The sequence below is a fragment of the Rosa chinensis genome, chromosome 5 (assembly GCF_002994745.2).
Source record: "Rosa chinensis cultivar Old Blush chromosome 5, RchiOBHm-V2, whole genome shotgun sequence".
In the NCBI taxonomy this organism is placed as follows: Eukaryota; Viridiplantae; Streptophyta; class Magnoliopsida; order Rosales; family Rosaceae; genus Rosa; species Rosa chinensis.
The window spans coordinates 14,974,974-15,046,117 of NC_037092.1; the positions used below are offsets into that span (position 1 = coordinate 14,974,974).

At 38.3% G+C, this 71,144-nt stretch overlaps 6 protein-coding genes across 7 annotated transcripts; 3 read left to right on the forward strand and 3 right to left on the reverse strand.

Moving 5' to 3' along the window:
• The first annotated feature begins 13,343 nt into the window (after nt 1-13,343).
• Nucleotides 13,344-16,108, forward strand: LOC112166134 (organelle RRM domain-containing protein 6, chloroplastic). Of its 2 annotated transcripts, XM_024302903.2 has the most exons (5): nt 13,344-13,583; nt 15,047-15,136; nt 15,268-15,336; nt 15,461-15,567; nt 15,647-16,108. In XM_024302903.2, the coding sequence occupies exons 1-5, from the start codon at nt 13,430-13,432 to the stop codon at nt 15,782-15,784; spliced, it is 558 nt and encodes a 185-aa protein (XP_024158671.1). In that variant the 5' UTR covers nt 13,344-13,429; the 3' UTR covers nt 15,785-16,108. The 2 variants fall into 2 exon arrangements, with proteins under 2 accessions (XP_024158671.1, XP_024158673.1); XM_024302905.2 differs by lacking the exon at nt 15,047-15,136 and having other exon boundaries at nt 13,351-13,583.
• Nucleotides 16,109-17,689: 1,581 nt separating this feature from the next.
• On the forward strand, nt 17,690-21,871 carry LOC112167609 (receptor-like protein EIX2). Its single transcript, XM_024304653.2, has 4 exons — nt 17,690-17,758; nt 17,907-17,926; nt 18,014-18,032; nt 18,781-21,871. Exons 1-4 carry the CDS (start codon nt 17,690-17,692, stop codon nt 21,688-21,690), a joined length of 3,018 nt encoding a protein of 1,005 aa, XP_024160421.2. The 3' UTR covers nt 21,691-21,871.
• A 1,300-nt stretch (nt 21,872-23,171) lies between these two features.
• LOC112168445 (choline-phosphate cytidylyltransferase 1) lies at nt 23,172-26,452 on the forward strand. The gene is made up of 8 exons (XM_024305567.2): nt 23,172-23,467; nt 23,852-23,965; nt 24,286-24,381; nt 24,831-24,873; nt 25,080-25,235; nt 25,332-25,412; nt 25,836-25,937; nt 26,035-26,452. The coding sequence occupies exons 1-8, from the start codon at nt 23,349-23,351 to the stop codon at nt 26,170-26,172; spliced, it is 849 nt and encodes a 282-aa protein (XP_024161335.1). The 5' UTR covers nt 23,172-23,348; the 3' UTR covers nt 26,173-26,452.
• Nucleotides 26,453-37,930: 11,478 nt separating this feature from the next.
• On the reverse strand, nt 37,931-38,790 carry LOC112167881 (RING-H2 finger protein ATL74). Its single transcript, XM_024304972.2, has one exon. The coding sequence runs from the start codon at nt 38,714-38,716 to the stop codon at nt 38,168-38,170; it is 549 nt and encodes a 182-aa protein (XP_024160740.1). The 5' UTR covers nt 38,717-38,790; the 3' UTR covers nt 37,931-38,167.
• Nucleotides 38,791-42,740: 3,950 nt separating this feature from the next.
• On the reverse strand, nt 42,741-46,854 carry LOC112167880 (polygalacturonase QRT3). The gene is made up of 3 exons (XM_024304971.2): nt 46,432-46,854; nt 46,111-46,335; nt 42,741-43,902 (listed from the first exon to the last, which is right to left on the reverse strand). Exons 1-3 carry the CDS (start codon nt 46,618-46,620, stop codon nt 42,850-42,852), a joined length of 1,467 nt encoding a protein of 488 aa, XP_024160739.1. The 5' UTR covers nt 46,621-46,854; the 3' UTR covers nt 42,741-42,849.
• Nucleotides 46,855-55,040: 8,186 nt separating this feature from the next.
• Nucleotides 55,041-57,353, reverse strand: LOC112166551 (polygalacturonase QRT3). Its single transcript, XM_024303426.2, has 3 exons — nt 56,898-57,353; nt 56,513-56,749; nt 55,041-56,216 (listed from the first exon to the last, which is right to left on the reverse strand). Exons 1-3 carry the CDS (start codon nt 57,129-57,131, stop codon nt 55,146-55,148), a joined length of 1,542 nt encoding a protein of 513 aa, XP_024159194.1. The 5' UTR covers nt 57,132-57,353; the 3' UTR covers nt 55,041-55,145.
• Nucleotides 57,354-71,144: the final 13,791 nt, after the last annotated feature.

Sequence of the window (71,144 nt, forward strand, 5' to 3'; positions counted from 1 at the left end):
CTTATTTTTGAACTGTATATAGAGTTCTGACATCAAAGAAAGAAATACGATGGATACATTGTTTAGAATCAACGAATAGAGAGCTAAGAGCTATATATATATAAAGCAATGGATTTTTATTTTTATTTTTGAATTTTTTAATGAATACGTACAGCTCTTCCCTCTATCAATTGTCTAAACTATGGAGTATCTAACAATTTTTTTTTTTTTTGAATTTTTGAATTATAAATTTTCTTATTTTGTCGACTTTGAAAAATTAAAAAATAAAAGTCCGTCAAAGATTTATATATTTTATCAATAAGAACATATTAGGAAGACCTTATTTTATCAATGGTGAGATGAAGAAACATGAAAATTTGAATATAAATTGGGCTTTGCATGGTTTGGCTCATTGGGTGGTACCATGACGGCATCCTTTGTATATATACAATGGCATGTCAAAGCATGTTAAACTTTGTTAACACTATTTTTCTTGAAATTCTCCTGCATGTACCGTAGCTTAACAATCGTAGAGCATGATCTGTAGAACGTGTTTCAATTGATAGAAAACACCGAAAATTTGAACGATTTTTTTTTAATTTATGAATTTTATTGTTTTCTGATTTAGAGAATAGTAGAGAAAACATTGTTTAGTGATTTGTGAGTTTCGTTACTTTGAGAAGTATTTGATAATCATTATTTAAGGGTTGAAAAATTTTAGGGAGAAAATAAGAATATACAATTTTGGCAGAAATTCGTGGACACAATTTTAGGTAGAAATCATAGTCTTAGGAGTTGATTTATTTATTATTATTATTATTATTGTGTCCAGTTTTTACGAAAGTTAGGGCATGAACTGTAGTTAGATTATAGTTGTTAGCTTTTATTTCTCATTTTCATCTTTGAGAATAAACAAACTGCTAAAAAATTAACAAGTCATATGGTAACACTAATGACTAAGTTAATGTTTTTTTTTATATATATATTTTTTATTTTTTTTATGAAAACGAAAATACTTAAAGAAGGAAGCCTCTTGGGCAACCAATGTTTGCAACATCAAATATTAAGGCTCTAGAAGCCTCACTTGGAACCCTATCACTCCAAGACATAAGAGAAGCAACATCATGTCCTAAATTTATAATGGTATTAGCTACAAAGTTTGCTTCCCTATAGATATGCTTAAAGGAAATTTGTCATCTGGAAAAGAAAGTTGCAATGGTTCTCATGTCTTCAATCAATTTGAGCAGCCTCCAACGTAAGATCACCACTCCATTAACTGCAACAATAACTAGCTTCGAGTCTCCTTCAACTTCAACTCTTGTAAAACCTTTGTCTTTGGCCGCAATCAAGCTATTCCTAAGTGCAGTAGCTTCTACAATAAGGATAGTAGAGTTGCCAACATACTTGGTTGCAACAATGATCGGTCTTATGTTATGGTCTCTAATAACGAAACCACCAGCAGCTGAATCTCTACTAATTGAGCCATCAAAATTGATTTTAACAAAAGAAGTAGGAGGAGCAGGACCACTCAATTGTGGTTGAGAGGTTTGAAGTTTTTGCTCCACTAGTATTAGTGTTAAAATCAGCATAGCTTTTCATTATTGCTTCAACTGACATAACAATTGACATAAGATTAACAAAAGCTTTCTGAAAATAATATCATTTCTAGTCTTCCAAACCTGCTAGCATAAAATAATAATCTTTGTAAACAGGTTAGCATTGTCATAGCATGGAGTATCAATCATTTAATACATTATAGAATTTTTGCTAAAATTTAGTAAATACTATTTACAGGTGTGATGACTAACGAATGTGGATTTGTGTATGATCAAAGTTGAACTCCGCCATCTCGCTTGCACAAAACAAGTAAGTTGTATTACAAATTGGGTCTGAACAAGGTGAAAATTATTGAGAAAACTGACTTTGGTTAAACCCTACTTGTTTTCAATCCTCATATTAATTGGGTTATAAGGAGTAAGGTTTTACTCACTAACGCGGAGATGTTTTCATCTTCTATTGGCAACACTTTTGGACAAAAATGATGCCCTCTATAGATCCATGCATGGAAGCGGTAATATTGATCAAATTACTCTCTAGAAGCTAATTCATTAGATTATCTTCTAAAGGAAAGCTTCAACGCTAGCTTCGTGCTCAAGTAATCAAGAAAGATTAATCAAAATACAGAAGTGTTCACATTGGATCATCCTTGCAGCTAGTGCTAGCGTCACCTTTCAAGCTGTTTCAGACGGTCAGACCAGGAACAGTGATATACGACCTCTATTTTTAATAAATTAACTAGTATTCCTTTGTTCTGAAATACTAGTTTTACACTTTAGTTTAGTATGAAGTACATGATTTCAAAGGGTGCTGCAAGCCTGCAAATAACCTCGGAATAATAATTAATAGGTGATGCTTGCTACGAGATCTCCCATGATATCATTGTTTTCTTAACTTAGAAAGTGACAATGAGTTGAGCATATATGTTGCCATTTTGAATTACTAATTAATCGCACGCAATGTGTAGGGCATTGTCTCACTAATTTAGAATCTAAATATCAATTACTTGATAAATTAATTGGATAAAAGTTTCTTCCTATCAAAATATTCAAGTCCCATTTACTCCCAAATTAGTGATATTCTGTTCCATTCTCCTACGTATTTGGTTTGTATTGCTTGCTTGTTGATGATTCATTTATGCTCATTATGCTCTACATATTCCAAAATTTATGGTTTTAGACTTTTAGGGTTTTACTTCAACACTTGATTGGCAAAGGCTTACATCAGACACTACTTAAAATACGTTAGACTCTTCATTGAAAGTGGAATCACATATTTTTCTTGTAAGTATCACTTGTAATTATGCATCGGATGTCAAGAATATTATTTACCAAAATTTCCAACCAATTATTGGAAAAATTATAATTAAAACAGAGCCACTAATTTATTTCCTCCAAAAATATTTGTATTTTTTTTTTGAGAGAAAATAGGTTAGCCCTTTCATAATATTTCATAATAATTCAGCAAGCAGTACAAGAAAGAAACACCCCTATGGGGTCGTCAGAAAGAATCGTCCCTTAAAATCTCATGAAACGTATTCTAGAAGAATAAAATCCCACAAAGTCTCGAGTACACCCACCTTTTGGTAAGTTCACACACATTTATTCTAACAAAAACCAAGAAACCTTGAAGTAAGACTTAAAAGTAACCAACTAAGGCACTGGTTTTTGCGACCCAAACAAAAATTAAACAATACTATGGGCCATAGAGACCCTAAACATAAAGGGAGTAGAAAATGAATAATCACCCTCCACCCCTATTCCAAAGACAGACCAGGCCCTAAGAAGACTTTGGACCCTACCTACCCACATCCAGCCATTCTGCAAACCCACCAACCTGTGCTAGGCCCAATGGATCAAAATTGCTGAGGGCACCCTACGATTTCCACCACAGCCAAGCAAATCGCCGCTGCCGCCACCATGGGTTATCCCTGCCAAAACTGCTTCATCTCCAGGATCGAAACACAACCAGGCAGCCACTAAATGCAGATCACTCGGAGACGACTTCTGGTCAACACGCTCCGCCAATTCCAATACCACGCTATGCTTCATCGCCTCCGGTATAGAACCGCGTATGGCATAACCCAACAAAGTTGAGTCGCCACCACCCTCCACAGACGTTCCTGTATCTTTCATTGTAAGGCCAAATCTGATAGCTACACAGTCATCGTCCGACCAAGCCACCCAACCACCGTCGGAAGGAAAAACCACACCCAGCCAAGTCGACGCCATCTCAGTGAGAACCCAATCCGATCTAGACCACTCTAGATCCAATGATCCGCTCTCGACGCTAGGGATAGCCACTGCCCACGGCTCGACCCAGCCAAAAGTGCTCTGGTGAAACACACCACGCACGAAGATAAAGTAAGAACAGAAGCCGATTAGACAAGTAAATTGGAATACAGCCATCGAAGATGGCAAATATAGGGAAGAGAACAGAGGCCTTCCCCAAACCCTAGCAGAGCGCTGAGGTTTAAAAGTCCTTATTAAAATGGTAATTTTATTCCAAAAAAAATATTTGTATGAATTAATTAGACTCAAAAATATGTATTCAACTGCAGTCAAAGAAACATAGTTGGTCATCCACACATTGTTAATTCAAGTCGTAATGATGCATGGTTAAGTTCATTAAATATTAGCCTCTCTCTCTCTCTCTCACTCAAATGCATCCACACATGAAGCCCCCAAATTAAATAGTGCTTGGATGATCATGATTATATATTGATTTCTCCTTATCTAAAACTTAGTTGAAGCAACATGGATTTGTTAGGTGACCAGTAGCAAATCAAACTAATTAAGCAGGATAATTAAAACTTTTTTTAACAATGGTTGGCTTCTTTTAACAATTTTCTGACCAAGAAAGCATAGACCATCTCAGAAGGCTACACATCACAAATTAATTCAAGAGTTCGAAAGTGATGTGGATATGCTTACCTCATTGATACTAACCCACGTAATTTCTAGGAAACACCTTCATACTTTGCCCCTCAAGCATATCTCCATCCCTTCTCTGAAATGAAAGGTCAATAGTAGACTTGGTAGACTTGTCTTAATTTTGACCAAAACAAGTCGCTATAAATACTATGGAGACAGAATATCAAGCTTTTATATACATCACAGTTCACAACAAAAAGAGACCATTGAAATTAATTAGCATTATGGTGCCTGGTTCTAATGAGTGGGAGCAATACTACCAGAAAAGCTTCACTGCAACTCCCATGAATGGAGGAGGGATCATTTCATCAGATTCAACTGGTGTGACAACAAGTAGTAGTGCTGTTGTGACTGATCAGAGCTTCATCAGTACCAGCCCCAATAATGGAGGTCAGCTAACTCCTACCGGAAGTGTAGCGAAACCAATCCGGCGGAGGTCTAGGGTTTCCAAGAAGACCCCCATCACTCTCCTGAACGCCAACGCCAACAACTTTCGAGCTTTGGTTCAACAATTCACAGGCTGTGCCGCTTCTAGCACGCCCATTTCTTTCGGCAACCAAAAGGGTCCGATCAATCTGAGTTTCGGAGTCAATAGTGCAGGTACTAGTTCTGTAGTTATGGCGCCTTTTGAAAATCCCAACTATAGTTACAACCAGCAGCAGCAGCAGCAACAATTGCAGCGGCTAGCGCAAGCACAGCAACAACAACGACACCCGCTACTGCAACTGCAAGAAAACCATGTCCAACTGCATCAAGAAGAGCAACAGCGTATGTACCCGTTTGATAATGTTAGTGGTAGTGACCATGTGTTTCATTATTCGTCGAATTCGAGTAGTTCTGGTTATAATCCTATGCAAGCTGGTATGGAGATCGGGGATGGGTTTGAGGTCATGGATCAGGAAGATATATCTTTACATGAATTGCTTGATTAATTGATACTTATAGTCCTTACTAGGAAAAGGATCGACAAAAAGTTCTAAGCTAGATATGTAGTTATTTGTCTTTTGAGTTTATGTTCATTAACTTATGCTGTAATAGAACAATATATATCTATTTCAGGAATTGTTCGTCATATATACGTATGAGATATGATATTCAGTTATTCACTTTGAATCAATATTCTTTTGCTGATCGCTCATATTACTCAGCAACGCGATCGAGCATCTCACCCCATACTTAGAATAAGCTCACTCGATCTCTTATGTATGAATGTGTTTTGTCAAAGAACACTTCTTCTGACTTAGTAACTAGTCTTTGCTATTTGTCGGCAAAAGATTTGAGTCTGAATCCTCTCTTTTTCATTTCGTTCTTCTAGTAGAAAGAATAACTATTTCCATGGGAACTTGGGAACGAGTTTACTAAACCCTTCAATTTAAATTCTTTATTAAAAGGGAGGCGAATTCTGTTTCTACTTTTCTTTTCGCTTAATTACATATGTGGCGGTGGATGATGATGATGAACTAGTCTTATTGAGCTTGACACTGGATGTCTTGTGGTTCATTGCTTACTTGGATAATATATTTAGGGTCAATTCTTTTTAAGATTATTCAATGAGTTTTTTTTCCCCTATTTAGACCACGAGTTGATTTGTTTATCCCATTCATTAATTTACTGATTTGTTTTGGGGTGGGTATAAGTATTATGATTATTTCATAATTTTATAGGCTCACTTTTAATAAGTAAGCATCAGATGTATAATGAGTAGTGCTAGCATGTCACTTTCTTACTTGCCTGTTGGGTTGGCAATGGACAATATGTATTTGTGCCGTTCTGGTTTGAGATGAATGAGAAGCTACTTTGTTTTCATTAAAAAATTTAAGAAAATACAAATTAACAAGATAATTACTGAAAATTTTGAGATTATAATTAAGTAATTGATTCACAAATTGGGGTTTGTTTGATCTGTTCAACTTCATTAAGTCTTGGAAACTTCCACTGAAAGGACTGGAGGTGCATTAGTATATGTTTAGTGGTAACAAGTAGCTGCTGTTAATTGTATACCACCCAAGACTGGAGTCTTGTTCTGACCATAAAAAAGAAAAAGTCAAGACTGGAGAGTATTGACTAGACAGTAGAGAGTGACTGAGTGAGAAAGGGGCTGGAAGGATCCGAGCAGGAAAGTGCTGCAATCAATAGCAGCTGGTTGCAGGTTTGAGGGTCATTTGCATGATCCATCGGAATTATTCTTCCTTGGCTTAATTTATCTTCAATTCTACCATTCTGACATTTTTGACTAAGAATCTTAGCTTAGCTAGCTTTTGCCTATTGACTCGGTAGTTGGCAAGCCAAAATACAAAGTTGGACTCATTCAACTTTGTATCCACGCTCTTGAAAAAGTCGAAAGAATTTGATAGGAGTGTTATTTATGTGGTTGGATACCAAAATAAATTACATTGGGTGCTTAACAAATCATGTGATTGGGTGCCTAGACTCCTAGGTACCGTACATTCTTCTTAGCTCGTTCAAAAGAGACTCAAAAAAACCTTCTGAAATCTGTGTCTTACACTTTTCCTTCAGTAGTATTAGACATGCAGTTTTTTTTTTTTGTTACAAGCGGGACCTAAAAGGCCCAAACAAAAACAAAGAAAAAGCTAAGAGGAGACAGTTCTCCTAGTTCTAGTTACAAAAGCAAGATCATCAAGAAAGGCTTCAGTAGCATGGACAGGAGGAGCCAAAAAGTGATGAGACCAGGCTCATGATCAATGCTGCATCTAGCCAAAGCATCCGCTGTCATATTACACTCACGAAAGATGTGCATAAGCTGGACATTTTGCATAGTGGCCATAAAGTTGTTGCATCCAGCAAGTAGAGATCCAAGGGGGTGAGTAGAAAGGTTTTGCTGCTGCACAAGCTGAACAAGAACAGCAGAATCAGATTCAATTTCAAGCTTGGGGATGTGCAGGCTTGAGGCTAACTTTAAACCATAAAAAAGTCCCCAGGCTTCAGCCTCCAAAATCTCACCAACCCCTAAGTTGATTTGGAAGCCAATCACCCAATTTCCAGTGTGGTCTTTGATGACTCCACCAGCCCCAATCTTACCAGAAGCAGAACTTCGAGTGCCATCCACATTTAGCTTGTAAAAGTTTTCTGCAGGTTTCTTCCAGCACAGACTGATGAGGCTGTACATATTGGAACTGCTTGTCTTATAAATGGCATTTTTCCACTCCACAGCATAATCCCATATAAGTTTATCAGGGCATGTAGGCATAGTAAAAGACACATCAAAGACTTGCTTATTCCTCCATTTCCAGATGAACCAACAGATAAAAACAAAAATATTGCACCACTTGATGTTATTCTTGACAAAGGCATGACAATGAAGTTGAGCAAAAATCCAATTGTTCCAATCCAGGGAGAAAGAGTTAAGGATAGTACCAGGTTTAATAAAGCATTTCCAGATGGCCATGGATCTGGGGCAATCTCTGAATAGATGAAGGAGGGTTTCATCAGCCATATTGCACAAAGGACATGTAGAAACTGCAGTGAAACCACGAGTAGCACGCTGAACATTGGTGAGGATTTTCTTATGCAGAACAGTCCAAAGAAAAGTTTTTAACTTAGGAGGAGTATCAAGCTTCCAGATTATTTTCCAAAGAGGGTTTTGGGGCTTGGAATGATCAAAAATGGAATTGTATGCAGATTTAACAGTGAAGCATCCATTAGAAGTAGAACCCCAAATTCGAGTATCCATACCACAACCATCAAAACCAGTAGGGACACTGATTACATGCTTAATGATATCACTAGGAATTACAGTAGATAGGAGATGCAAATCCCATCCAGTATCATTCCAAAAGTCACAAACATGAGCATTAGCATTAATACTTGCAGAGGGGATAGCAGAGTTGATGAGAGCAGAAGGGAAAAACTAGTGATCATACCAGAATCTGATTGTCCTGCCATCCTCAACTCTCCATTTTAAATTCTTTCTGAGCATAGAAGCCCCAAAAACAATACTCCTCCAAGTACTCGAGTAGTCCCGGGGGGGGGGGGGGGGGGGGGGGGGGGCTTATAAGTCTCATCAAACAGACAGCTATTATGAAGGTACTTTTTGGAAAGCATATTAGCCCATAAGCCAGCATCATGTTGGAATAATCTCCAACTAACCTTGACAAGCATAGCCTGATTCATGTCAGAGGTTTTCTTGATACCCAATCCACCAAGATGCTTAGGTTGACAGGTAGTGTCCCAACTCACCAAATGCACTTTTTTCTTGTCCTCAGTATCTCCCCAAATGAAATCCCTGTTTAATTTATCAATCCTGTCACAAAGACTTAAAGGCAGTTTGGCAGTTTGCATAGCATACACAGGGATGGAGGAAGTGACAGATTGGACAAGTGTTAGTCTCCCTGCCATACTTAGGACCTTTCTCTTCCAGCTGGAAAGCCTACTTTGAACTTTGTCAAAAATCCCATCATATGTGTGCTTATTCAGACGAGAGTGAATGAGAGGCATGCCTAAGTACTTGCCAAGATCATTAGTCAGAGGGGAGCCACATATATTGCTGATCCTAGAAGCAGTCATCTTACAAGTATTGCGAGAGCAGTAAATGAGAGATTTCTTATAACTGACAGTTTGACCAGATAAGGAGCAGAAGATGTCAAGGCACTTTTTTAAAATAGAAGCTTGATGGGGGGAGGCCTCAGCAAAAAGCATCAAATCATCAGCAAAAAATAGATGAGATATTTTAGGCCCAGCCTGAGAAGCTCTAACAGCTTTCCATTGACCAATATCAACGGTAGATTGAATAAGGTGGGAAAGTTTTTCCATGCATAAAACAAAGATGTAGGGTGACAAGGGATCACCCTGTCTAATGCCTCGATGAGCTTGGAAAGACTTAGTCAATTCACCATTAAAACAAATTTGAAAGCTAGTAGAGGTAATGCATTGCATGATCAATTTAACCAATGAATGAGGAAATTGAGCCTCATAAAGCACCATCTCAATAAAATTCCAACTAAGTCTGTCATAGGCTTTAGATAAATCAACTTTTCAGGCAAAGAAACCCAGCTTTCCACAAGACTTTTTAAACTTGAAAAGCATTTCTTGAGCTATCATGACATTATCAGAAATATGTCTACCAGGAATGTAACTAACCTGATTAGGGCTGATTAAATGCTGCATCAAAGGCCTGATTCTAGCCACAATAATTTTAGAGATCACCTTGTAGATAGTAGTGCATAGACTAATAGGTCTGAAATTAGCCATATGTTGTGGTCCATCAATCTTGGGTATGAGAGAGATAATTGTGTGGTTGAGTCCCGGAGGAATTGTGCTAGTCATGAAAGTATCACTAACAATTTTGAAAAGCTCACAGGAATAAATTTGCCAATGATGCTGATAAAAGATGGCAGGAAAGCCATCATAACCAGGTGCCTTCAGTCCACCAATTGAAAAGAGAGAGTCCTTGACTTCCAGCAGAGTAATAGGCCTGCAGATACAATCTAAGCTGGATTGATCAATAGGAGGGAATAACCATGGGATTAAGAATCTAATATCATCAGGGAAATGTTGAGAGAAAAGATTAGTGAAGAAATCAACAGCAATCTTTTTCATAGAATCAGCATCAGTAAACCAGTTACCATTTCTGTCAAAAAGGCCCTCAATTTTATTTCTTCTCCTTCTAACCAGAGTAGTAAGATGGAAAAACCTAGTGTTTCTGTCACCATCCTGAAGCCATTTATCTCTTGATTTTTGTCTCCAGAACATGTTTTCTTGGTCTCTGAGCGTTTCATATTCTTGGATGAGATCGGCCTCAAGATTAACCAGGAAGGGATTTTCAAACCTGTCTCTTGCCTTTTGAATTCCCCCAATTCTGGCTAGGAGTCTCTTTTTCTTATGCATCAGATGGCCAAACACATCTCTGTTCCACTTAGAAAGAGCAGTAGCAAGAGTCTTGATTTTGGAGGAGAAATCACCAGTCAGAGAACTCCAAGTGTTGGATACAAAATCAACATAGTTATCATGCGAAAACCACATAGCTTGGAAATGAAAAGGGGCAGCCTCCCTGTTCACAAAATTGTTAGAGAACAATTGCATGATAATAGGACAGTGATCAGACCTGGTTTTAGGCAAGTGTTGGATGAAGGTTTCATCAAAAGTAGTTCTCCAAGAAATATTACAGAAACCTCTATCCAACCTTTCTTTGATTCTATTATTGCTCCAAGTAAAGCAAGAACCATGAAATCCCATATCAATCATAGCATTTCTATTAATCCAGTCTCTAAGGCCACCAAAACGCCCAGTGAAAGGACCACAATTTTTATCAGCACAGGAGACCAACTCATTAAAATCACCTATAAGCATCCAAGGAAGATTGAACTTGGTAGAAAGGTTATCAAAGTAAGACCATAATGAAGCTCTAGTAGTGTGAGTCGGGCTGGCATAAACAACAGTAAGCATCCAAGAAGGCTTGCCAGGGAGAGTAACTTTAACAGAAATGGATTGAAAATTCTCATCAATGAAGTCAATTTTAATCCTGCTACTATTCCAAAGTAACCAAAGGCCACCAGAGAAACCTTCAGCTTCAACAACCCTTGAATCAGAGAAGCCAAGCAATCTAAGACTATCACAAGCTTTAGAAAATTTAACACGGGGTTCACAAATAGCTAACACATCAACAGAGTGAATTTTTACAAGGTCTGCAATTGCAGATCTAAAGTTCTCACTTCCTGCACCTCGAGCATTCCAAAATAAAGTTTTAAACATTGAGAAAGCAAAGAAGGAGAGGGTAAGCACCTCAAAATTAGACATCAACCATACCCTCCCCATCTTGGGAGGGTAGGTTATCATCATTGGTCATCATGCTATTAGCAGTAAAGGTCTTTTCCGCAAATGTTTCAGAGTCCATATCAAGAGATGAGGTGCTAGCCATGTCCCCAATGGCCTCCTCTGGAGGACAATGCCCAAAGATGGCTGCAAATCCATCACCTAAAGCATTGGTTCCCATATTTTCAAAGGAGAGCTTTTTGAAAATGTGAGAATTATGCTTAGGACTAGAACCAGCTACGCTTTTTGATTTTCTTTGATACTGAAGATCAGTTTTAGAGCCACTAGAATTTTCAACATTAGACACATCTTTCATAGGGATTCTAAGCTACCTTTAGTCTTCAGAGATGTAGATTTTCCATTGTGAGCAGTAGCTTTCACAGAGGAAGAAAGATTACCAGAAGGGCCAATTTTCCTTACAGAGGTATGGGTAGCAGCCACATTCTTGGTTTTGGTAGGCTCTTTGTTCAGAGGAACTGTCTTCTTCTTCTTCTCTTGGAAGCTTTTCCAAAGTTTCACAATGGGAGGGCTGCTATCAGAAGAGTTATTCTCAATGGTCGGTGTAGGCAACTCAAAGTCCTTGCCACTTTCCTCCTGCAAGACATCAAATCTGGAACCACTGCCATTACTATTTTTCCTAGCTCCACCAGACTCTCCAATCTTCTTTTTATTCCTATAACTCATCAACATCCAAGGTCCCATGTCTTCTTTAATAATGTCACCATGTCTCGGAGCATTCACATCTTGCAGCATTGTAGAAACATTCATCTCAGGTGGAGAAGATGTCTTATCACCAGGGGTATGAGATGGAGCAGTAGCATTAAAAGTGTTAAGGTTTCTATCAGCTTCACCAGTATCATTCTTAATTGAGGGACACTTGTCTTTTGAATGACCAAAGCATCCACACTCAAAGCATATGAGAGAGATGCCTTCATAAACCACATTATAAGCAATGGATTCCACTTCAACAAAAGGACGTAGAGGCTTGGATAAATCAACCTCAATGCAAACATGAGCAAACTGTCCTCTAGCCTGACCAAGTGTGAGTTTGTCCACTTTGACTACATCACCAAGGATTTTTCCAATTTTGGCCACAGTATAGTCCTTGAAAAATTTGACAGGCAAACCAAAAATTCTGACCCATTGAGCCATCTTTCCAATCACTTCATTCATGGGATCAAAATCAGGTCTCCATTTTCTCATAATCAGAGTTTGCCCTGCAAGGATCCAAGGACCTCCACAGAGAGCATAATTCATATCTTCCTCCAAATTAAACTTGACATTGAAGAAATCATTAGGTAAATCGATGAGTTGCCACCCCCCTTTCACTTGCCATTTTCTTCTTAATCCTCTTAGCATGAAATCAAAAGTGTTTGTGGAGTTAGGTTTCCCCATGAGTTTAACGATCACAGCACAACGCCATTCATAATCAAGCTTATTATAAACCTTATCAGAGAAAGTAACATTTTGTCCATGCTTACCCAGGGAGTAGGAGCAGTCTTTGTCAGTGAATTCGAAGTCCTCAGTCATAGTCTGCCGGTAGCGATCGATCGGGTTTTTGAGAGTACCAGCATAGGTCATCTGAGGTTGCAGAATAGGTGAAGGATGAATCGATGAGTCAAGATCCTCCATCCGGAGAGCCTCCAAGTCGGAGTTGATGTCACCACCATTCTTCACACGTTTCCTTTGCATAGTCGTAGAATCAAGGCCTCCGCCACTTCCAGGAGGAAGGGCGGAGAAAATGAAAGCTGGGGTAGCCACCAGGGAGATTGGGTAGCCGGAGAGAGGTGGAGAGATTGAGAGGAAATGGGCTAATCGGAGACGAAGATGAGTATCAGATGGGTTTTGGGGAAAGCGTGTGAGGCGAGTTCCAGCAAGACCACGATTAGACATGCAGTTTTTCTTTGTTTGACTTTTTTATTATTTAAAATGTAGTTTGAAAAATAAAAAATAAAAAATAAAAAAATAAAAAATAAAAAAGCAAATGCGAGGAGGTTGATATAGATATTGAATAAGAATAGTGAATATATGGGATCCCCTAGATAATTATGGTGGACCCAAAAATAAGAGCTCGGCCCACCGGGTCGGGTCAAAATCCACTACTCCAAATGTGGGCTGAAAATTACGAAGCGGCGAAGAGGATGATGAAGTAAAGCGAGTGCAGGACTGTTAGAACTGAAACCTGAGAAACTATGTGGGCAGCTCCGGTCTCTTTTCCATCGTACAACTATGGAAAACCCATTAACACTCTTCAAGCTTCTGGGTCAAACCGTAGGGTGCCCATGTCTTTGAAGCTCAGAGCTTCCTTCTACGACTATCCTCTCGCAAGCAGAATCATGGTCAAAAGTATGCTCATTTCTTTGCCTTGTTTATTGTTTTTGAACTGATTATGTGTCTGTTGATTGTTTTGAACTATCTTTTTATTGGTTCAGTGTGTGAATTGTGATAAAGTTGGGTTCTTTACTTTTGGTTTACCAGCCGGGTCTTGTTCGGTTTGTGAGTTTGATGTAATTTTTGAGGTGGATGAACTGATGTTTATTGATTTTACTATCTTGGTCTTATTGAAAGTTTGAATTTTGACGTGTTAAGGATGTAGTTTGGCTCTTGGTTATGTAACTGTCATGATTTAGCGCATTGGGTGTTCTCAGTTTTGTCATTTTGGACAATGTTCTTGCTTATTACAGTTTGTTTGGAACAAGGCTTAGCCGAAGTCACAACTTCATTTGGGTGATGAGATAGGAAAGAAGAGGATAGGGAAAAAAGAAAAGGCAAGTAGAGGTACAATTGTAAAGTTTCTTAGAGGTGAGCAAGTAGTTAAATTGAGATTGAAGCAGACTGAACATATTGTAGAAGTGAGGGAGCAGTTATACTGATGACCAAGAGAAACACAAGGGTGATTGATTTTGTGGTTGGGGTTCAGTATATTTGAAAGGAAATAGATTACAATGTGATTATTGATAATAATGAAGTGAAGGGATAAGTTTTGCTCAGTTCTATACTTGAGAAGGTAAATAGGCAACGCAAACAGGCTAGCATAGATAGTTCATTTGTATTTCAGGTGAATGAAGACACCTAGATGAACGGTGCAGAAGGTACAGAGCAAATTATGTCTATTGCTGGTTGAAAACACTTACATGGGAAAATCTTCTTTTGAGTTCCTTTGTTTGTTTCATGGGTAAAAGAGGATTCGGAATGGCTATTTGTGCATTGGTGGAATATGATTTAGGTTACTAAGGCTGTCCCCCAGTAACCATTTGTTGATTGGTGGAATATGATTTAGTTACTAAAGCTCTTCCTCAGTATATGACTACTTGGCTTGCTATCCAAGAAATCCCACTACCAAGGATAGAGTTGCTCGCTAATCGCTATTCACTGGCAATATAACGTGTATCTTTGCAATCTTTACTTGGAATGGAATATCATTGATACTAGTAGAGTTAAAGTTGCTAATCCGGCCATAATTGCAAGAAGAAGGGGTTGAATGAAACCGTTATTATACTAGCTATGTTGATCTACCATGATATGACAGAAAGATGCAAGACGTCATATTAGGTTTAGAGTTTTTTCTGTACCACGTTAGGTCGGTAGCAGTCTTAATCACCTTTAATATTTTAGGTTATTTCTTTTTGTACTTCATTTATTTATTTATTATTTATTTATTTTTTCGGTTCAAACTGTTTCTGAACAAAATGAGTAGATTCAATTAATTTCTTTTGTATTACATTAACCCTTGGAAAAATCTTCGTTCGTGCCTCTCCACCTTTCAGTCTTATTTAATTAATCATGGTTTCTGCCTGCTCCAAATCCAGGTGCAATTTGTGTTTCTAATCAGTTCCTCTCACTGACCTTTCTATCCACTCTGCCTATTGAATATGATATTAAAGAGCCACTTGAATATGGTACTAAAAATACACCAGAAATGTGTCATTACTCATTAGTTCATTACATTGCTGAAGTCACAGAAAAGTATAAAAACAATATAGAACGTGTTTCTTATTTCAAGTTCTGAGTGTGTTACTTTGAATTGCAGATATACCATATTCCACCAGTGAAAATAGTTTGCAGCAGAAGTTTTCAAATTTCGGAGAGATAGCTGAAGGTCAATATCTTCTTATCCGTCTCTCCTAGTTGATTACCTATTGGCCTGACATATATTGGGTTCTTTGTCAGTTTGTCCGAAGACATTTCTCCCAGTCATGTAACTGTATTACTGTCTCTAGCAGTTAAACTAGTGAAGGATGAAACTTCAAAGAGGTCTAAGGGGTTTGCATTTATTCAGTATACCAGCCAAGATGATGCAATGCTTGCCCTGGAAAACATGGACCACCAGGTTCGACCTTGCCATTTTGTCCTGCTACATTTTTCCTTGGGAAGTATTACCCTTGTATCTCATTTGCTTTGTACATCAGACTTTTGATGGCAGGGTCATCTATGTAGAGCTTGCAAAACCTGGTAAAGATGCTTATGCAGGATACCCAAAAACATCTGGACCCCCAAAGAAGCAGTATATGCAGCAGCAAGAGGAAGTTACAGACTGCTGGTACTGATAGCAAACAAACAAACAGGAAATTTCAAAATATTACTGGATGCAAAATGTACATTTGACTCCCAGCAACTCAATGTGGCTGAAGCATTAATGTTATGGAGCCATTATTAGAATGACTGAACATCATTCATTACTCCATTTGTATTAGAATGTATGAATATAACATTTGTTATTAATGGAAGTCTCAAATGTCTATGTGGTCATGGAAAAAAGATGTCCTTTCTTTATGGAAAAAGGGAACTTAATCCATTGACAGAAGAAACCAGCTACATTAGACATGAGATACAATAGTATAGAGAATAATTGCATTTAAGCATTTGATTTACTTAGACCTAAGCTCGAATGAGTTTAAAGGGATTAAAATTCTTGAGTTCTTTGGCCAGCCTACCCGTGTAATGTTTCTCAATCTCTCCTATGGATCATCTGAGGGAGAAATGCCCCCTTCTCTCGGTAACCTCTCAAATTTGAACACTCTTGATCTCAGTTGTTATGACTACTCGTCGATGAGACTTTTCTTCCAAATACTTGAATGGGTTTCTCATCTCTCTTCCCTAATATCTCAATCTTGGAGGACTAAACCTTAGCAGCAGTGTTGGAGTAAGTTGGCTAAATGAATCCATCACTGCTAGAGTTACATATGTCCAATTGCCAAATTGAAAGTCTTCCACTCTCACTGCACACAGTTAATTTCACTTCGCTTTCAGTCCTTGATATGTCACGTAATGTTATTAGTTCTTCATTCCTCAGGGTTTTTAATCTTACCAGTCTCGAAACTCTCGATCTAAGCTATAACTCTTTCATCGGTACCTTTCCCAAACTCTTTGGAAATTTGTGCAGCCTAAATACAATAAATATCAAGTACAACAACTTTGATGGGGGTATTCAAGAGGTTTTGAATAGTTTCTCAGATTGTTTAAACGCCAGATTTTGTCTTTTATTAGGTGGAAGGCGAATTGCCTGCCTCCTTAGGAATGCTGCACAACTTGCAGTATCTTGATCTCAGTGGCAGCTCTATCGGAGGCTCAATTTCAGAGTTGTGTGTCCTTGAAAACACTGGACCTTTCTAGGAATAGTATGGATGGGTCTATTCCTGAAAGCCTGGGGAACTCTCAGCTAGTTTACCTAGACCTTTCTTATAATTCATGAGAAGGAAAAAATAATAATTTAGAAGGTGAAATCCCTGAACAGATAACCATTCTCATTACTCTGGGTACCCTAAACTTATCGAGGAATCAGTTAAAGTGGAAGCATTCCCTTCAAGATTGGAATCAACTCTTGGACCTACTTGTCTCACTTGAACTTGTCGTATGACAACTTGGCCGGAAGGATTCCTTCGAGTGATCAACTGCAGACACTTGAGGATTCATCTATTTACAAGGGCAATCCATCACTTTGTGGGGTTCCTCTTTTAACCAAGTGCCCAGGAGACGACACACCTATAGCACAAACTTTCCTGGAGAAGACAATAAAGATGAGATTGATAACGGAAAGCTTGGTTTCTATGTTAGCATCATTCTCGGGTTTGTCATAGGATTTTGGGGTGTTTGTGGCACGTTACTCATAAAGAAGTCATGAAGGTATGCGTATTTTCAGTTCTTTGACAGCATCTAAGATAGAGCAGCAGTAGCAATTGCATTGAATGTCGCTCGTTTTCAGAGGAAACTTTGATTGGTATAAAAGTTCTTGTGTACTATGTATCCTGTAATGTACAATGTACTTGCAGCAATAAAAGAAATGTAAGGAAGTTTAATGCTAACTGCTTGCTGTTTCATAAATGTTTCAATACTATAGATAATAAATGAACCTTATTAGAAGGAAAGCAGAGAGCTTCATACACTACATTGTCATGGAGTATTTTCCCTAACCTTTTGTTTCAATGCTTGAAAGGGAATAAGTTTAGGCAGTAATGGTACCAGTGAAAATTGGTATGGTGGAGGAGCGATTATTTTTGACACAGACTGACCATCTGGATGCAGTAAGTTCAGAAGTGAGGGGATATAGAGAAATGCTTAAATTTCACAACAATTTCTCCTCGGTCACAATCACAATCATTAGGTGCTCCAACTTGAAATTGGTTTGTCTCTAATTCTTCAATGTCTTAATTGTTTAACTTGGAGCTGCAGATATACCATACTCCACAAAGGTAAATTTGCTGCAGAAATTTAGAATTTCGACTGGATAGCTGAAGGTATATCTTTTGTGATCTAGTTTATCCTAATTGATTGTCCAGGAGGCATTTCGAATTTCAGGTATTCTGTACCTTATTTGTTGCAATACTTCTATCCCCGTACTGTAATTGTATATTCTATCTTTAGCAGACAAACTATTCCAGGATGAACCGTCAAGAAGGTCCAAGGGGTTTGTATTCATTCAATATAACAGTCAAGATATAGTGCTCTGCTTTCTGTAGAAAGTATGGACTGCCAGGTTCTAACTTGTCCTTTTTTACTAAATGATTAGTCTTTTTTTCTTTGTTCATTCCTGATAGACCCTCTATTCTCAAGTCAGTCTTAGTCTCTTGGATGATGTGTGGTATTTCCTATTTGATGATTATTCAAAGTTTCAAACATAAGCTCATATAAATATACTTCTGCGAGCCACTCATGACTAGCCACGATATAAGTTTGAATGTATTAATAATTAAATATATCCCAAGTTGAGCTTAATCAAATATAAACTTTTATACACTCAATTTGAAGACCAAGAAAAGAATAGAATGAAGAAGAGCAGCAATGCAGCACCATACCTGAGCCAGAGTAGACTTGCTAAACTTGTAACCGAAGGGGGTTGATAACTTGGAAATTGGACATTACTGATTTCCATATGGATTTTAATATTGACTTTAAGCGCTGCTAGCCTTCTATAAATTGAATTCACTTGGATACCATCTGTAGCAAAGAAAATCTCCTTTGCATAAGAATGGATAGCTATTATTTTCTCTTTTTGTTGTTGGCCTATTTATATTTACTGACAACATGCAAAGTCTGTTTCGGTGAGGGACTTCCAAGAAGTGAGAAATGCTTTGAGGAAGAGAGACAAGCACTTCTCTCTTTCAAGCACCATCTTACTGATCCTGCTGGTAAGATTTCTTCTTGGGTGGGACATGATTGCTGTCAATGGATTGGGATTTCATGCAACAACCTCACCGGTCATGTTGCTAGGATGGACCTCCGAAACACAATTACATATCCCCTTTTTGATGAAAAGACGGGATTGTTGACTTACCGACGGTCTTGCTTGGCAGGTAAGTTAAATCCTTCTTTGCTTAGCTTGAAGCATTTGTATTACCTAGACCTAGGTTGGAATTGTTTCAAAGAGATTCCAAAGTTCATTGGGCAGCTTAAAAGTTTGAGGTATCTCAGTCTATCCTCTGCATCATTTGGGGGTGAGATTCCTTCTTCACTTGGTAACCTGTCAAACTTGAATTACCTTGACCTTAGTTGTGAGCACCCCTCATGCCCTTCATATTCGAAAAACTTGAATTGGCTTTCTCATCTCCCTTCCCTCAAATATCTCGACCTTGGAGGAGCAAATCTTAGTAACAATGCATTAAATTGGCTACATGATGTTAACATGCTTCCTTCATTGTTAGAGTTGCATTTATCTGCATGCAGCATTAAAGAAAATCTTCCCATCTCACTTGAGACGGTCAACTTCACATCCCTTTTGGTCCTTGATATGTCAGGTAATCACATCAATTCTTCATTTCCCAGCTGGCTTTTTAATCTTTCGAGCCTTAGAAAACTTGATCTGAGTCGAAATTCTTTCAATGCTCCCATTCCTTTGGAATTTGCAAGCCTAAAAAGTCTAGAAGATCTCGATTTATTTGATACTGGCCTCCAGGGTCAAATTCCCAAGCTCTTCGGAAATTTGTGCAGACTAAAGAAATTACATCTTAGGTTAAACTACCTTGAGGGGGGAGTCAAAGAGGTTTTGAATGGTTTCTCAGATTGTAAAAATGCTAGTTTAGAGTCACTAGATTTGTCTGGTAATATGCTGGAAAGCGAATTACCCTCTTCGCTGGGAATGCTAAAAAATCTGCAGCATCTTGACCTCTACCAGAACTATTTTTGGGGCTCAATTCCAGAATCCATTGGAAATTTATCAACCTTGAAAACACTGGACCTCTCTTTGAATCGTATGAACGGGTCAATACCAGCAAGTTTTGGACAACTCTCTCAGCTAGTTGACCTTGATCTGTCTTATAATTCATGGGAAGGCACCTTAACTGAAGCTCATCTCATAAACTTGACAAGGTTGGAGTCTTTTGCATTGAGCACAGACCGTCCCATGCCCCTCATTTTTAGTGTGACTAATTATAAGTGGGTTCCTCCTTTCAAGCTCCACAAAATTGAGATCTACAATTGCCAAATAGGTCCTGCCTTTCCCATATGGCTACAATCTCAAACTCAACTCTCATATGTGATCCTTAGTCATACTGGAATCTTGGATTCCATATCGCAGGAGTGGTTCTTGAAAATTTCTTCCCAAGTTGAAGTTTTGGATTTATCTTACAATCAGATTCCTGGAAAGCTACCATTCCAATCCAAATTTCCAAAGTTGATTTTAATAAATCTGAGTAATAATCAATTTGATGGCCCTCTTCAGCTTTTGTCCACCAATGCATCTTTGGATAGTCTTCATGATAGTTCACTTTCCCAGCCTATTCCCTTGGATTTTGGAGAACTGTTGCCCAAGTTACAGAGTCTGTATCTTTTTAACAATAATTTGAAAGGTACCATTCCACCCTCTATTTGTAGCATAAAAGGTATGTACATCCTTTCACTAAGAAACAATAAGTTATCTGGAGAGTTTCCTCAAGCATGGGGTCTGTGGAAAGAAATAAATGTTGTAGATGTAGCATACAACAATCTCTCTGGTAATATTCCGAGCTCAATGGGTATCCCAAGGACTCTTGTTGTATTGAAGATGAACAACAATAATTTTGGTGGCAAAATTCCTTCTTCCTTGCATAATTGTTCTAAGTTGAGCAGACTTGATCTTGGAGGCAACAAATTCACTGGAATATTGCCTTTGTGGATAGGATCAAAGCTGGCCGAATTGCAAATGCTACAATTGCGATCAAACTTCTTAAGTGGACACATCCCTCAACAATTGTGCAATCTTTCCTACCTCCACATCCTAGACCTTGCTCACAACAACTTTTCTGGGACCATTCCCAAGTGTTTTAATGGTATGACTTCTCTAGTCAATGAAGATGGCTATTTATTGGGAGCCTATATTTATGAGGAAACAACAGTAATATTGAAAGGAAGAGAATTCAAATATAGTGACATGATTATGGAATATGTAAAGAGCATTGATCTTTCATCAAATAATTTAGAAGGTGAAATCCCGGAAGAAATATGCAGTCTCATTGAGTTGGGTACCCTGAACTTGTCAAGGAATCAATTAAGTGGAAACATTCCCTCTAAGATTGGGAATCTATCTTGGTTAGAGACCCTTGATCTTTCACACAACCACCTCATGGGAGAGATTCCTCAAAGCTTTTCTTCGTTGACCTTCTTGTCTTACTTGAACTTGTCTTACAATAACTTGACTGGAAGAATTCCTTTGGGCAATCAACTCCTGACGCTTGATGATCCATCTATTTACGAGGGCAATCCATCACTGTGCGGGTTTCCTCTTTCAACAGATTGCCTGGGAGATGAGATACCTGAAGAACAATTTTCTTCTGGAGGAGGCAATAAAGATGAAGATAACAATTCAAAGCTTGGTTTCTATGTTAGCATAATTCTCGGGTTTGTCGTAGGCTTTTGGGGTGTTTGTGGCACATTACTGATAAAGAAGTCATGGAGGTATGCATATTTTCGGTTCTTTGACAACATCAAAGACAGAGTAGCTAGCAGTTGCAATGGAAGTGCATGGTTTGCAAAGGAAACTTGATTGGCAGAAGAAGCAATGAAGGTGGCTTAACAAGATGCATGCTACATACATGCAGCAACTAGAAATACATGTTCCTTTGCTAAACAGAATAGCTAACTTTCTGTTTTTCCTTTGTTCTCTTTTCCATCTGTTTACAATGTTTCAATAAAAGATTTACATGTTCTGTAGCAACGAGAAATACTAGAAATGAATGTTTCTGTTGACTCTAGCTGTTTCTGTTTGGGAGAATACACTAGTGTCATCTACATGCAGTTTTCGCTCTTCTTTTATTTTATGGGCCAAACTTAGATGTTTTTCCTCTTAACTAATTTGAAAAGGAAGAAATAGCAGTGGCAATTGCAGTGAAAGTAGCTCGATTCCTAGGAACCTTTGATTGGAGAAGGAACACTAATTGGTGTTATCTACTTTTGTTAGATATGTATACGATGCAAAGTCGATTTGTTTTCTTTGCTCTGTATTCCATCTCTCGTAACATGTTTCAATAAGATGATCACATGGCAACTTGAAATAAAAATGAATGTTCTATTCATTGAGTCATTCTAGTAGTTGGAAAAGTAAGCAGGAATTTTACAAATCTATACCTGAGAATATCCACACTAGGTGCTGCAGATTTTTATTTATATCTGTCAGCTTCCCAATGCTGAATGGAAGCTAATGTTGGGTTGTCATGGCAGATATATTGTTTTTATTTTGAACTAAAGCTCTTGGAACATGTTTTGACTGTCACACATTCTGGACTGAAGAATTCGAGCTTTTTCTTGTTGATTTTCCCGTCAAAATCGATAGTTGAAGTTTGAACAACAATACTTTTTTTTTTTTTCACTGATACTAATTTCAGTAATTTGACCAACCCTAAAATCAATTCAACTTTGATCTTTGTTTATAAAATACTAGGCGTGGAATCGGTCCCGTACTGCCAGTGTTCTGGCCGTATCCGGTACGTAAACCGACCGACCCGATTTCAGACTCGTCCGACCAATCTGTTCCACACTTCCACTTCATATTGCAAAGATAGCCACACACAAACCAACGGCATCCCTCTCCTTTTTAAGGATTCGTGTGCATGTTTTTTGTGTTGTAAGTGTTGCGTCGTCAAATGCTTATAATCCGTTTAATGTTATAAGTGTTTCGTCAATGTGTTTATTTTTTAAGAATGTTTTCTTCCACACACTATAGAGTTAAAAGTTTCAAAAACCTCTACTTCTAAAAAATATATTTATAAATATGACATACACCGAGCGTGACAGAATTTTCAAATATTCTCCATTACTCCAAACGCACTAAAGCAACAAAGTAATGAAACTTAAGCCCGAAGTGCATGTCGATGCTGTTGCCTTTGTTCGCATCAGGCAAATCAAAAAAAAGAAGAAGAAGACAACCTTAATTTGCGGGAACAGATTAAACAACCAAAACGGTTTATAACAAAATAATAATTTGAACAGTATAATACGTATCCTAGTAAAACTCGAAGTCCCGATTCCCGAAGAGAAACGACCTGCCCCCCAGCCGGTGTTTCCGTACAAGACTACAAGTCGTATTTTCCTTCAAACAGAGAGAGACTGAGAAACAGAGAAGAGGGTCTCTGTTTTGCTTTGTCTCTGTTCTTCTCTCAGAACCCAGAAAACCCAAAAGACCCGAAACCCCGTTTGCAATTGAAGATGGAGGATCAGAAGAAGCAGAGTAGTGAGGAGGATCGACCTGTGAGAGTTTATGCAGATGGGATATATGATCTCTTTCACTTCGGCCATGCCCGTTCTCTCGAGCAAGCCAAGAAATCGTAACTCTCCTTCTCTGTTTCTGCGTATTAGTTCGATTTTTTTGTTGATAATTTGAAGTGGGTTTTCATTATCTTTGGCTAAATTCGTTGTTTTCTTTCTTGAAAGTCAAGCAATTTCCTTTTTGGGTTTTGGTTATTGTCAATTTGTAGTTAGCTGCTGGATGTTGAGGTCTTGAATGCGATATTGAATTGAATTTGTGTTGGAATATGAATTTTGCGCCAAAAAGTTTCCTTTTTGTAGTTTTTGTTTTTTATGCTCTGATTACTTGGTAGTGAATTTCAGTTATATTGATGCTTTCTTATGGCTTCATGTTTTTTGGGGTCATGAATTCAATGGAGTTTGATTCAGTTTCGGAAATATTTGCTTTGTGGGTTGAACTGTAGGTTCCCAAATACGTACCTGCTTGTTGGCTGCTGCAATGATGAAGTTACTCACAATTACAAGGGCAAAACGGTTATGACCGACCAGGAGCGCTATGAATCACTCCGCCATTGCAAGTTAGTTTGTTGCTACTTTTGTGTGAATTAGAATACATTTTGAAGCAGTGTTGTTGTTAGGCTTAAGCTTGTGTTGCATCTAATGAAATATGCTAAGTAAGTAGAAATTAGCTTTCCTTATAAAGAATTCTGAACTTTCCCACTCTTGCTTATTTTTTCACTATTCACGGCTAGTGAATTTGAATAAGTAATGTAACCTTGTTTACTTTATGGGCTGCTCACATTAGTGAATGCCTGTTTTTGCATCTGCGCAGTCGGAGCTATCTTGCATTTTTCAACTGTTGTTCCTAAAGCATTTTCTTGTAATGTGTCTGATACAGATGGGTGGATGAAGTTATCCCTGATGCGCCATGGGTTCTCACGCAAGAGTTTCTTGACAAACATCAGATCGACTATGTGGCCCATGATTCTCTTCCGTAAGTAACTAAACCCAAATGAAATTGCTTTCATTGAACTTGATTGAATTCTGCAAAATGCTTGGCTGACTTTCATTTCAAGGGTAAAATGGATTATCATTGACATGAGTAGAGGGGCATCCAAGTTTTGTGTTGACTATGCTCAAATAATGAAATCTTAGGGAGTGAGTATCTATTAATGCCACTTAAAGAAGTTGAAATCGTTTGCTTATGTTCTCAGAGAAGTAATCATGTGAGGATGACCTGTTTCTATCTACTTTGTTCACGGCCGGATATTTGTCATTGACTGACTTCATCTGTATTTCTGAATGTTGTTTGATTCATGATTGTCTCCATGTAACATGATTACTATGTGGTTTTCAGTTGTCAGATTATTCTTTCCCATTGGTTTATTGTATTTTATTTTATGACGGCACAGATAACTTTTATCCATATATTCTGAAATGTAGCTACGCTGATGCAAGTGGGGCTGGAAAGGATGTCTATGAATTTGTAAGTCTTACTGATAGCAGTTACACAAGTAGTTGGGCTACCTGTTTTTCCTCTTTTGTGTATCAAATTTGTTATGTTCTCTGTGGACCACGACATTTTATTGTTGAATGGACTAGATTCTGGATTTTATAGGTGATGTTGTCGCTAACTGTCTTGTTTTTAGGTTTTCGTTATCCATTTCTACCCTCTTATGAACTTCTTTACAGGTCAAGTCTGTTGGGAAGTTTAAGGAAACAAAGCGAACTGATGGTATCTCTACATCTGATATCATAATGAGGATTGTTAAAGATTACAACCAGTATGTGATGCGTAATTTGGACCGTGGGTACTCAAGAAAGGATCTAGGTGTTAGCTATGTGAGGGTATGTTCTTGTTTATATCTTATGCTTCAGTAATCACTCTTTTGTTCTACTGCAAGAAGTGATCCATTGTATATCATTCTTCTTTCTCACCATTAGGAAAAGCGGCTGAGAGTGAATATGGGACTGAAAAAACTACGTGAGAGGGTGAAGGAGCACCAAGAGAAAGTTGGAGAGAAGGTATATATTCCATTATGCTCAATCAGTTTTTGGTACTTTTCCATATGCATTACTAACTTTAGATGATTTTTGAGAGTTGAGATATGATATATGAGATGTATTATTCTAACTCATGGAATCATGAGTTATTTGTATGTTTTCAGTCAAGTTTGTGTGTAGACATGTTAATAACTTGATATAAAAAGAATCTGTAAATTTTCAATCATATTACTGGCAGATTATATGAACACCTTGCTGATCATGTTCCTTTCTCTACTAGTAATATGATTGTTCATGAATTTGTAGCATTTCACTTGCTGATTTTTAGTTAACTGACGATGAAGTAGTCTTGTTAGTCTTGCAAAGTTCTCATTTTCTTACAGTTGTTGTCTGAGGATGACCGTAGTAAATTGATTTACCCTTTTCTCTGTTGGGACTTTGCAGATACAAATTGTAGCCAAAATGCATCGTAATGAATGGGTGGAGAATGCTGACCGATTGGTTGCTGGATTTCTTGAGATGTTTGAAGAAGGTTTCCATAAAATGGTCCGGCTTCTTTCTCTCTTAAATGGTTCTTTTATATGACTTGCGTTGTATGCACCAAGCTGATATAGGGAAGATTTATTTCAATATATTCTACCAGGGAACAGTCATAAGGGACCGAATTCAAGAGGGAATAAGGAAGCAACAGTTAAAAAGGCTTTTATATGATGAAGACGATGATGATGAGCTATATGGTGATGACTTTGAAGAAGAAAACTATGATGAAGACGAAAATTAAGTTAGTTATTGTTGTTGTCCTTTGATTGGGCTGATATACTTAGCTAAGAAACAGCTTTAATCAAGCTTAAAGATCTTTAATACACAATGATTAGAATTCTGTAATTTCTATTTCAGCTCACAGTTTCCTGTTTGAATTAGTTGGCGCATTATGTCCATTACTTTTCAGTTATCCTGGATGTATATTTGTATGTGGTGGCATATACTGATACAGGCAACACACGAAGAACTTTACTGAAATGGACGTCAACTTCAAATCTCAATTATATATTGTTCCAAGATTGCCGTGGGATTTAAGTTGGTGATTTTTGTCCCATTTTTCTCATCGTCTCATGAGGCCAAGAAGTGACATAACACTGAAGGCTTTTTGCAGTTCCCATAAAAACCAGATGCAAGTCCACTAGAAGGAGCTCAGACATGCTTTTTCTGGTCCTATTATCATGATTGAGCATAAATGTGATCCCTCTCACCGGATCTTTGACATGGAGGAATAGGTAGCGTAATTGCTTGTCCTTGAGGTAGTTCGGGAAATTTGGTGCTAGTGGTTTCCAACTCTCCATGACAGCATGTTTTAGAAAAGTGTGTTTTTCCTATTTGGCGGGCTATCTTTCTGTTTGCTATGCTATCTATGTGTTTAGTCAACAAGAAACTCAAGCGGGTGTTTTAATACCACAAATAAATCCCAAATTGCGGTTTATATACAAAGATTTGTAGCTCTAATTGTTAGGCATGGTTTATATTGTGAAAATTCATAGCCTCAACTCAACTCCATGAAACTTGACCCCATAATAATTTCTAAAAAAATTTCCAATCAACATCATGATTTCTACCAAAAACTGTGGGGACTATAACACATGATTTTTTCCCCTTAAATAATGATTTTTAAACTCTTCTTTTCAAAGTAAGAAAACAATGAAACACATTAAAAAATTCGTTCAAAATTGTAATGTTCCGTCAACAAAAACACGTTCTAAGGATCATGCTCTACGAATGGTGAGCTTATGATAGAAGAAAATTTACAAAAAAACTAGTGTTAACAAAGTTTAACATGTTTCGGCAATGCCATTTATTTCCTAACTTGAGTGCCCCTATGGCACCTCCCAACGTGCTAAACCATACAAAACTTCATTTCTATTCATGTTTCGTAGTCTTACAATTGGTAAAGCATGATATTTAGAATGTGTTATAATTGATAGAAAACCGAAAGCTTTGATGTTTTTTTTTTTTACTAAAATTTCTTTTGATGTTTCAGTGGTTTGCAAGTTCACGCATATTCTAAAAGTTTTTCGCGAATACTAAACTCATGGCACAAGTGAATTTCACATGACACATGAAATTTAGAAAATCGCCCTTGGCACTTTCAAACATGTTAAACCAAGTCAATCCCTATTTTTAGAGTTTTTATCACCAACAGGATCTAAACTTTTCGAACCGGACAGAATGATACCTAACTTTCAAAAGTGATTAAAATGACACCTAAACTTGGAAAAACAAATCAACTTGATACCTCTGCTTATTTTCCTTTACTTCTCCGTTAAAACTGATCATATGCGGTGCATGTCAGCATGTGCAATGTTTTGTGGGGTTCCAGTAGTATTTTCACACAAGAATAGTTTTTTAATCATTTATTATTTTGTTGCTTCTCTTCTTCTTCTTCTATCGTCTCCCTCTCTCCCTCTCCCTTTTTCTCTGTTTCTTCAGGAGGTGGGAAACATCCTAACCTTATTTGTTTTTAAGATGCATTTATCAGGGTATTCAGTGATGCCATACATATGGTCCACCCAACTAAACATAGAATCAAATGAATTTCTATGAAAATGGGATTGAATATATTAACGAATTTGTGATGTGCAATTGCAGGTACTTATAATTTCTATGAAAATGGGATTGAATAGAATGACGAATTTGTGATGTGCAATTGTAGGTACTTATTAACTGAGTTTCTACGTTGGAATTGAAATTGAATGGAATGGAATGGTGGTTCTTGATTTACAATTATTGTTTGATTTGGAGATTAGTTGTTTTTTCTAATAACAATTGAGATTCATTTTCTTTTTCTTTCACATTCCTTCCTTAGATCTAGACATTAACAATGACGAATTTCAATTCTATGGAAAAATTTTGGGTTATAGATGCAATATGCACAAGGAAGATGATTGAGCTAAAGTAGGGCCATCACAAGTAAAGAAGAATTAAGCTTGGGTACGTAGTTAGGTTGTAGATGCAATATGCAGATTGCATAAGGATGACGAAGAAGGAGAACATGAAAAGAGGAAGAGAAAAAAATTAAAGGATAATATTGTCATTTCCAACTACAAAATGAGTGAAAAATTGTATATAACCTTAGATTTAATAGAGATGTGAAGGAAAACGAACAAAGGTGTTAAATTGATCAGTTTTTGTAAGTCTAGATACTTCTTTGATTACTTTTGAAAGTTGGGTATCATTATGTCTGGTGCAAGAAAGTTTAGTTCCCAATGGTGATTAAAAGCCCCTATTTTTATTCTATGCAAAGAATCTCAAATTTTACTCAGTAAATGATATCTTATAACCTATTATAATTAAATAATTATTAATTACATTACATAATCTTTACATGTATTTTTTAATTTTTTAATTTTTTTTTACATGTATATTGTTTAACTATTTATTTACTTACTCATTAATATTTTATTTAAAGAATAATAATTAGAGATATAATATGCAAGGCACACTAAAATTTGATATATAGATATACCTAAATCTTCTATCCCAAATAGCATGGATGTTATCCAATGAAAACTTAAGGGTGCAGTTATTGCCACCCTACTAACTACTTTCTTCACCCTAAATTCTCTTCTCACCCTACGTATATTTTTCAAATTTACTTAGTTCACCCATTCACCGTGCCCAAAATATCCTTTTTCAATGTAGTAGGGGTGGCAAATTGGGCCGAAGCAACTGAACCAGCCTGAATTCGAACCGGCCCGAACCGATTTGGGTTGAGAACTCAGCCTACTGATTTTCGGCTCGGCTGAGCCGTACCGATGGCTCGTATCGGCTCGGCTACTGTATGAGATACTGCATACCGTCGGTATACCGTACCGATCGTATACACGTATACATACCGAATTATATACAAAATATATATAACTTTGCAAGAGGTGGGCTTCGAACCCCTCACCTCTTATACACCAACCCAACTCCCAACCACTAGAGCTGAAGCTGCTTTTAATATATTATGTACAAACTTTATATTTATAGTTTCTTAAATGATAGATTAAACAAAACAAAGCTCCTTTCCTTCTCTCTCTCTCTCTCTCTCTCTCTCTCTCTCTCTCTCTCTCTCTCCAGTCTCTTCTATCTTCTCCTTCGACGTTCTTCTTCTTCTTCACAGACGTGTGGCTTTGCTCAAGTTATGCTTCATCTTCTCATCTTTTTTGTTTTTTTTTGTTTCCTCCACAATCCCCATCAAATCAACATCAGATCATCCTCATCTAATCAAATCAACATCAGATTCATCATCAGATCATCCTCATCTAATTAGTAATTACCACATCTTCCATTATTAAATCAACATCGTCATCTGATCATCCTCATCTCCAACATCATGAATCTCGGTGGAGGAGGAAGAAAAAAAGTCTCAAAATCATCAGATTTCAGACATGAATCTCCGGCTGAAAATCCACTCAAAACCGAACTATGTTAACCAAAATCTCGGCTTGCTGACAGTCGGTATACCGACTATGTCGGATCGGCGGTGGTTTGAAAATCTTGATACCAACAGAGGTCGGTTCGGCAGTGGTTTGGGGAAAAATGGATCGGTTTAGTACCGAATCCAGCCCTAATGTAGGGTACTCGGGTTTAACTCAAATTCTTTTTCTATTTGACTTTCTTCGCGTCTCAAATTCTTTTTTTTTGTTAGCATAACATGAGAACGTACAATTGAATATGATGAATGCTAAGAAAGAAAACGTTAGGGTTTAGCGATGAATGAAGTTTAAGTACATGTTTTGTATGGTGTAATAAGATTATAATTTAATTTTTTCTTAGAGTTAATTACATATAAGTGCATCTTTGAATGTTTTTTTAGCCATAAGGTCACCAACTAATTTTTCCCCCCATAAGGCCACTAGATTAAAAATGGTGTTATATTTTGGATATAAAAATCAACATATTTACATAAATGCAACTAGAGTAAAAAGTCAACAACCATGCTCTCTCTCTTGTCCAGCGAGGTCTCCGGTCACCTCTGGCTAACTCCGGCGGGTCTCTGGCCAACTTCCAGCAAACTCCGGCGACCACAAAAGCTACTATCACTAACACCAAAAGCTACTATAGCTAGCAACAAAAGCTACTATGATGAGATTTCCAGCAACCTCACCGAGGTCACAAAAGTTACTATCACTAGCAATAAAAACTACTGTCACTAGCAACAAAAGCTACGTTGGTGAGATTTCCGACGAGGTCACAAAAACCACTATCACCAGAAACAAAAGCTACTGTCACAAACAAAAGCGACGCTGGTGAGATTTCCAACAAGGTCAGAAAACCTACTATCACCAGCAACAAAAGCTACTGTCACAAATGAAAGATACGCTCCTGAAAATCAAAAGCTACTAACACCATTAACAAAATCTACTGTCACCGACACAAAAAGATACTCTCACCTAGGGGTCATCATGGGCTGGGTTAGGGCCGGCCCTACCCTAAATTTTAGGGTTTAGGGTTAGGCCGGGTCTGGCCTAGTCAAAGTCAACAAAATTTAGGGCTGGATAGGGTCGGGCCGGGGCTTAATGATAGGAGCATTTTAATGCGACATTTTAAATGTTATTTCCTCATATTTACTTAGTTATTTCCTTTAATAAATCCTTTTATTTAGGAAAGTTTATATTTTTAGGAAGTTTCTACTTTAGTAATAGTTTCTATTTTCAGGTCCTATGGAGCAAACGAAGCTGAAATGAGCTAAAAAGAAGAAATGAAGTTTTCTTGGTCCAGCCAGGAAATCTTGTTTCAACCAGGAAACCATGTTCAGAAGAGGAAACTTTGTCAAGCAAGACTCTTGAGCCAGCCAGGAAGCATGATAGAAATAATGAAGAAAAATGATGTTGAGAGAAGAGTCCTTGAGGCACTAGGAGAACACATGGCTTGAACATTACGCATGGAGGCCCAAGAATCTTTTGGATTAATTTGGATTTTCGGCAAATGGAGAAAGCCCATTGGATTTAGGGTTTTGTGAAAGTCAAAAAGGGATTTTTAGAGAATAAATCTTTAATTGCTATGAATTATCAAGAGAAGATCAAAGAGATTACATTGAGAATATCAAGGGAGAATTTCAAGGGATTGTGCAACAAGAAAAGGCTAAAAACAAGTCCAGATTCATCCCTCAAGATATGTTGGCCGAAATTAAGGAATTAAAATCTGCAGTTTTAATGTGAAAATCAAGAGAAAATCAAGGGGAGAATGTTAAGGATAAAGCCATGGAGAGATTTAAGGGAGAAAAGGTTCAAAATACGTCCGGATACATTGTTTAGGTTTATGCCTAGATATTTGGCCGAAAATTGTGAATAAAATCAGATTAAATCATGGAAAATTCGGCAACAATATATTAGGGATTGATTTTGGAGCTTTTTGATTGGTTGGATGACACAACAGAGCTGACGTGGTGCTACGTGATTGGTCGAAGCTGTGTGGCATAATCAGATTAATTCCTTGGGAAATTAAAAGAAGGATCATGAAGCTTGGCCGTCCCCCTATATAAACCCCCCCAAGCTTGATGTTTAAACATTCTCTCATTCAGAAAATACTTCCATAACATCAGAAAGCTCTCTCCCTCTCTCCATTCTCTAGTTGCAAGTTCTGCGTTTTCAAGCAAGAAAGAGGAAGAAGAAGAAGGAGCCGTGAAGACATAGCCTCCATCATCCACCTTGAAGACTTGCTTCCAAGATTCAAGATCCAACGTTCAAGCTCTCCATCTCCATCTCCCCTCACGATGTAATTCATTCTTTTTCCTTGTAATCTTTTGATTTCCTTGTTTGGATTCGTAGGAACTTGTTTCTAGTTAACAATAACATTTAGGGCAAAGTTTAAGCCCAATTCTTATGTTTAAATAAAGATCTCGAATTCCATAATTGTGATTCTAAGTTGCTTATGTGAGTTTGTTCGATTGAATTTGCTTGACAGAAAACTTTTATATGTTTATCTTATTTGGGTCGACACTTATAGGATTTGCGTGTAATTGGTGCTAGATTTAGGTAAACGATTCACCTAATAGTTTTGTGAACCTAAATCACAAGTAGTAAAGGCTTTGGACAAAGGTCAAATTCAATTGAAGAGGATTGCAAATAGGTGAACTTATTCATAACTAGGTTGTGCACTTAAGTTGATAACCTTTCTCTATGCTTCTTGCGTTGAACATGTTTTGATTAGCTAGCTTTCTAGACTATGATTGCATGTTTAATAGGATTGATCTAGGTGCTTTCACTTAGGTTAATTAGTAAAGGAAAGTAAAATATGGGAAATCATTTGCGTCGAATGTTTAACTTGATCAACTTCTTTCTCATGACTTAGATGATCAATTATAGGATTTGAATCGAATTTGATTATATGGAATTAGTTTTGATCTTTGTTTCTTACGTTTCCCCTTTGTATATGTGTTTTTATATTTTCTTTGTTTTGTTTATTTTAGTTTCGAAAACCCAAGTCTAAAACAACCCTTTTTCGTTATTTGTCTATATTTTGTAAATATTATACTTTGTTTTTATTTTAATTCTTTATTTGTTTTACAATGACAGGTGTACCCTCAATCCCAGGATTTGAACGATCCCTATTTACTATGTACTAACTATGACATTTTCAGGGTTAAATTATACGCTTACTTTTAGCGTATCACTTAAATATGCTAACCCTTACCGGCCCTAAAAGCCAGTACTATAGGGCCGAAAGGGCCAGATCGGGCACACCTTCCGAATAGGGCCAAATAGGGCCGAAAAGGGCCTTATTTTGTTTAATAAAAAAAAAAACTTACATTATTATTTTTTCCTCAAAATGTGGCTCAATGGTTATATAGGTAATATAAGACATTGTTTTTAGTTGATCATATTTAATATGTGTGTGTATAGGAATAACTTATAACATTTATTAATATTAGTTAAGGTGGTTATATTCAATTAACTATCTCTCTAAATCTCCTAATATTAATTGTTATGTGTAGGGGGCACTTTGATCGGAGTTGTACGGCAGTGGATATTCATGGGTAAGGACTCAAAACTTTGCCCCTTTGTCTGAGTTAGTGAAGACTAGGCCTAGCAAACTTCGAAGAATTAAAAATCCTAGGAAGCTTGCTATTGTGTTCTTCCCGGCAGCTCCTTGTATATGCAGGCAGTGAATTGAACATTCCAAGGGAGGCTTGGCAAGATGCATGTGGCGTGGGAGCTAAAAAAGCATGAGTTTGAGAAGAAGAGGTTCCAGCAGTGTTGTATACTGGTTGAGATTTGTGAGATAAGGGGGTTTGGACAGAAGATGAGTTTGAAAGGATGGAAAACTATGGATGGATGTGGGAGAGAGGAAACATGGGGGAAGAAGAGTGCTAGAGAGCTTGCTAGCACACCCCGTTCTGCCCTCTGCTTGGTTAGTAACATAGCTATTTATATGCAATTCCAGCAGCTAAAGGAATCTCGATGGAAGGTCTCTACTGCTGGGTAAAGAGATGGCTTGGGTTAAATGCATGTATTGGTTTTTGTAATGCCTCTTTGGCCTGTCAGGTTTTGTCTAAAGAAGATTGTGGAATAGGTTTGGCAGATTTTCTGCCGTGAAATCTGCTGCTGGGATTATGTGCTGCTGGGATTATGGGATTATGCTATGCGGCCAGGATCAAGAATCCTATGTTTAGCATTTACTATTTTGTTTGGTTCTAAAGGATTTGGGCTTGGGTTTTTGGGCTCTTTCTCTTCTTCACTTACCCGTATTAAGAGTTAGGCCGTTGGGCATGAATTTTGGTCCCAAGTCCAAAATTATCAACGAGCCTAAAACTAATAACGGGTCTCATTCAATTCCGTTACCTTCCACACCACACCCATTCTTGTAAGCCCCAAGTGCGTGAATGTGGTTTGGGTCCACGTGCGTGGCGTAATGTTTGCGGGTGTAATTCGCCTCAAAATATGAATTAGGCCTTAAGGCATGAATTGGGCTTGTTAGCTGGATTTTTGGGTGTCAACATTATGTAACAAAGAAAATAAAAACTAAAGAAAACAAAACTTAAGAAATCAATTACAAAGAAAGAGATAAATTGCATATTATAGAAAAAAGAGAAACATAATTAAAAAATAGAAAATTATTAGGGCTTATTCGGGTGGGCCGGGTTTCATTATCATGGCCCATACCTTACCCTATTTTAAAAAGGGTCGGGCCGGCCCGCCCTAATGTAAGGGCCCGGATTGGGCTTCGGCCCTACGGGCCGGGCGGGTTTAGGGCCTAAGGGCCAAATGATGACCCCTACTCTCACCAACAACAAATGGCTACTGTCACCATCACCAGTAACAAAAGCTACTCTCATCATCACCAAAAGCTACTATCAAGCAGAACAAAAACTACACTAACCAACACAAAAACCTACTCTCACAAAAACCAAAAGTTACTACCAAGTAGAAAAAAAGCTACTCCCATAGACTAAGAAAGCTATTCTCAAAGTCTAACAAAGCTATGAAAATAAAAAGCTACTTCCATAGTTTTAAAAAGGGAAAATTTCACAAACAGTACACCAAGTAAAGACCACTAATAAAACTTATACATAATTTTCCAAACCAATCATTTTGGTGCACGAAATCTGAATCTCGACCCACTTTGTAGACACACTATCACTAACGCCGTGAAGACCTCTGCCACCTGGCATAATTTAAGGGGTAAATTGGTCTCTCTCTATCTCTTGCTCTCTCTTGCTCTGGCCACCCACCTATCTCTCTTACTCTGGCCACCCCTCACTCATTCTCTCTCACCCATATCTTACTGTGTCCTCCTTCTCCTCCACCTACCACGACTACGTCTCCACCATCTACTCTGCCGCCGGCGTCATTGCGGTCTCCGTCGAGTACGGCCTCTTCCCGATCCGGCCCATATCCGCTTGCTACGAGGACTCTAGGGCCTCTCTCCAATGGGTCGCCACCCACACAAATTGAACCAGGCCGGATCAATGGCTAAACGGGTATGCCGAATTGAACCGCATCTTCGTCGGCGGCGATAGCACGGAAGGGACCGATGATGAGATGTGGCTTTACATAAACAAGGAGAATGAAGGGGTGCAGGATAGGAGGTTGAAGCTAGCCACGAAGGATCTGAGGACTGTGCTTTAGTGCTCAACTAAATAAAAGTGAGGCGTGCGTACCAGTTCATCTTAGGCAGTGGAGCTAGGGAACTGGGTTTGGATTATCAAGCTTGTTCTGGGAATTGAGAGTGGGTTGATCAAAGTCTATTTCTGAATTTGAAGGTATAATCTCGAACTTGAGTCCTATTTTGTTCTTGTGTTAGTGATCGAAAACTGGGGAATTGAGTTTAGTCGGTATGGTGAAGTTAAAGACTTGTTATCAAGATTTTTGATGGAAATGTTTATGTTTGTTTGGCTTGGGAGACTGATTAAATTGTTGAAATGGATGACCGGTGATGTTTGGGTTAATGGCATTGAGCTGTTAGGGTGGAGTTGTGGCTATGGTGAATTAAGAAATGAAAGTGCAAAAATCATGAATTGGTTATGGTGTTGACTGTGTGAGAGTAAATTGGAAGTGTGCTGCGAGGTGGTTAAAGTTAGAATTAGGGTTGTGGTGGAATTAGAAGTGGGATTGAGTTTGATGGGTGTGGATTTGGATGGTGGAGGAGATGCAGTGGTCGCCGGAGTCATAGAGTTTTCTGGGTTTCGGTGTGGGAAGAGAGAGAGAGTCAGAGAGAGAAGAACCTATTTTTTGTTTTTTTTTTTTTTGACCAAAAAGAAGAGTCAGAGTGAGAGAGTACTAAACTACCCCTTGACAAATGAAAAATGACATAAAATTAACGACGTCATTAACGTCATGTATGAATAGTGGGTCAAGATTCAGATTTCGTGTACCAAAATGATTGGTTTGGAAAATTATGTATAAGTTTTATTAGTGGCCTTTACTTGGTGTACTGTTTGTGAAATTTTCCCTTTTAAAAATCTACTACCATAGTTGTGAAAATCTATTACAATAGATGTAGAAAGCTACTGTCAATGTGCTAAAAAGCCATTATAACAAAAGCTACTAATATCAGCTTAAAAAAATACTAACAGAGACATAGAAAGCTACTATCACCTTGTTGAAAAACCACTATATCAGTTATAAAGAGCTACTAACGTGAAATCTATCAAAATGAAAACAGAAGCTATTAACATTAGTTTGAAAATATACTAGCATAAGAAAATAGAAAGCTACTATCCCTTGGTTAAATAGCCATTTATAGCAGTTGTAAAGAGCATCAGAATTCCTTGAGCATCAACATTTTGATTAAACACAAAATTATTCATATTGACATATCTAGTCAATCCCACCAGCTTAATCACTTACTAATCAAATAAACAAATATTCCAATATCAATCTTTCTCTTTCAAGGTTAGAACAAGTAGCTTTCTCTTTCAAGGTCAAAATAAGTAGCTTTCTGTGCATAGAACATGGAGAAATCATTCAACATATGCTCAACATATACTCAAATTCACACCAAAAACGACGTCGTTCGAGAGAGAGGGGCTTACAAGATGAAGGATAACTTTCTGACCAAACGGCGGATTCGAACCAGACCTCGCCATAATCTCTCAGACCGCCTCGCCGTAATCGTCGTCGAACCAACAGTTTGATCTCACCGGAACAAATGCCTCTTAACCCGCTCCTCCACCTCCTTCTCCACACCTTGAAAAACGCTGTCTCCTGCAAAGATCACAGCGCCGGGAACTGAGAGAGAGACCATTGGTCGCAGTTAAACATCATTTTCGTGTCACTCCAAATCAACTCGCATACCAGATCCACGACCTCAACTCGCATACCAGATCCACAACCCGCGCTCGCATACCAGATCTTGTGGAAGACAAGGATGACAATCTGGTCGCGGTGGAAGATGGAGGAGACTCTGACCGTGGTTGATAAAGCCATTCCTTCAGGTGACGCACACCGCCTCCGGCCCAGCCCGCATCAGAAATCTCGTCAATGAATTTGAACTGTGGAGAGGCTCAATCACTCTCTCCCGGCAGCCCGACGACCAATTCGAACAGTGGAGAGGCTCGATCACTCTCTCCCGGCGGTAGTTAGCTTTGGTGGTCCAAAAGCTCCTGAGAAAGGTTTGTGGTTACCGGTATGGGGGAGAGAGGGAGGGAGGGAGAGAGAGACGGTTTGTTTTGTTTGTAGAGGGGCACAATTGTCATAGATGAAATAACTTAAAGATGGAAGTGACCTTATGTGTACAAGAAAACTTTGGTAACCTTATGACTAATAAAAGTTTCAAAGTGACACTTATGAGTAATTTTCTATTTTTCTTAATAAGATATTGTCCTTTATTATACTTTTATATTATGGTATTTTAGTTTTTCAATAAATCAAAAACTTGTAGGGTGAAGAAACTAGTTAGTAGAGTGGCAATAGCCGCACCCAAACTTAATCCTAGTTTTTTGCTAAGAAAATTTCTGAGAGAGAAAGGTTCCAAAGTAACCTGGATTAGTGTAACTACAATTTTAATTTCATATGGTTGTTCACCCCCTCATCATTAGAAAGAGAAAAGAGCTGCCACAGTTTCCAACTTTCCATTATTTAAGATCAATCTTTATAATAAGGTATTACACAAACTGACAACATACTATACTAATACTACCAAACTAGAATTTTCATTAGCAATCTACATAGTTGCAGGCTGCAAAAAAATTTCATTCTAAACTCGACAAGGAAGGATCAGAATCTTAAGTAGAGAAAATGACATATTTTGATAATACAAAATACTACTGATCGATATGACTCCAACCAATCTGAGCTCTAGGTTGTGACAATCTCAGATGGAGAGAGCATGGAATCACTGGAAGACTTGAGTCTCTGCCGGCAAGTAGGGCAGGATGAGTGAGACTGCAACCACTTGTCAATGCACACAACATGAAACCGATGGTTGCATTTGGGCAGTACCCGAATCTTGTCCCCATCGGAGAAGTCCACGAGACAAATAGCACAGCCCGGAGATGATGACGGTGATGGAGAAGAGCTTGATGAGTTCGAATAAGTTGAAGTTGGCAAAGCTACCATTTCCTTCTTCTTTAGACCTGAATTTAGCCTACGTGAAGCGACCCATCGGACTGGTTCGGTTATGGCACGATTTACGCACTGAAAAACGCATTGGAGCATGGAATTGAGGCCGAGGGCACAAACAAAAGCGCAACAAATGGCTGCCAAAATGATCATAACATTGAGATCATGAGGGGGTGGATTTATATCATGATCAGGAGGGTTTTGGTGACGAAGTAGTACTGTTCTAATTGAAGTAGGACCAGGAGTTGGAGTTGGAATTGGAGTTGGAGGGGGTGTTTGAGCCATATTGGAGATGGTGGAGAGATATCTGAAAGTGGTGGGGAATGAAGATAGCTAGAGAGATATGGAAGTTTATTTAAGAGGAGAAGAGAGCTAGGCATAATAAGCATGAAGTTGACAGTGTTGAGATTATATATCCCACATATGGGACCTTGCATATGGGTTTATAAGGGTTTGGGTCACTCCATCCATAGCCAATTGGTTTTGGATGTTAATTTCAGACTACTTTATCATGATATCAGAGTGGGTTACCCACGTGTGCTGTGCATGCCTAACGGCCACACGAGCTCCACGTCACCCAATGTTATCTTTCGTCAACCTTACCATGAATTTTAACATGGTATCAAAGCGGGTTACCCACGTGTGCATGCCTAACGCCCACACGAGCTCCACGTCATCCAATGTTCCACGTGTATGGCTTGAAAATTCACTACACGTGCGGGGGCGTGTTGAGATTATACTTTCCACATTGGAAAAATTGAACATTGCCTATGAGTTTATAAGGGTTTGGGCCACTCCATCCATTGCAAATTAGTTATAGATGTGAAGCTCAGATTGCTTTATCAGATAGTACATGCTGAAATGAAAGGGAAAAGAGCAACCACCTGGTAGGAATAGTTAGCTAGGCTCAATTATGGAGTGTGAGAGTAAAATTGAGATGAGGAAAATGGTGTGAGATGGGATATGCTTACTTGACAATCCACTGTCTCTTCTTCCCTATCTCTTTTGGTGAAAGCGTACTCTGAGTGACTACTGTCTCTTCTTCTTTAGTTGTGTTTATGCGCTTCAAGATATGGAAAAGTATGTTTCTCTCCAAAAGAAATCTTACAAATTTCTATTGGCTGTTTCCATCAACTTGCATTAGATATGGAGTTTATTTGGAGAAAGTATACAAATTAACAGTAGTTAGAATAGCTATGTTTTTATCTGATAATCAAATACATAATCCGAACTCTGAATTAGATTAGGCCGACCCTAAGGTGATTCAGGTGAGGCAATCGCTTCAATCAATATGGTTAAAACACTAGACGAACCAACGTAGCCAGCAACTAATCGGCTGATATTGACCCTTGACCGCTCACACAAATATGCATGTTTATCTAAAAAAGAACTTATATTATGTTACATATCAAAATATTTTAATAATTGTTATTTTGAGATGTATAATTTTTATCTACTAACTTAACAAGTTTTACTCACGTAGAAAATAATTTTTAATAAATTGTAAAAAATAAATAATAAAGTTACATGAAACTCGCCCACGTTATCGGACCAATACAATTTTGCATCCTAAATTTAGACATGTGGGTATAGTAGCAATAACATATGTGTAGCTAAGTCTTGACTCTTGAACTTCATTTTATGACTTGGCCACTCATGCTATTCAGGAAATTCTTGATTGATATACCCGCGTGCAAGAGTATCATGATTAATCAGTATCTTCAGCGAAAAGAAACTGCATGATCAGTATGCTCTCTAAGTATAATCGTATATATAAACTTCTTGTTTTCTGATAGATGTCTGATCTTTATAGATGTTTAGATTTCCCAAGTTCTTTCTTTTCCCATCCCCAAGAAATCTGTAGTTAAAGAGCTTTTATCTTTGAATCTTTCTGTTGATTCAGGATGTTGTCTTGGTTGAATTCAAGCTTTGATAATTAACCAGGTCAAGACACTAGATTCCAAGAGAGTAAACACATCATAAAAACCATCGCCCATGAGGTTGCCATATACTTTTGCACTTCAAACCAGGGCCGTCCCAATGATAAGTGAGGCCTAAGGCGAAAATCATAACCTGTTTTTTATTTTTTTGTATTTTTAGCATATTCTTGCTGCTTTATAAAGAAAGTATTTGGCACAAGAATTTTGGGTCTTCACTATGAAAATAAGATTAACATAACCTATAAATGGAGCCTAATTTAAATTAGTTAACTACTTAAGTTCAAATAAATCGAGTATATATGCATTAGTTAAAGATAGACAAGTAAAAAATATACAAGAAAGTTTGTAGTAGAAAGAGAGAAAAAAATTGACACAAAGGTACGAGGCCTAGTTCTACAAGATCTAGATAAGTTCAAATGACTTGGTAATATGTTGGGTAATTTAGAAGTTGCATTCAATTTTTGTTGGGCTTTAAATAGTATAAAGTACAAAAACTTGTTTTAAAGTGAGGCCTAAGGCAGTTGCCTTGTCTGCCTTGGGCTAGGACCAGCCCTGCTTCAAACCCGTAATGTCTTTTTTTTTTGGGGTTTTGTCCATTTACCCCATTTCTAGGGATTTTTTTCCCACTTACCCCATTAAGTTTTTTTAATTCTCTCTTACCCAATACACTCTAAGGGAGTCTTTCCTAATAACCCATTACGATTTTTTTTAATACCATTTTACCCCTCACCCCTTTGTTACTTAGAGAGAGAGATAAAGAAAATGGAAGAGAGAGAAACCATAGGAGACTTCGCCGGAGCTCGTCACCGGCCGCCGGAATCCGGCCAACTTTCGCCGGATTTCGGTCACTGGCTGCCGCCCACCGGAACTTGCTGAAAATCTCACCAGAAAGTTTTTTTTGCCCCCAATAGATATCTATTGCCCCCTAATAGAGGGGCAATAGACGTCTATTGCCCCAATAGTCTATTGCCCCCTAATAGACGTGTATTGGCCCCCAATAGACGACTATCAGCCATGTATTGCCCCCCAGTAGATGTCTATTGCCCCCCAATAGACGTTTAGATTACCGAAATGGTAATTAATCTTCCTAAAACTACACAAATAAAACTTTGATTAAAAAAAAAAACAAGAAGATTACATCAATTCAAAACATCTATTGCCCCCCAATAGACGACTATCAGCCATGTATTGTCCCCTAATAGAACTTTCAGTCACCAGAATAGAAACTAATCTTCCTAGATTTAGACAAATAAAACTTTGATTAAAGAAAAAAATGAGAACATTACATCAATTCAAAAAGTTTATTGCCCCCCAATAGACGCTTTAACAGACTTCTATTGCCCCAATAGAACCTTTTTTCCTTCATTTTTTCTTTCTTTCTAGGAATTCTGCACCATTTTATGAAAAAAAAAAGAAAAGAAGATAAATTGATCTGGGCACCCATGTCATCTTCTCCATTTTTGTTGCAGTCGAAACTGTGCCAAACCTGCCAAACTGGACTTGAATATAAGGAACCAACCATGAAGATCCGAATTCCAACAAGGCGAAGCCCTGACCGGGTCGGGTCGGCACCGTCGTCTCCAGCATAAGAGTCGCTGGTGATGATTTTGTGGTGGTGGTCCTTCTTGCGGTCCTCGGCTCCATGGCCGGCGTTGAGATTGTCAAAGAGGGAGTCGGTGCAATTGACGGTGTCGCAGGCGGTGAAGCAGAGGTGGAGGCGCTCAGAGACGATGTCCATAACCGGCGCTCGAAGACGATCTCCAAAACTGGATCCGACGAAATCTCCTGGCCTCCGCGACGACCCAAACCATTCCGGCGACGTTGTGAGCCTGGTGGGACCGGTGGCAGAATTTGAAAATGACGACGGCGGTGAGAAAGAGCAGATCGGAGAGGGATGAGAGAGAGAGAGGGATGAGAGAGGGATGAGAGAGAGAGAGAGAGAGAGAGAGAGAGAGAGAGAGAGGGGGGGGGAGAGGGAGACAGGAGAGAAAATTGATGGCATATGGATGTAATTCATTAATTAGATGAAGGGTAAAATTGTTATTTTAGTTCAAATTAGATTAGTGGGAATTAAAATCTGTTGCTGGGGTAAATGAGATAATTTTTACTCATTTTAGGGCTTTTGGTCAAGAACCCTTTTTTTTATTCCTTTTCTGGTAAGCAGAAAATCTCACAACCTACTTCTTTAAGACAAGATAAAATGATTTTTGATTATAAGACCATATGAAATAAAAATTTATTAAAAAGTTGCTAACATGTTCTTTATTTGTAATCATGATCATATTTGGTCAATATGCTAATAGGTCTACACACAAATCATCTGTCGAAATATTTTATCTGTCGAAACTTCTATCTCATTCTTTATCTCATCCATTCTCTATACACACAAATCATCAATATATATGAGAAGTAAAAAATGATTATGAGCATCGAACTGCTAATCTTACATTAAAAAATCTTCTTCTGAAACATAATGATCTACTGGTGAACAACTAGAGAAACCACACCATCTACCTCATTTTGACTCTCCACAACCACCACATTGTTCGATACATTTGTCACAGCATGTGTAGTAAACTTGGTTTCCCCTTTTGTATGTAAAGAATACTGAAAATGATTAATCCGGTTGGGAAAGACCAACTGGGAAGAAAAATCAGCCAGCCATTTGGTCCCATTCCCCTTCACACTTAGTCTCCCTACCGTTGATTTCAAGCTCATCCCAATCACATTGTTCTGGTCAATCACCACTTGATCAATGTCCCCAAATTGCCCATCTAATTGAACCATGGGAACAGTACTTTTAGGGTTCCCAGTGAACATATTGTTCACAATATTTAACCCTAGAATCTTGCCATTGACAGATTTCAACACCACATTAGCATCACCCAAAAAGAACCCATTGGTCACATGAACTTGAACTGGGTCTTCCATGACAATAGCATTGAAATCCAAGTAGCAATTGTCAATCCTAGTTTGTGAGTTTCCTGCTAACTTTACCAAAATACCTATACCCCCAAAGCCAGTTGCCTTGTTATAACAATGTACCCCTGTGACCATGTTAGCCTGACCCCTTAACACAATCCCAATTTCAGCTGAAAATATTACGACATCAGTTACGGCATTGTCATTGCTAGCAAGATCGATGGCTGTGCCGGTAAATCCCCTCTCACCTTTGTCACCACCAACTGTGGAGTGTTGTCCCAAGAAGGTGTTTGATATGTAGGTTTCGTGGCCCTTTTCGACTAGAATCCCTTGTGTTGTGAAGTGTAGGAAGAAGCAATTGGTTATGCGAACTCGAGCTGAATCGACTATGAAAATGCCTCCTCCTCTGAAGCTTGAATCGAATAGTATATCTCTAAAGGTGATGTCTTCGTAGTAGATTCCTACACCGCCTTCGACTTTTTTATCAAAGAAGAATTGATTGGTGATGGAGGTTTTTTCCCCAAGCTTTTGAGAATTTGGAGACCATAATTCGACTAGGTGGCGGTCACCGGGAAATGTTTCAGAGGCTCGCAACGTTCCTCCTTGTATCTGATTGTTATGATCATATATGTTCATGGTTTAGAATCTTTTAGATGTATTGAGTATGAAAGTGGAAAAATGACTATAAGACCAAAATCGTAACTTCTAATTAAAATTAGAAACCTTCTACATGCATCTATAGTATGCATGTGTGATCAGTGGTGGACGCATGATTATATATGTGAGCGGGCAAAAAAAATTTCAATACATAATGAAATTTCAATGAATGCCAATATTTTAGTATGCATATGTCAATAGTATGTCGTATGAATACTTTCTCGCCAAAAACCAATATCCATAGAGAAAAACAAAAAAATTCCAAGCGAAAAGGAAAAAATCTAAATCAAAGATATAGCTTACCAACGAGCCTGTAAATTGTGGAAACTAATCTTCAAAGTTTAGCTAATTAGTAAGTCAGTAACTATAGACAAAGAAATATTTCTATTTCTTTGTTTGATATATGTGGACGAGAATTTCACTTGAGCCTATAGACTTTCATATATAAAGGTCCGTACTTGAATAGGGTTCTAAAGTTGAGGCTGATTTCCTCACCTAAGGGACAGTTTTAAAGGATTGTGAGGGACAAATGCATCTCAACCACATGTATTAAATATAAAAGCAGAAATTATAATAACTTAAAACTGCATGTGCATTTATTGTTATGGAGTGGGGGCAATGATATAACTAGAAGTCAAAAACCTTATCAGCATGTAAAGGTTGTGAGGCTGATACAACAAAACTAAAAATTACACCGGGGCAGTGGCCTTCACTGGGCCTTAGCTGCATCCGCCAGTATGTGTGATTAAGACAGTTATTGTAGAAAGAGTGAAAGATGCAATTATTTAAGAAAGATATTATTCCTAGTGATTCAATCTTACGTTTTTAGTTAGGGTGTTGCCCCTAAATTATTAAACTTACTCAAAGGAAAAGGGTTTTATTATGAGAAAACAAAGGCCCCCTGCCCCCTAATATATTTAGTGTTAGATATATCTAACTAGTAAATTGGAATTTTTTTAAGGGTTAAACAGGGAATGCAGAAGTCTTTAGTGAAAATGCATAGAGAAAAGCACTGAAAACCCGTCACCTTCGAATAATTAGACATATGCAGTACATCTAACACAACTTTATCGTGGAGGAAGAGAAAGACGGGTGTCAGAGAAAGAAAGTTACTACTTACTAGTTTCATTTTTTATTACAGGAAAGTTACTAATTGAACGTTGAGGTTTAGTACTTTACTAACATTTATGTATAAAAATGAGATATCGACCTGTCTCTCTTTTTCCTTCTTTTTTTCTTGAGATATCGTCTTTTTAACATAGTTGACAAAATATAGTAAAATTAAAAGAATCTCACGTAGGCATGTGACTGATGTGAGTGAGGTTAAACAAGAAAAGTAAAAATTAAACATGTAAATTAGTGCAAGCGTTGAACGAAGAAAATTAAAAACTAAGATAATATAAAACTAAACCTATGACTGTTTGCATGTTGAAATCGCAAAGTAAGTCTCAAAAATGCATACTATGATGCTCTATAGGCAAATTAAAAGGTAAAACCGTAAAATCTGTTTTAAAATAAAAATAAAATAAAAATAAAAAGTTACAGTTAAGAAGGAATGTGACTAAAAAAAAAAAACTTTTAACTTCAGGTTGAACCTTGTTAGTTTTCTCTAATAAATACCAATATCGATCTTACAAACCTAACATGGAAACTTAAAAGTAATCTGAAAGTCGATATAAAATTGAATGTGAGGGCATCAAATTTGGCATTGCATTTATCAACTTTAATTTTTCAAATGGGAGGTTGGAGAGTAGATCGGAGAGCCTCATCAGAGTAAATAAAGTAATGGTGGAAAGGGCGGGAATGCAGTTCTTTGTTAATGAGCACGAACTACAACATGGAGACGTGGTACAAACGCACATGCCCTCAAAAGGTTGTTTCTCTTTCACCATCTTCAATTTTCCAGGTCTAAAAATTTTCTTTTCTATTTCCCAGCAGCTAATTTTCAATCTGTCACTATAGGATTAAATATAAAATCATACATTTGCTCTTTCAGGAATTACTAATCTCACACGGTTTTAATTTTGACCCCAACACTGTCATATAGGGCTATTCTCCGATGCGAACAAAGCAGTCGATTTATTCTTGGAGTTGCAGTGTTTTGATGTACACGATGACACTTTGACACAGACAACATGAGAAAGAGAGAGAGAGACTGACCACAATGTTGCCTCTGTTTGGAGGGAACCGTAAAGGCTGGGCAATCTTGTAATTTCCACCTTGCAGATCAATGACAATGCCTCCCAAGTCAGTGATTCCAGGCAGCATTTCAAGCCCGCTTTCCAACCGAAAAGCTTCCTCCAAAGCTTTTGCTATGGCTTCTGTGCTGTCATTTGCCCCGGTCGGGTCTGCCCCGTACCCGATCGGGTAAAACACTCTCCCATCCTATATAAACAAAGTCATTTTAACTAAATTGGGAATAATTAAGGATGAAATGTATGAAAACATGAACAGGTAATATCATTTTCATTGGAAGCTTACCCTAGTGACATTGGAAGCTTCGAACAATGATGAGAGAGGCGGTTTGGTTGGACTGGAGAGTGATTTTTCATGAAGCTTTGCCTGAAATGATGATAGCATTTCATGTCTACTGGAAATAGATGTAGCTTCTTCTACCAACAGCATTAGGAGCAGGAGACCACACAATGCTGAGACAGGTCTAATTCTCATTATCTCTTTTTCTAACAGTGCAGGACTGTACGGCCACTCGGTGTTTTATAGATAGAGAGAGAGAGAGAGAGAGAGAGAGAGGAGGGGGCCGGCGGTAGCCTGGTATTGGTACAGGCGTATAGCTTTGTTTTTGTTTGGCCTGCTTTGGGACCAAGGGAGGGAATTGAGGATTTGTTGGTGTGTTTTGGAGTCTTAATTGGTGTATATATTGGTGGGTGGTCGTTTCCCCCTGTAGTGCTTCAATCTTGAGTAAAATATAGAAGGGAATAAAGAAAGAAAGTAAATGAAGAAAATCCTAGCCTCCCCTTTCGGTTATTAACGTTGTGAGTATCTACATTATCTAATTATAAAGAAGGAAAGAAGAAAACTGCTGGTCCTCATTTCAATGACTAATCAAAGTTCCCCTTTTTTTCAACTATTTCTTAGGGCTTGCCAAAAAAAAAGGTTAATTAGATATTTACAATTCTTCCTTGAATTAATCTACCATCATGGTTTATTTATCTAGAGCAGATTTCATCAAATCAACCGAGGAAAAAGAAAGGAAGCAAATCTAGAGATTTTAATTAGTAATTTATAGTTGATTTTTTTGATTTGAGTGGATCTTTCAGTCATATCTCATAATTATGAAGATGAGTTGTTAGATAAGGCCACAATCTTTCACATACCCAACCGGTTGTGATAACAATATAGCACAATAAGTCAATAACAAATAGTGAGTACTAATTCTAAAATTGATTACATAAACAGAAATGTGTTAATGCTCAAGATTCAAAGGGTTCCCTAATCTTGTTAACGCGGGTCCGGAGGGAATGCAGTCGCGTCACATATTTTACACTAGCATAAAGAGGGAGACCGTATTTGGCAGTCTTCACTCCTCCGATGCCTAAGTCAGTTAATGTTTTTTTTTTTTTTTTGAAGGAGTTTGGAACCCAGCTAAACTGAGAGACTCATTCCCTCGCCTGACTTATTATTAGAATGACTAAAATGCCTCGAGGGAGACATAAAACCTTGACCTTGAGCATTAATACAAGAGTCCTTGTAGAGAACATCCCGAATAATAACGGGAGTCTTATCTAACCATACATCAGAAATATAATTCAAACTAGTAAGGAGCGCCAATCTATTAGCAACACGATTTACTTCACGGAAGATGTGTCTAACCTGAATCGAGTGTAAAGATGTCAAATATGACTTGCAATAATGTTAAGTAAGCAATAAATAAGTAAGTATTAATAAGGGGAGGGAGAGAGAGAGAGAGAGAGGGAGAGAGAGAGAGAGAGAGAGAGAGAGAGAGAGAGAGAGAGAGAGAGAGAGAGAGAGAGAGAGAGAGAGAGAGAGAGAGAGAGAGAGAGAGAGAGAGAGACCTTTTATAGGTGAGTTGAGGGAGGAACTCCATTTTGTCTTTGATATGGGACTGATGTACATCAATTCTCATATTTTGGACCTCTGTGGGAGGCTATGTCGGTGTCAAGGCAGTGCTTGGCTTAAGGTAAAGCTCAGGTGAAGGTCTGTGTTTTGGTGTTCCCAGAGGTCACACCATCGAGGCCTTTCTGACGTTCGGAGGTGGGCTCCAAATCAGTGCTGATTATGTCCAACAATGTCATGTATGTACAAAATGAACTCATGACTCGTAACAACTGCTTTGCTTGTACTAAGAACTAGTAGAAATAAAAAATTGGCTAGCCTAGGACAACAACTTCAACCTATATTCCAACATACACTTCAACGACATACTGTTCAAAGGACTAAGGTTCAAACATAGAGACAACAGAGAACAACAAGATGCCACAACTAGCATAATCTCATTAATCTGATTCCAAATGACACTAAAAAATCCTCAACCACTTTCCCTGAACCGAAATCCCTAAAAGAAATTAGAGACCAGGCTCCATGTAAGCCATGTTAGGATTGCGGCTCAATATCTAATTCCTTGTCTGTTTTGGATTCTTTACTTCTGAAGGCTTTAGGTAAGCTATTCTAGTGTATCTAGGATTTATGGAGTTTTTCCTTAGAAGTAAAGGTTTAGGATTACCTTCTATGATTCTGAATCCTATTGTAAGTCTGACTAATTGTGAGCCTATAAATAGGACATTAGAGGCATAGCTTTAGGTGTGGATCAATTGAGTGTTATGATAATTTGAGAGATTTTAGAGAGTTGCAAGGTTTGAGAGATTTGGTGTATTTGAGAATTCTTTATTGACAATTTGGGTTGTGAGGGGAGAGGCTATTTGAGTGGAAGAACCAAAAACGTTCTTCAAAAGTTTGTAATCTTCTTCTCGTTCACTCGGGGACATAGGTCAACTGTTTGACCGAACCTCGTCAACAATCTTGTGTTTGCTTGCATAGTTTGTGATTACTGTCTTGATTCAGTTTCAGTCTTGGGCTAGGGAATTCGGAAGGTGACCCAAATTTCCTAACAAGTGGTATCAAAACCAGATTTCAAGAGCTAGAGGAAAGATGGGGATTGAAGACATCGAGACAAGAGTTGATAAATTTGATGGGCATGATTTTGTTATGTGGAGGTCTCAAATAACTGACTATTTGAATCTGAAGAAACTGTCCAAGCCTTTGCTAGGAGTTAAGCCGGAGGGCATGAAAAAGGTGGATTGGGAGGAGCTTGACACTCAAGCCTTAGGAGCTATTCGACTATCACTATCAAACTAAGTTCGGAGCGATGTGATTAATGAGAAAACTACTAAGGGGTTAATGGATACTTTGTCTGAGATGTTTGAACAACCAAGCATTGTTGAGCAAGTACACTTATTGAGAAAGTTATTTTCAATGAAGATGAGCAAAGGTGGTTCTGTGCGAAAATAACAAGCAGCGGTTTGCAATATTGTCGAACAATTGGCCACGGTAGATATCATAATTGGAGAGCACCTCAAGGCGTTGGTACTAATGACCTCCATGCCAGATACTTGGGATGTTACCGTCAACTCTATTTGCCGTTCAGCTGGGAAAAATAAGTTGGTCTACAACGAATTCAGGATGCCCTTTGAGTGAGGAATCTAGAAGAAAGAAAAATGAAGAAGAAGAGACATCTACAAATACATCTGCTTTGGTTGTAAGAGGGAGATCTAAAGTGAAAGAGGGTTTGAGTCGTGGTAGATCAAAGTCAAGAAATTTTAGAGATCAAGATAGAGACAAAGATAAAGAGTGCTATTACTGTTATGATTTTGGGCATTTCAAATATAATTGTCCAAAATTGAAGTCAAAGAGAACTACTACTGCAACAGTGGCGAGTGAAGATGGTGGAGAATTTTATGGAGATGCACTCATGGTCACATCATGTTTAGGAAAGCCACAAGATGAGTGGATTTTAGATACAGGTTGTTCTGAACACATGTGTTCCAATAGGGATTGGTTTTCTTCCTACAAGTATGTGAAGGAAGGTCTAGTAAAGTCGGTGGGTGCACATACCTATAAAGTTGCTGGTGTTAGAACAATCAAATTGAAGGTACATGATGGATCGGTGAGGACTTTAGAAAATGTTCGCCATGTTCCTAAGTTGGATAGGAATTTGATATCTCTTGGCACTTTGGATTCGGAAGGCCACAAGATTGTGGGTAAAGATGGAAATATGAAGGTTTTGAAGGGAGCACTCGTAGTGATAAAGGGTAAGAAGGTGAATGGTTTTTATCGTTTGGATGAGAGTTTTGTTCAAGGTGGAACAATTGATTCTGTTGAAAGTTCTGTTCAAGGTGGAAAGATTGGTAATTTTGGTTCCTATAGGCATTCGGGGAAGATGAGCAATAGTAAATGTGGAGGAACAAAATTTTCTTATAAGAAGGTAAAATTTGAAGAGCAACCAACATTGCAACGGTCCTTAAAGGGAGGCAGACCCATAAGGATCCCAACACAAGTTTGTGGTGGGGATATGCTAGCTCATGCATATTCCACAATTAAGGTGTAATCTACTTTGGAGAGTAGATTTAGATAGGACAATGAGAAGCAAACTTGATGTTATGAGAATGAAGCGTCAAGAGAAGGTACCATTTATGGTGGAGAATTCGTTCAAGGGGATGTTGCTTGAGGTGAGTTGTGCAAACCAATGTTTTAAAAAAGAGCGTGTCAAGCGCGCCTTCAAGCTTAAAAGGCGTGAAGAAAATTGCGTCTGTTTTGCAGATGAGGCGCAGAAGGCGGAGATGGAGGCGTTAAAGGCGGTGAAATCGCGCCTTAAGGCGTGCTAAGCGTACGCCTGGAAATTTTTTTTTTTTAAAACACACCAAAACGACGTCGTTTTGGTGTTTTGAGAGCGTTTTCACTCATTTAGGTCGTGTATTATACCCGAGCCAAGCCCCAAATCACTTAACAGTTTCCTCCCCGACTCTTCACTCTCAAGAGTACCCAATCCCTTACTCGAAAAGTTGATAAAATCATGAAGAGCCCATACATTTTTTGAAGAATTGGAGCAAGAAGGAGGTATGATCTTACTTTTCTCTCAACTTCCTTGCTTTCTTTGGATGTTTCGTGTTTATTTGGCTCCCATTCGAATTCAGTCTCATTCTCTCCTATTCATATCGCTTTCCTTCATTTTTCTGTCTGTCTCTGATTCTCACACATGCACAGATCGATCGAGAGAGGCGAATTGGAGCTCCGGTTATAGAATCCGATCGATGAGTTTAGTGTCGAATTCGGATCGGCGACTACTGCGTCCGTGCGATTGAAGGCTTGTTGTTCTTTTAAGAGTTAGTATTGTTCTTTAATTTGATTACAGAATTAGCTTTAGTGTTTTTGCTTGATTGTTCATACTGTAGGTGAGTTGTTGTTCATGTGAATTGTGTGTGTTGATTTGATTTACATATCCTAGATTTTGTTCTGATAGTGCATTGCGTGTACGGCTGTGGATGTGATCTACTTGGTAGTTGGAATTTTCTTTGGATACCTTGTAATTGTTTGCCACTGTTACCCATCTCTATTCAATTGGATAAATGTTGGCAAGTTACAGAGGACGAGTGTGGTTTTATAGTTTTTGTGGAATTGTGTTTATGTTATTGTGGAATTGTGTTGAATCATATGATTTTAGTACTTGTTTATTATGAATGAATGACAATTTATAATGTTTTTTTGGTTACAATACATGTTCTATGTATAAGACTAGTTCTATATGTAAATACAGCTAATTTATACGTAAGGCTTACGCCTTACGCCTTACGCCTCAAGGGGAACGCCTTACGCCTCAAGGTGAACGCCTTACTGAGGCTCTCCCGGCTACGCCTCAGCCTTTTAAAACATTGGTGCAAACCATTAAAGATCGCTCCTATTAGGTTTGGCAACTTTGATGGAGACTTGGATTGCATGCAAGCGGCTGCACAGTCCATGTTTGAGGGAAAGAGTTGTTGTCCAAGGGTCAAGTTTGAGTGCTTCTCAAACTTGACTAACTCATCTTAATGTTAAGCACGCCAAGAGGCGCATTAAGGTGTGGTGGTGATCGTGGTTTGTTGAGAAGACCCAAGGAAGCTTGCGTTCAGTGAAAGTTCAGAGATTTTGAGTCGAGGTGGAAATTGTTAGGATTGCGGCTCAATATCTAATTCCTTGTCTGTTTTGGATAGCTTTAGGTAAGCTATTCTAGTGTATCTAAGATTTATGGAGTTTTTCCTTAGAAGTAAAGGTTTAGGATTACCTTCTATGATTCTGAATCCTATTCTAAGTCTGATTAATTGTGAGCCTATAAATAGGACATTAGAGACATAGCTTTATGTGTGAATCAATTGAGTGTTCTGATAATTTGAGAGATTTTAGAGAGTTGCAAACCTTGAGAGATCGGATGTATTTGAGAATTCTCTATTGAGAATTTGGGTTGTGAGGAGAGAGGTTATTTGAGTGGAAGAACCAAAAACGTTCTTCAAAAGTTTGTAATCTTCTTCTCGTTTAGTAGATTCACCATCATCATCACCTGGGGATGTAGGTCAACTGTTTGACCGAACCTCGTCAACAATCTTGTGTTTGCTTGCATAGTTTGTGATTACTGTCTTGATTCAATTTCAGTCTTGGGCTAGGGAATTCAGAAGGTGTCCCGAATTTCCTAGCAAGCCACACCATGACAACACCCTCCGATCCCTTAATCGTATGTTTTAGTGTTTCATGGAAAGTTTCCCGTAGCCTCTAAAACAAAAAGAAGTACATTGTAACCTTTGCGACTCCATCTCCTAGCTATTCTCTCTCAAAACAAATGCAAATACTCATTCCAAATCCTTCTATATACCTGATATTCCACAAATTAAAGCACATATACAACCAAATTAGCTTTAATAAAGAACCCTTTGATAACCTTTAGTTTAGTTTGGTTTTGCTTTTCCTCCTTTCTCGTTTCTTTCTGCAAGAAAAGCAAGTATTGAAAGATGAACTGGAAATGTCTGGTACACTTTATTTCACAGAAAAGCATAGAATACGTCTGCTTGGATTAAATATGAACATTATGATGGTAGTTGATAAAGTTGTATTCATTCCATTTTCTGCAGCCGTAGGCATGGAGAAGTGTTTGTGATTCCCGCATAAAAGGATTGCTTAGACAGTAATCTACATTAATAAATAATAACTTACTCTTGGATCATTATTGTAGGCGTAATATATAGATGAATACATGTGGCAGACTCTGGATGGTTTATTTTGATAATCTTAACACATGCACATGTTTCAATCATATCAAGCAACTAAAGAGTAAAAGATGCTAAAGAGTAAAAGATTGCGATTTAGACTTGTGTCCCGAGTTTCCTTTACCTCGTTACTGAAAAAGATTTTTCGAGCATCAACACCATGAAAATCTTTTAGTAGCTATTAGAAGTTAGAAAATAGAAACTGTGGGACATATTGGGCTTGAGGATTTCTACATGGGGCTGGTTATTAGAAATGTGGGTTTTTGTAATTTTGGGCTTTTTAAAGGGTCTATTTAGGTTCCTAAACCCTCCATGAAGCCTATATGAATATATGATGCGGGTGGAAAAGTTTTGCATTGGTGACTATTTTTTTGTTGGATAAATAAAGTTTAGATTAGGGAGAGGTTGCTCCCCCAACTAAGGCCTCATTGAACCACCACCAAAACCCGCGATCAAAGAGCCCAACTTCTAATTCAACAGCTGACTGCAAGCACATTATAGAAGTGGATACACTTTACTGGTCCTAGGTATTCCCCCCTTGAAGAGTCCGCAGATATCCACCGATGGTCGTTTCTAGACCGGTATTGCTCCTTTATGCTCATCAATGTACTTGTGGACCCATAGATCTCACCGTGTTCGTGTTCTTGTGAGGCCACCATGATCATTGCATAGGTGATTCAGATGACTGTTCAGTAGTATAGTTCTATAGACTTTTTTGGTTATATCAGTGAGAAATAACGTTGATCTAACATAATCCAATCAAATTCTCAAACTCTGCCCACAGAGTTTATAGTTTAATAGTATCTATTTTTGGTGCTTACAATAGTAGGGATAATTGAGGTTTCTTAGGTAATTATCTTCATACGTCGTGTCATTGTGTAATGAGTTGTTAACTTATTATCTGTAATTCTTGTTCCTATTATTTGTCTAATTTAACATTCTTTTCTTTCTCAAAATATATAAATTATATAATCAAATTCTATGACATCTAGTATCCATCACACGTCATCTTCAACATACTTAATTTTATTTTTTTTCCTTTCTCTTCTAACTTTTCTTCTGTGTGTTCAATGGCAAGATTCAAAAAAATTCTGTAAACTTCAGAAACCTACTTTTTATAATTGATGATATATGAATATATCTTAACGCCCTTGGAAAGATCATCTCACAGGAGACATAATCCTAACCCCTAACCACTGTTGATTATAACCTGGTCCTCTATTCATGTACATATTTCTCTAACATTATTTCCTTCTCTTTAGGTTGATTGGCTGATCGATGCTAAAGTTAGCAACCAAATTCAATAGCAAAGATTAATTAAAATTAAAATTTCAAAGCCTTGGACTTTTGATCCTTTGTTTTCCTACCCCATCAAACTTCTACCTGAAACTGATTTGTTTATTTAATCCTCATTTTCTTTTTTTCATTCTCATTATGTGAGTATGTTCACACCCAGATATCATAACATAGACTACATAGTGTTTCTCAGACTAAATATCGCCACCAAAAGTGTGTTTCTTCCTCTTTCTCTTTTTTTCCTCAAAGCAACCAATCTAGAAGTGTTTTCCATATTTGATGGTCTTGTCCAATAGAGACCCTAGATGGTATTTGAATGATGTTCAAACACGTTTTTGTTCAATCAATTCAGGGTTTGACCTGTGTTGTTTTTGTGACCATTTTTCCGATATGATCTTGGCAAAAATAAGAAATTGTGACCTAATTTTTGCAGACGTCTAGTATATGATTTACGATTATGTCTTTAACTATTTAACATATCATATAGTTCAATTCCTGTATTACAAATAAATCACGAGTGAAAATTAATAGTAATTAGTAAGTATAAAATATATCCATAAATTCCGATCTATTCACAATTCTCCACTCAATAAATCTTGATACAATTTTCAGGTCATTAGCTTCAGCCCTTCTTTAGTTTGACATTCCTTGATCCACTGTCACAAAAACCGAAGCTGGAACCGCCACATCTGACTCAATCACGACCCGATTATCTGATACATTCCTCAGGGCATGGTTGGGGAACACATTTCTAGCACCAGTGCTCAAAGAGTACTGCACATGCCTAATAAGATTAGGAAATAGAAGAATTGGGTTAAAGTCTATATTCCATGAGGTTCCATTGCCTTGCACAGTTCTCCTTCCAATTGTGCCCTTTATGTTCATCCCCCTCACAGCATTCCTGTCCACAACAACTTGCTCAATCTCCTTGAAACCCCCATTTGATTGGTCCAATTGAACAATTTCAATCCCCTTATTGTACCCAGTGAACATGTTGTTAACTATATTAACCCCATTGGCAACACCCTTTATTGATTTCAACACAATGTATGCATCACCAAGGAAGAAGCTGTTTGATATATCAAGCTGAACTGGGTCTTCAGCAACTATTCCAGTGTAGTCCATGTAAGAATTGACAATCCTAGTCTGTGTCAAACCAGGCAATCTCAAGTAAATCCCAACACCTCCGAAACCTGTGGCCTTATTGTAGCAATGTACACCCGAAAGTATATTAGCCGGTCCCGAAATCATTATACCTACAGCAGCGGAGAAAATCACCACATCTGTCACAGCATTGTCATTTCCCTTAAGGTTGATTGCAGTGCCGGAAAAGTTTCTTTCGTTGTGATCACCGCCCGCGGTGATGTGCTGGCCTAGGAAGGAGTTCCTGATGTAGGTTTCATGGCCACTTTGGACTAGAATGCCATCGGTGTTGAAATGGGTTATGTAGCAATTGTCTATGCTGGTTCTGAGTGAGTTTATGACTGAAATGCCCCCACCTCTGTAGTTGGCGTCTAGCATAAGGTCTTTTAGGGTTATGTACTCATAGTTGTAGGATGATGAAGAAAGCTGTGCAGACATTGATGATGAGCTCTCTTTGTTTTTTTCATTCTTGTTGGGGGATGATGATGATGAAGTAGATAAATCAATCAAGTACCCATCAGTCGGGAAGTTATCTGAGGCCCTCAACGTTCCTCCATGAATCTGTTTTCATCAAAGATTCACATTAAAATCACAGCATACTTGGAAACTACTATTCTTTGTTCGGATGAAGTAATGAAGAATTGGGAAACACATGTTCGCGTTTAAAGAATTGATTATAAACACACAGAAAACAATTATTTAATTTTAACCCACTATTGGACATATTTAAGTAGAACGATACGCATGTAACATGATGCATCAAATACACGTAAACGACACATTTAGATACTATAATATAATAATATTAGACTTTAATGGATATTAGATGAGAACTGAACTCATGAGTTGGGGCATACCATAAGGTTTCCTACTCCGGCAGCAGGAAGCCGGAGCGGTTTGCTAATCAGGTACTGGCCACCTTCAAGATTGATCTGTGCACCACCAAGGTTGCTAATTCCCTCCATCAAGAACCCTTCTGATGGACCTCTAAATGCATCTGCAAATGCCTGAGCCAAGGCCTCAGTGCTGTCCCTGTTCCCGGTAGGATCAGCACCGTACGTTGTCACGTGATACACACGAGGACTAGTCCTCCCCTGCATCATCATCACCACCATTTTCAAGTTTCAACAACATAAACTAATTAGTTCACCAACCATATATAAACAATTTGAAGAACACCAAGAACTGAACCAACAAAAACAACAAGAAAATATATAGATATACATAAAGCTATCCAATTACCGGAGGGTTAGGGTTAGGGCTAGGAGCAGGTGAGACTGAAGATGGTGCAACAAAAGAACCCGAATCGTGCCCGGTTAATGAGGCCTTGAACTCTTGCAGTCTTCGCATTTGGTCTCGATAATCACTCCTCGAAAAATGACCCATCTGAGAGGATTCTCCGTAAACATGAACTGTGATAAACAAGCTACAAATCATAATCCACAGTAGAGTCTTTCCCGGCATTGCAGCTTCCATGTCCTTCTCTGTTTTTCCTCTGTTTTGCTCTGTTCTCTCTCTGTTTTTCCAGAGTTAGATACAGGTGGTTGGAACCAAAAAGTGATTCAATACATCACTTTATATCTGCGTGAGAGAGAAGAAGGTAGAGAAAAAGGACATGGAAAGAGAAGGGCCTAACTAAGATTTGCTAAGAAAATGAGACGAAATGCTTTCCTACTAAATCACACACAAGGCACCACCCCCGTGGTTGTTTTATTTGGTGCATCTTTAATGGGGTATTTATACTACTAATAATGACGATTTGCGTTTTCATTTCGATATGTTTTCGTTACCAACTTCTCACTTTAGGGACCTCAGCAAGTTTGACGTTGTCTTAAAGGTATTTTTACAGAGCAAGGCAAAGGAAGGGGGAAGGGAATACTTGTATCAGTGTGGGAGTTTCAAATAACATATCGTAGGCCGGTTACCAGAGGATCATTGCCACTCATTGTGGTTTGGTTGATCAATTTATGGGATTTTGAATATGAGGAGAAAACCTACGGGAATTTAAGGACTTGAATCATGTTAGGTTAAGAAGTTAAATTTATTACAACACATTCAATTGAACAAGTAGAAGAAAGGGGCTAATCATTTTCAAATTACTCAAATTAGTCTTTATATTTGATTCAATGCATTCAAAGGAGTAATATAATGAAAGACATTCAAAAAATAAACTTGATCGAGGCGAATACCAAGATTATAAAACTCAAATTGAATATTTTTTGAAGATCTCAAGGTCCGAATAATTTTTCACAAGTTTGTTTGACCATTATGCTGATACAAAGTCCACCAAACTATATAATGGAAATTATTTTATGCACTTATGAGATAATCTCAACTCTTGATATTTATAGTCAAATTTTTTTTTAATAACAAAAATAAATATTTCATGTTGTAATTATTATCTAATTATTCATTCATGTTAGTGTAAGTTCGCGAGTGCGCGACGACGGTAATTTGAACTCTCCCCCACTATATAGTTGTAAAGGTCGAACAAAAGATTATGCAACTCACGGGCAAGCATTAGTACATTTTCACTGTTTGGACAGATCCCAAGCTTATTACCAAACGAGAGAGTACTTTCATGACACGTTTACTTACTTGGAATGAGAATGAAAATAGAGGGAATGATTACGGGATAAATTTATTCATGCGTTTACTAACACATAAAGGAATCGGAATGATTCCGGGTAAAAGTATTTCCGCGTTTACTAACACATGAAGGAATCGGAATGGGTGTAGGTCTCACCTCCTTATAAGGAATCGATTCCTGAATACTCAGGAATTTGATTACGAAGGGGGGAGATGGGTTTAGGAATCAACTCTTCCGGAATCAATACCGATTCCTTTCTTCTCCCATTCCAGTTATCTCTGATTCATGATTATTTTCCATTCCAAGTAAGTAAACGTGCCATCACTGTTTTTTGAGTCAATACATGAATGTAATTTGGTTCGTCCATCTGTCCATAGCACGTTTTGTCACCTTATTATGTCACCAGATATATTTGGCATCACCAAGATCAAATAGGGAGAAATTAGGTCACTTATACGTCCCAATTCACATCTACAAGCCAACAATGCCATGAATGAGAATCATCACGTTCTCCCAAAAAAAAAAAAAAGATGTCCCAACTCTCACATTTGTTAATGTTTGGATTCATGGGGATCTAATTAACGATAAGTAAGAGAGAGGGAGAGATTGACACAAGATGTATAGTGGTTCATCTCCCGCCTTAGCGGGAGACTACGTCCACTTGAAAGCTTATACTAGTGTGTCGAGCCTTGCGGCCTAACATGATCACAAAGTGTGTTGTGATGGGATCTCCTTTAAGTGGGAGAAGGCATTCCTTATATAGGTGAAGGAATGCTTCTCCTTTACATTTTCTTAGATGTGGGATGACTAAAATCACTATTCTAGTCTAGAAAAGCATATTGTGGAGGCAACTTGGCAAGGCCGGGAAGGTGGCTTCCCGGCGACGGATTTGCGACTTCCGGATACGGTAGCGTAGCTTGAACATAAGGCTACAAGATGCATGTCTCGGTTGGGCCTCACCATGGCTTGTGGGTGTTCTAAAGAGGGTGTTACTTATGCTTGGTGATGTAGTAAATACTCCATATTGTTGGAGGCATGTACAAGTCCCCGAAGTCCCCAAGTAAGAGGAGCTTCTTGGTTGGGGAGTTATAATCATGAAGTTACCAAGCATAAGTAAGCGGGCGGCACGGAGCCCCTACAAGTCCCCGAACTCCGTAAGCAAGAAGGGACTCGTAAACCTGCACAACAAAGACAAAAAACAGGCATATGTAGAATGCTCGTTGCATTGGGCAACAAATGTGAGTTGCATTGATATGCGTTGGCATATATGAGCGTAATAGTGCGCATATGGTCGTGTGAGCAAATGAATTGCATATGATAAATGCGTGACGCGCGCAAGGAGACGAACGAGGTCGAGTTTGACGGGGTTATGCTCGCGAGATGCAAGTTGCATGAGCGCCGCGGAGGTATGCATTTGTGACTCATGAACGATGATCGCGAGTACGGTTGTGTTTGTTTGGTTGTCTCTCGTATTAATGGAACCCGAAAAGAATTTGATTTGTCGCAATCGGTAAACGACAAATGGTAGAAAAATTCAATGTTCCATTAACGTGTAGTGTGTCGAGTAGACATGAGTGTAAAGCTCGAGGATTGCCGGGAAGGCATGAGCGGTAAGCTCGGGGGTGCCGGGAAGGCATGAGCGGAAGCTCGAGGTTGCCGGGAAGGCATGAGCGGTAAGCTCGGGGGTGCCGGGAAGGCATGAGCGGTAGCTCGGGGTTGCCGGGAAGGCATGAGCGGTAGCTCGGGGTTGCCGGGAAGGCATGAGCGGTAAGCTCGGGGGTGCCGGGAAGGCATGAGCGGAAAGCTCGGGGGTGCCGGGAAGGCATGAGCGGAAGCTCGGGGGTGCCGGGAAGGCATGAGCGGTAAGCTCGGGGGTGCCGGGAAGGCATGAGCGGAAGCTCGGGGGTGCCGGGAAGGCATTAACGGGTAGCTCGACGGTGATGCCCTGAGGCATGAGCGTGACCGTTGCTAATTATGTTGGGCTGTATGTACAAGTCCCCAAAGTCCCCAGTCAAGGAGGGTGTTCTTGCGGGTTGATACCAAAGCGTAGCTTTGTGCCGTATATCAAGCATAATTAGTGCGAGTGCGTCGTCCATCTAGAATTGTTAGAGCGAACGCTTTTGCCCTTTCGGGTGGGCCCCTGCTAGGCCCTGCGAGGAGTCCCCCACTCCTGGCTATAGACCTCCGGATGGTCGGAAAATTGTTTGATGAGGGGAGCTGCGCGGAGCAGAGGGTGTTGGGTAGCGAGCCCAATCTTAGATACCCAAGCGTCAGGGTTAACTGCCGGATCAATGGCTGCCGTGGGCTGTGTTAACTAGTCCCTAGCTGTTTTCTCGAATGAGAAACTTGACTGCAATGCTGCGTAGCGGTCATTGTCATTATGAGGCGTTGCCTTACCGCCTAGCAGTTGTTTGAAAAAAATGATAAACACATAGAGCAAGTAATAAAATTTTGTTTGAGTGTCCCATACTTATTTAACTTTGCAATTAAAATAGAAGCATGGTATATGTGTATAGCATGTACTTGTAATGTGGATGCTAATATCATTTTTGCACTTTTGTAGATATGCTAAAGGATCATTGAGATCGGTATGTGAAGCATGGCATATCTAGTATGTGAGATCTAGAAAGTGTTGCCAAATCTACGAAATATTGTTGGCATGCTCAAAAGTTTATGGAAGCATGTAAAAGCATATCAAGTGTGATATATTGTAGGCATGCTTAGAGGTAGTAAAAGCATGTGATTGGCATGACATTAGCTCAATTTGAAAGAGCGTAAAAGATAAGATACAGTGACTTATCTTATGCAGATTTGGAGGCTAGCGGAGTTGGCCGAGCATGACGGTTCATTGCTCCGGTGACATTCCTTAGTAGAAGGCTAATGATCTCGTTGATTGAAACGGTGTTTGTGCCTCGTTAACATAAGATAAGGGAAATGATTAGCACCTTTGTCATGTAGGTGACACAAATAGCGGATTTGTTTAAGAACCAGCAAGCATATCCTAAAGTAGGGATATATGCATAATTTAAAGTGTAATGGTAAATTGAAATATGGTGACCATGTTACCGTAGCCTGAGCTTAGTATGCACCACGTGGTGGTAGACATATCCTATTTCAAAAGGTGCCTAATGTACGCTGCACATGTGAGGTAGTCTTTGGCATGCTCAATTTAAATTTATATTGACATAAGAAAGACATGGTTAGTTGTCGTGCATGTTTTACTAGACATATGATCACCAATTGTCAAGGATAAGTATAAAACTCATCGCAAGGTCATGTTATTATGCGGTGCATCATAATTGGTGGTGAGTCGTAGTGTTCGAGGTCAGCTTGGAATGACCTTAAGCAAATGTATATGCATATTCTTAACACAAGGGGTATCATTGAATTACCAATGATGAGTTAAGTTTGCACAAAATGAGGAGCATTTAATACTGCCAGCTGATCATGCATGTGAGATACTGAAATTTTATCAAGGCATATATATATATGAAGTAGAGATGCTTATAAACACCGCAAGGTAGCAAGTAATTATATTGATAGTATGGCCCAATTGCTGAGACATGTGGCTAGCTATCAGACATGCATTAGACATATGTGTAAGGTAGCCATATATGAAGCGGTGATGAGCTGCGCACTTGCATGGGTATACAGGTGTAACAAGTTAATTGATGATGAGATTGCCAATTATACATGAATCATATGGTTCTGGTGGTAGTAACTTAGCAGCTCAGTAAGCATATATATAGAGATGCGAGGTGCATGAGAAGGAATGAGAGGACGAATGAAAGACTTAGCTTTTCAAGTTGCTCTCTGGCCACCGTACAAGCCTACAGTTCGATGGCATAATTGAGGGCAGAGTTGTGATGGGTGAGACCGGCGGGTGTGTAAACCAGATGTCCGGGTGTGCAGGTAAGATAGAAACGCTGCCCAGAAATGGTGCTCTGCCCAGTATGGCTGGCTAATAACCATCAGCGGAAGAAGTTCGCTGGCGGTAGTCTTGGTGGGCGGAGGTTTTGCCGCTGGTGCTCAAGAGTCCGGCGGAGACTCAAGAGTCTGGCGGAGACCGAAGAGTCCGGCGGTGGCTGAAGAGTTCGGCGTAGACTCGAGAGTCCGGCGGAGAAGCAAGAGTTCGACGGAGACGCAAGAGTCCGGCAGAGACTCGATAGTCTGGCGGAGACTCGATAGTCCGGCGGAGACTCATACCGGCTAGCGGAGGCCTTGGACGGCGGAGGGGTGAAGAGTTGGTGGTCGGCGGAGGTTCAAATCTCAACGGAGGATCTGATCAATGCTAGTGTGGCGGAGGTTGGCCAGCGGAGCGGAGGTTTGGGAAACTGCAGCAGAGAAGTTGGGCGGAGCGCAGTAGTGAGCTAGCGGAGTCGTGCCGGAAGAGTTCGGCGGAGGCTGCCAGCGAGCTATGCTGCGAGCAATGCAGCGGAGCGGAGCCTTCTTGCTGATATGGCTAGTGGAGCTGCAGTTGCGGTTTGGCGGAGTGGAGGTTCCGAGCTGGCGTTCAGCGGAGCGGAGTCTGAGCTTGAGTCCGGCGGAGATGCAAGTGGAGCGGAGCGGAGGAGTTGCAGCTGGCGGAGCTGCAAGTTGGGCGGCATTTGGAACTCAGCGGAGGGGAGAAGAAGAGTTTGGCGGAGGTGGTTGGGTGCCCAGAGCAAATCTCTGGGTGTCCAGAGAAGTTTGGCGGCAATTTTTCAATTTTTTTTTTTTTTTTTAGGTTCAGCGTTAACTAACCTTGGTCAGCGTTGACCGGCCCCTGATGGGCGTTGACCGCCTCCGCCGGGCGTTGACCAACCATCTCCAGCGTTGACCAAGCATTGACCGGCCCCTATGGGCGTTGACCAACCCCGCCGGGCGTTGACCGGCCCCAATTTGATGTTGAACGAGCGTTGACTCGACACTTTCGGGTCAAAGTTCGTGGTAGGCGACGAAGCCTTTGTGTTGGCTTCCCACAGACGGCGCCAATGTTAATGTTTGGATCCATGGGGATCTAATTAACGATAAGTAAGAGAGAGGGAGAGATTGACACAAGATGTATAGTGGTTCATCTCCCGCCTTAGCGGGAGACTACGTCCACTTGAAAGCTTATACTAGTGTGTCGAGTCTTGCGGCCTAACATGATCACAAAGTGTGTTGTGATGGGATCTCCTTTAAGTGGGAGAAGGCATTCCTTATATAGGTGAAGGAATGCTTCTCCTTTACATTTTCTTAGATGTGGGATGACTAAAATCACTATTCTAGTCTAGAAAAGCATATTGTGGAGGCAACTTGGCAAGGCCGGGAAGGTGGCTTCCCGGCGACGGATTTGCGACTTCCGGATACCGTAGCGTAGCTTGAACATAAGGCTACAAGATGCATGTCTCGGTTGGGCCTCACCATGGCTTGTGGGTGTTCTAAAGAGGGTGTTACTTATGCTTGGTGATGTAGTAAATACTCCATATTGTTGGAGGCATGTACACATTATACCTACCTATATTGTTATTTTTAGTTCCTTACCAAATGCATCACTCATGCTTTTGTCTTTAACACAATGTGTTATATAATTTTGATTTTCTCACCCTATAAAGTTGAATGATACGGTAAAAATTGAATGAGACTGGTATAAGGATTGACGATTATGAGCGGGTTTTTTCTATAACAAGAGTCACAAGACTTACGCGTGGGGTTTGCCTACGTAACAGGCTGACCCATCAGTCATGATAATGCGGGCGGCCATGTGTGGCGTATAAACTGACATTGTTCTTTCAGTTCTTGTTGAAAAAAAAAAAAAAAAAAAAACCTTGTTAATTTTTAGTAATTCATATTTTTATTTAAAAAAAAAAGAATGACAGTATCCTTGATGTAACAATTTCGTAAACATTTAGGATGTCCTCTTCTTGAAAGAAGAAGTGACACTTGCCTATTTCCATGAAAGGAAAAGGAAATAAAAGCAACACCTCAAAAGAATTCCAACTTCGAAAAAAAAGGAGACAATCCCTTCAAAACATTCCACATGCCTTGGAATAGAGGTGGCAAACGGGCCGGCCCGGCCCGGCCCGGTCCATTTTAAGCGGGCCTAGTCGTGCTTCATGCCGGGCTTGGGCCGACCCATTTATTATCGTGCCGGGCTCGTGCCGGCCCATTTACTTAAACATTAAGCCCGGCTCGGCCCATGGCCCGAGCCCATATTGTGGCTGGCCGTGCTCGTGCCGGGTCAATAACGGGCCGTGCTCGTGCTTACCCATTATAAAGCATGATTTTAAAATCTTAATTTCAACAAATAAAAATTAATTTTATTTAACTATTTAGAAAATTAAAATAAATTAAGTTCTACAACGTTTTTCTTAATCTTAGCTTTTTAAGATTAGATTTCTAATAATTTTTTATATTCCACTATAAGAAAGAAAGAAAAAAAAACTCAAAATATATTGTTTTTAGTATATTATTGTGAGATTAATCTTTATTAATATAATGAAGATTTAGTATCTTTTATTATTTCCTTCAATCTATAGTTGTATTATTATGAGATTAATCTTTATTAATAAACATATATTTAATATTTAGACAAAATACTTATGTCAAAACAAGGATATAATGTTTTGTTTCATTATTTTGACAATATAAAAAAAAGCATTGGTGGAATTGTCATGAGATTTTAAATAAAAATGTCTCATATTCAAATCTCATCATTGTATTTTTTAATTTTTTTTTTTTAAATGAAATTTTGTGTTTGTAACGGGCCGGCCCACAATATGTCGTGCTCGGGCCGTGCCGGGCCTATTACGGGCTTGGGCCGGGCCGGGCCAATGGGCCAATATTTTCAGGCCCAGCCCGACCCGTTATTCTAACGTGCTTGGGTCGTGCCGGGCCACTAACGGGATTGGGCCGTGCCGGGCCGCTTTTAAGCGTGCCGGGCCCGTGCCGTGCTCGTGCTTAGTGGCCCGTTTGCCACCTCTACCTTGGAACTTTGTTGTATTAATGCCTCTAGCTAATTGTTATTAAAGCATCTTTAGCAGATTCTCTATTGTGGTTTTTTAGCTATTTTGAAGAGCATGTTTAGCTTTTTATATATTTTAGCAGCTGCACTAGACTCCTAAGTGACTCTCTGCTATAACTTTTATCTATCTCGCTCCTAAATATAGAGAGTGGGATGAAGCTCTTTATAATTTAAAACATTCATTTTAAGTTATTTTATGTAATTTATAAATACATTTAAACTATTTAATATTCATTTAAAAATAATATAAATTCAAAACTGACTCCTAAGTGACTCTCTATTATAACTTTTAGCTATCGCGCTCCTAAATATAGAGAGCGGGATGAGGCTCTTTATAGGGCTGTCATTGGGTCGTGTCGGGTTGGGTTCGTGTCGGGTCAAGGTATTTGTCGTGTCGCAATATACAAACCCAAACCCAACCCATTTAATAATCGTGTCAAAAATTTAAACCCAAACCCAACCTATTTATTAAACGGGTTACCCATTTCCAACCCGCTTAACCCATTTAACAAATAGGTTATGTCGTGTTAGACAAAATGACCCATTTAAGGGTTAACAATGCGACCCATTTAACTAAAAAAATGCATAAATTGATTGAATTCACTAAAAACTCCACAAGACTAAGAATATAAATAATTATATATATATATTCATAAATAATTAAATCCAATAATTATAAAGAAAAATATTTCAAATTGTCTAATCCTATGATCAAATACTCCCAACGCCCAAAATTTCAAGAAGAAGTATAGCATAATCGGGTTATACGGGTTCACTTCGTGTTGGCGGGTTGACCCGTGGCCGACCCATTTATTAAATGGGTCATGGCGGGTTGACCCATGGCTGACCCGCTTTTTAATCGTGCGGGTTCAACCCGCTTTATTTCGTGCGGGTTTCGAGTCGTGTTATCGGGTCGTGTCGGAATTGACAGCCCTAGCTCTTTATAATTTAAAACATTCATTTTAAGTTATTTTATGTAATTTATAAATACATTTAAACTATTTAATATTCATTTAAAAAATAATATAAATTCAAAACTAGCTAAAATAGAGAACATTGATGCAGACGTAATTCTAAAGTAGGGATGGCAATGGGGAGGGTAGGGTAAGGGGATTAAATTACCATCCCCATACCCGACTTCATTCCTCATCCTCTTACCCGCCCCAATCCCCATGATAAGAAACTGGGGATTCCCCGTCCCCATCCCCATTGGGGATTAGGTCCCCATACCCGCCCCAATCCCCGTTAACAATATTACTAATTTATTATATAAAAATTCATACAAATAATTATTGATTGTAAAATATGAAGTTAAAATCAAACATCAACATAAAATAAATTCTTTATTTCAATCAAACAAAAACAAATAAAAGTCTCACTTAAAAAAGAACAATAAAAGTCTGCATTCGACAAAAAAATTCCACAATCAACTGTTTAGTGTAACCTAACAACTTACTCATTCACTTCAACAAGGTGAATTGAATAATATCAAAAATATATTGACAGAATTTAAATATTGACAAAAAGACAAAATTTACAAAGATATTTATTTATAAATAATATCAAAAATATATATAATAAATATATATATATATATATAAATAATTCTTATTGAGTGGGTATGGGGATGGGGATCAAAATATCATCCCCGCCCCGTACCCGATTTTAAAATTCGAATACTGGGGATCCCGATCCCCGTTACCCGATTTCCACCGAATTTCTCCCCATTAGGGTCGGATACCCAATGGGTACCCTACCCGATGGCAATCCCCATCCCTATTCTAAAGTGGCTAGCTAAAAAGTCTTTTAGCTATTTTAGCTAAAATTTGACTCAAAAATGGCTAGCATTGCTAAAGATGCTCTTAGGACACTACTTATCTCTAAATAATTCAAGCTTAGTTATTCAAGATTTTTTCTTATCTTGTAGATATTAAAGTATAACGTTAGCACTTATGAAAAAAAAAAAAAAATCTCAAACCATACACTGTTTAGTCAATAACTGTATTAAGCAAGTTAACGATTTATCATAAAGGTCCAACCATTACCAAATCCTCCCATTTCATAACTCACTTCAGGATAGTGGATTACCATATGAAAATGCATTTAAATTGAGAAGGCATAGACCTCTACAGCTAAAGCATTCTTTGCCTAAATGGCTACAAAATTTATTACAAGTTAACTTGCTAGCTATGTGTTTTCAAAAAAAAAAAACTTGCTAGCTATGTTACCTATATATAAGCCTATAAGAGTATAAGGTGACGATTGGAGTAAATGATTGAGGAAGGTGAGATGGGAAAGTAAAGACTGATCCATGATGGTTCTTTACATTCATTGATGCTGTTGGGTAAGGTTACCTCAATTTTCTTCTTCATCCTGAAGAAACTGAAGCAATGAAACCAAATGGACTTTAATTCTTTGCTTATGGCTTACACAAACCCCCACCTATAGCTTAGACTTATTTATGGGTCTTGATCAACTGTATACTTAAAGAATGAGTAATGGATTAAACTACTGAAATCTGAAATAGGTGGACGCCAAATTGAGTATATGATGCCTTTACCATCCAAAAATTGCACATGTCGGAGGTCCAATTTGACTGGATATTGTGTGGGATATATTAAGACAATTGTAAGATGAACTTTGGTACTCTAGTCTTTAACACTGCAATCTATATTCTATGTGGTTATCAAAGAGGAAATGAATAGAGACCACGTACACATTACCATTTTTGTATTTTTCATTTTTATCAATTAACATTAGGGTCTCGTTATGTTAACGGAAAGGAAAATAATTCCTTAGTCTTTTCCATGGAAAGGGAAATAAAATTTATCTAGGACTTTCCATTCCATTGTTTGGTAATGTAAGGAAAGTTATCAGGAAATTTGCTAAAAAATTTGTAAATAATGTAATAAAATAATATAGTGTTTGTAATAAATGCAAGAAAAGACTGAGAGAAAGTGATTCATTTGAAGTTTGGAATGAACCACTTTCTCCCTTATTTTCCCTTCCTTCCTTCAGAAAATGATTTCATTTCCTTTTGCATCCCAAATACAAGAAAGGAACAAGTCTGCTTTTCTGATGCTTACTTTACACGAACCAAATGTGGCCTAGGTGTTCTCGATGAGGGTTACCATATGTAAGGTATTTTCATAAATGGATATTTATTGCTATATTTTTGTACACATTTTGCTTTTGGTGGGAAAGCGTTCCTTCCAAATGTGATGATTCAGATCCGTGACATTGTTGGTTTGTAGACAAAGTTGAATGATGTTGTCCTAGCTAACTAGTTTCACATTCCAAATCAAACATAAATATTTTTGGCATGTTTTCTTCAAGAAATTTCAACCTCATTGTGTAAAGACAATGGAATCGAACTATGAAATCACTTCACATTCAAATAAATTTCAAGATATTTTGGTGAAGGACGTTTAAATGTCTCATCACTATTAAATAGCTTCAAGCTTCCTTCGTGAGAAAATAATATCGAAAACCTGAATATTCTTGTTCTAGAATATAATATTTCAATATTTTCAGGCAGCTTTTCAACCCATGTTACTAGAAGGGAGAGAAAAAAAAGCTTCTCACTCAACAATTACTATATGATACTATAAATTCCAGGAAATAGGCAGTTTAAACTCAACGTCTTGGACAGTTTACTGGCCAAAATTGTGGAAGAATATGACCGTTTATGTATAGACAAGAAAATTAGTTAGGAGTCCAAATTTTGTTGCTAGCTTATAGCACGAATTTTGCTGTTGAAATTCTCGTGCATGCAACAACCCTCTCCATTGCTTATGTTACCAGTCGTGTCTTTCTATATCATTTTAGCAAGTTACTCAAATAGATGTGCGGTAAGGAGGACTATAGAAAATTCCTATATCTTTAGCAAGCTAAGATTCCTCTATCTTTAGCAAGTGTAGAAGCATTAGCTAAAAATAAAAAAAGCAAATGGAAGAAACTATTGAAATGGGCTATGAGTTGTCACGGCCATGGGCAGGATGTATTTGAAAGGCCTTTCTCCCCTAGCTCGGCTCGATGTCTTGGGCCTTGTCACAATACTTGCGAGACAATGCTAACTAATGATTTGAAAACTATAAACGATACACGGTAGTCTCTTTCATATTTTTGCAAATGGAATACATAATCTCTACGCTTATTATCAAAATACATTCTAAATTTAGATATAATTGTTAATTTACACCTCAATCTTATAATTGTGAAAATTAACCTCATAAACTTGACAAAAATTGCCAATTTACACATGTTCTGTTAATTCCAACATTTTTCATCCAAATGTGATAAATGTGCCCCTACTTAGAAGTAATATGGCCACTTCAAAACAATAAAAATTTGTTTTACGAAAGTTAAGTTGAAATTTTAGCTCACCCAAAAATATAGTTTTCTAGTTCTGTCACGGATGATTGCCACAAGATGAATATACAAAAAGCAAACGCACAATTATATACATGATTGCAAATCACAAAAATTATATACATGATTTGAATTCCATTCATCATTTCTTGCATCTTCTGCTTTGAGCCTACGGTTCTCATGCATTTGTCAAAGGAAGCATGTTTATAGTAACATGTACAGTATTTTACGATGTAGCAATTGCACATGGAGCCTTTTCTATACCCATCTTATATTGTATAGTTTGTTATCCATGGATTCACTTATTATATGATGAATCTTGCTGTATATATAAAATAAAGGGTTAATGCTCATGCACCCTGTTTCTATCAAAATACTTCTCAAGAACCCCAACAAATTATTTTCATTCCTCTTCACCCTGCCATCTGTCTCTTTCTTTCCTATCTACACAACTTTCTCTTTTTCATTCCATCAGTACCCTTCTGTTGTTTCTTTACTTTAAGTGTTTATAATATGTTTTAGTTTTCTGTTACATTTGATGAAACGTGGTGGGCCCATTCTTAAAATTATTTGTTCAAACTGAAGTGTGATAGAATTCATCCTCTATTTCAAAGGTAAACAGTACAATTTACTATTCATAATTCCGATCGTTGACAGACTTGAATTAGTAGCTATCTGCAAAATTACTAGCAAAGAATTGCAAAAAGAAAGAGAAAAATTGAGAAAGCTGAGAGCCTATAGAGATAGTCTTGATAGGGAATCACCCAACTATTGGGATATCATTTATAGACTTCAAACTAGAATCTATAAAATAGAAGAAGATATTGATAACCTCTTATATGTTCTTGAAGATGAACAAAAACCTCTTGATTATTTGAGCATTGGTTAGATCCGTACATCACTGGCATCAGAGTTTGTAAAATAGCTCAAAGGAGAACCCCTCCTTAATGGGGACAATGTCAGAATTGTTATTAGAGAAAATAAATTCTCTACTGAAATCTTCTGATGAGAAATATCAGAAGCTGTTACTAGAAGTATCTAGATGTCAAAATCATCTAGAAAAATTACCTGCTATAATCCACCAATTGGAAAGATTGGAAAACAAACTGGATTATATCAAAGAACTTCCAAAAATGGAAGAAGAAAAACTAACGAAAAATGCTGGATTCTATACTGAAGGACAAGAAAGTGCCTACAGTAAAAAAAAAAGGCTAATGGGTTCAAACCATTAGAAAAACCAGACTCAAATCATGTTCCTAACATGATTTTTCTGGAACCATCTACTAGTCAGACTAGTATCCGGTATGAAAATCCGGAGAACAGAGAAATGAAGATGTTAAGCATCTTTGAAAAAAAGAAAGGAGTACAACTCCTGAATTCTGAAGAATTTGAATACAATGAAATCGAGCAAGAGGTAAAAAACACCTCAATTCCAAAGCTAGATTTCAAATAGATCTACAGAAGGGGAACTTTTGACCTGATGGACAGCCATCATTTCAAGGAACAGGAATTCACAACCCCCTCAACAGCAGGAGGAGAGACA

Coding starts and splice junctions, on each gene's coding strand:
- LOC112166551 (XM_024303426.2), bottom strand. CDS start 57,131: ATGGAAGCTGCAATGCCGGGAAAGACTCTACTGTGGATTATGATTTGT. Junction 56,750..56,897: donor GCCCTAACCCTAACCCTCCG/GTAATTGGATAG, acceptor ATGATGATGCAG/GGGAGGACTAGTCCTCGTGT. Junction 56,217..56,512: donor CCGGAGTAGGAAACCTTATG/GTATGCCCCAAC, acceptor TGATGAAAACAG/ATTCATGGAGGAACGTTGAG.
- LOC112167609 (XM_024304653.2), top strand. CDS start 17,690: ATGGTACCAGTGAAAATTGGTATGGTGGAGGAGCGATTATTTTTGACA. Junction 17,759..17,906: donor AGACTGACCATCTGGATGCA/GTAAGTTCAGAA, acceptor TTGGAGCTGCAG/ATATACCATACTCCACAAAG.
- LOC112167880 (XM_024304971.2), bottom strand. CDS start 46,620: ATGAGAATTAGACCTGTCTCAGCATTGTGTGGTCTCCTGCTCCTAATG. Junction 46,336..46,431: donor AAGCTTCCAATGTCACTAGG/GTAAGCTTCCAA, acceptor TTGTTTATATAG/GATGGGAGAGTGTTTTACCC. Junction 43,903..46,110: donor CAAACAGAGGCAACATTGTG/GTCAGTCTCTCT, acceptor CATAACAATCAG/ATACAAGGAGGAACGTTGCG.
- LOC112168445 (XM_024305567.2), top strand. CDS start 23,349: ATGGAGGATCAGAAGAAGCAGAGTAGTGAGGAGGATCGACCTGTGAGA. Junction 24,382..24,830: donor GTGGCCCATGATTCTCTTCC/GTAAGTAACTAA, acceptor TCTGAAATGTAG/CTACGCTGATGCAAGTGGGG. Junction 25,938..26,034: donor AAGAAGGTTTCCATAAAATG/GTCCGGCTTCTT, acceptor ATATTCTACCAG/GGAACAGTCATAAGGGACCG.
- LOC112167881 (XM_024304972.2), bottom strand. CDS start 38,716: ATGGCTCAAACACCCCCTCCAACTCCAATTCCAACTCCAACTCCTGGT.
- LOC112166134 (XM_024302903.2), top strand. CDS start 13,430: ATGTGGGCAGCTCCGGTCTCTTTTCCATCGTACAACTATGGAAAACCC. Junction 15,337..15,460: donor TTTCGGAGAGATAGCTGAAG/GTCAATATCTTC, acceptor TGTCTCTAGCAG/TTAAACTAGTGAAGGATGAA. Junction 15,568..15,646: donor TGGAAAACATGGACCACCAG/GTTCGACCTTGC, acceptor TTTGTACATCAG/ACTTTTGATGGCAGGGTCAT.